The sequence below is a fragment of the Lactuca sativa genome, chromosome 4 (genome assembly GCF_002870075.4).
Source record: "Lactuca sativa cultivar Salinas chromosome 4, Lsat_Salinas_v11, whole genome shotgun sequence".
NCBI lineage: Eukaryota > Viridiplantae > Streptophyta > Magnoliopsida > Asterales > Asteraceae > Lactuca > Lactuca sativa.
This window is the reverse complement of record NC_056626.2, coordinates 42841534-42913622: the sequence shown is the minus strand read 5'-3', so window position 1 is coordinate 42913622 and position 72089 is coordinate 42841534. Positions and strand designations below refer to the sequence as shown.

General features: G+C 37.1%; 2 protein-coding genes across 3 annotated transcripts; both read left to right on the top strand.

The window, feature by feature from the left end:
* The first annotated feature begins 47648 nt into the window (after positions 1-47648).
* Positions 47649-55408, top strand: LOC111914640 (probable LRR receptor-like serine/threonine-protein kinase At1g07650). 2 transcript variants are annotated; one of them, XM_023910337.3, is made up of 24 exons: positions 47649-47913; positions 48016-48199; positions 50427-50498; positions 50609-50677; positions 50774-50845; positions 50939-51010; positions 51137-51208; positions 51295-51366; positions 51463-51534; positions 51645-51716; positions 51805-51876; positions 51958-52029; positions 52111-52176; positions 52276-52341; positions 52426-52464; positions 52549-52607; positions 52682-53064; positions 53158-53353; positions 53657-53800; positions 53904-54022; positions 54111-54321; positions 54395-54635; positions 54717-54867; positions 54942-55408. In XM_023910337.3, exons 1-24 carry the CDS (start codon positions 47826-47828, stop codon positions 55275-55277), a joined length of 3000 nt encoding a protein of 999 aa, XP_023766105.1. In that variant the 5' UTR covers positions 47649-47825; the 3' UTR covers positions 55278-55408. The 2 variants fall into 2 exon arrangements, with proteins under 2 accessions (XP_023766105.1, XP_023766104.1); XM_023910336.3 differs by having other exon boundaries at positions 47650-47913; positions 52679-53064.
* Positions 55409-56719: 1311 nt separating this feature from the next.
* Positions 56720-57937, top strand: LOC111914563 (protein CANDIDATE G-PROTEIN COUPLED RECEPTOR 7). Its single transcript, XM_023910276.1, has one exon. The coding sequence runs from the start codon at positions 56720-56722 to the stop codon at positions 57935-57937; it is 1218 nt and encodes a 405-aa protein (XP_023766044.1).
* Positions 57938-72089: the final 14152 nt, after the last annotated feature.

The following is a 72089-nucleotide window of genomic DNA, read 5'->3' as shown; positions in this document are numbered from 1 at the left end:
GCTTAACAAGGACTAGGAGAGTAGATCTAGGACTTATACACAAGTTAGGCTCATAAAGGCAATAGATCCGAGCTCCTAGAGCTCAATCATGCCTAGATCTGAAGTCCCTTAACACTATAAGCTCATTACTCAAAGATCAAGACTAGAAGAGGCCTTAAAATGACTATCTTAAGCTCTTAAGGAGATAATAATGAAGGAACATAGAGGGTTTCGAGTCTAATACCTCTAGAAGCTCTGAAATGGCACTAAGATTTTGGATCTTCTTCCTCTCCTCTTGATCTACCTTCTTCTTTTCTCCAAAACTTCAAGGAATTGCGCCAAAAGCACTCAAATTACTAAAAGAAGGGTTAGGGCTTCGTGAGGGGTGTTCTGGACGTAATGGGGGCCGTTATGAGGCACAAAAAGATGTTTAAATAGGGTGCAAAGTTTTGAAATTAGGGTTTCATCCAGACTGGCGGACTCGCCGAGTCCAGGATATGGACTCGTCGAGTCGCCAACTTAAACGTGCTCGATATCTCGTCTCTACTCGGCGAGTCGGGCCTACAACTCGCCGAGTTCCAGCTAAAAATGCAAAATTACTTAGATTAAAATACATACTAGGAACCAGGTGCTACACTAATAATCAACTATCCTTCATTCATTCATTCCTAAGGATTGACCTAAGGAATTTATCAAAAATTCCATGGCTACCAAGGTTCATACAACAGGCACTACGTCACATAGTCTCCATAGTTTATACAATAGGCACTACGTCTCATAGTCACCAGGGTTTGTACAATAGGCATTACGTCTCATAGTCACCAGGGTTTATACAATAGGCACTACGTCTCATAGTCACCAGGGTTTATACAATAAGCACTACGTCGCATAGTCGCCAGGGTTTATACAATAGGCACTACGTCGCATAGTCGCCAAGGTTTATACAATAGGCACTACGTCTCGTAGTCACCAAAGTTTATACAATAGGCACTACGTCTCATAGTCACCAGGGTTTATATAATAGGCACTATCTCGCATAGTCGCCAGGGTTTATACGATAGGCACTACGTAGCATAGTCGCCAAGGTTTATACAATAGGCACTACCTCTCATAGTCGCCAGGGTTCACTCATAACATCTTACATCTCACACCAACTATTTCATCTACCCATGTTCTACCCAACATATTTGTATATATAAATTACATATATAGTTTAAATCATATACAAACCTGTATAAAACATTCATCCAACATCCATCTCAAATAAACAAACAATATATAAACATATAACATGTATTTCATAGCAAACACTTCATATCTATGTGTTAAAAGAAAGTAACTACACACTCACTTGGTTAGACGATGCTCGAACAACACTACGGCTCTTCAAGTAAAAGTTCTTTTATGAAACCGGGATATCTTCACACATCGGGCTTCTCGTGGGCAGAGCTTTGGCTTGAAACTATTTTCTCCTCGGGATCTTCGGGGTTTTGGGACTCGCTTCAAGTGTTGGGGTGATACCAGGGCTTCGGGGGTACTTTAAGAGCTAGATAGGGTATCGAGAGTGAGAGAGTGAAGGAATTAGCAGCTAAACCCGACTGCCTTCGGTTTCTATTTATAGGGCTGGTTTTTTGATTTTCATGTCGTGAACCATCATTTCACGTCGTGACCTTGGACTTCATCAGCGTAGTTTCAGAAGGGTCTCATCACTGAGTTCACGTCATGAACCCTGACATAGGGTTGGGGTTCGTGCCCCGAACTTCAGAAATTCATATATTTCGCATACGAGCTCCGTTTTCGACGTTCTTTATATGCACGCGTAAGTGAGATTATGCTCTACATCTCTCGTTTGGACTCCGTCGACTAATTTTTACTTTAATTTTTATTATATTATTTTTAGTAGGCCGGGACAAGAAAACTCTGTTAAAAATTCATAACTTCTTCATCTGACGTCCGTTTTCGTCTGTCTTTTTACCGTTGGACTACTATCGACGAGATCTTCAATTCTCGTTTAGATTGTTTCGGCTAGAAATCACTCGATCTCATATTCGAACTTTGGGTTGCATACCGCTAAGTCGAAACTTCGAAAAATCATAACTTCCTCATACGAAGTCAGATTTAGATGTTCTTCTTATGCACGCTCTTGGTTTAACGTATTCTACGACTTTCGTTTAGATCATTAAGACTAAATATTGCTCTATCGTAAACTCACTATTTACGTCATGCAGTGTCGTACCGATTTTGTCGCGAAACTTCGACATGTCATAACTCCTTCGTTATAAATCGGATTTCGGCATTCTTTATATGTACGGAAACCTTGTGACATATAATACAACTTGGTCAAATATTATTTATTCTAAACAGTCTTCTATCAAAAAGTCATTTTTGACGCTTATCGTCTCTAAATTGACTAGCCCGGATCTACGGGCGTTACATTCTCCAAATGTGATTTCTAGTTGTGTAAGGTGCGGTTTCTGGGGCACATCGTCAACCAGAAGGGTATCTTGGTTGACCTGGCCAAGATCAAGGATGTGATGCGATGGGAGGTTACGAGGACCGCATCAGAGATTTGGAGTTTTTTAGGTCTCGCAGGGTATTATCAAAGATTTATCCAAGATTTCTCCAAGGTTGTTGTGCCTTTGACCCGTTTGACAAAGAAGAGTGTGATCTTTTGATGGGGGCCTAATCAGTAGTTGGCTTTTGAGACTCCAAGGCAGAGATTGTGTGAGGCCCAGATTCTCGCACTCCCTAAGGGTTTGGATGATTTTGTGGTTTACTGCGACATCTTTGTTTCGGGTTTGGGAGTTATTCTTATGCAGAGGGGTCACATGATTGCTTACACTTCGAGGCAGCTGAAGCCTCATGAGACGAACTACTGCGCGCATGATTTGGATTTGGGGCCATGGTGTTTTCCTTCAAGATCTGGATACATTATATGTATGGGGTTTGGTGTACGGCCTACACTGTCCACAAGAGTTTTGAGGTATTTTACGAATCAATCGAACCAGAATATGCGGAAGCGGAGATGGTTGGATGTGGTAAAGGATTACGATTGTGAGATCATGTACCACCCTGGGAAGGCCAATGTGGCGTTCGATGCCTTGAGCTGCAAGGTTGTGTGTCCGTCTATCTAGGATGTGTGTTTGAGGATGACTGTCATTGCGCCTTTGATGGATTTGATAAAGAAGTCTCAAATGGATGGGTTGAAAAAGAGAAATTAGAAGACCGAGCGGATTAGAGGATAGATTCCCTTATTTGTCAGAGACAGTCAAGGGTTGTTGACTCAGTGTGGTAGGTTTTGGGTTCCGACATCGGGTGGGGTGAAGCAGACGGTTCTTAAGGTGGCGCAAAAGTCAATGTTTTCTATTCATCCAGGGGCCATAAAGATGTACATGGATTTGAGGTTAGGATATTGGTGACCCTGTATGAAGACGGAGATAGCTTTGTTCGTTAAGCAGTTCTTGACCTGCTGAAAGGTCAAGGTAGAGCATCAGAGACCCCACGACAGGTTGCAGCCTTTACCCATTCTAATGTGGAAGTAGGAGAATATCACTATGGATTTCATCACAAAATTAACAAGGACGTCACGTGATGTTGATTCTATCTGGGTCATTGTAGACAGACTGACCAAGAGTGCGTATTTCATCCCGATTGCCGAGAGCATATCCGTAGAGAAGTTAGCTGATATTTATGTCCGGAAGGTGATAATTCGACACGAGGTGCCAGTGTTGGTGGTCTCGGACCGGGGTGTTCGCTTCACCTCCAGATTTTGGAGGAAGTTCCATGATGAATTGGGTACTCAGTTGCATTTTAGCATAGCATACCACACTCATAACGATAGCCAGAGCGAGCAGACGAGTTAGACACTTGAAGATATGCTTTAGGTGTAACATCCCAAAATACAATCCAAAATTTTCATTTTTAATTTAAATAAAACGGTATTCCAAAACCATTATCCATACAACCCAAGTGAAAATAAGTATATCAAACATCATAATAATCAGATTGATATCTCAAAAGCGGAATCCATGTGGTTTGTGTGATGCAGTCAACCCGAGCAATTCCTCTTGGAACCAGAAATACCTAAAACATAAACTGAAAACCGTAAGTACAAAGCTTAGTGAGCTCCCCAAACTACTCCATACTATACATAATAAATCACATTCTCGTCCCCAACCCAACATCAGGCCTTACCTGGTATATAGATTAGTTATTCTTAAGCCCCGCCTGACATCGGGCCCCGCCCACTATACACATATAAAACATTTCACATAATCATGCTAACACATACAATTATTATAAACAATAGCATACGTTTCAATCATCGGGCCTCGCCCGACATTGATCCTCGCATGCTATACATAGAAGCACATAACACATGCAAGGGTCACGCAAACTCCTAGCATCCTAACATAAACAATAAGGGCCAACATTGGTGCCTTAGACCCGCTAAACCGAGTGAGGAAACTCACCTCAAGTGTTGAATCTAACTAAAAAAATCCATGTCTGCTAGTCCAACGAATCCTCGAGCTAATCAATACTAAAACAACACCCATTTAACATTTAGGCTTCAAATCCATAACCATAAGTACAACAATCCATACTTGGGGTAAAAAGACCATTTTACCCCACACCTAGTTTGGCCCAAGGCTAAGGCCCAAACTCAAAATCTAAAAGGCCCAAAACCAAATAATCATTCAAGGCCTACTTATGGCATAATTTTCCAAATTTGGCCCAAACCCCTTCATCAGCCTTACCCTAAAGCCTAAAAACTTTTCCTAATAAAAAATACTTGTACTCAGATGGCCCAACAAGAACCCAAGCACCGATGCCTAATAAAATGGTCTAAACTCAAAGCCCATAACGCTAAGCCCAATAGACTGAGTACACGGGGCGTAATCAGTTGTACACTAAGCGTACTTGCTAAATGGCTTGTACTGTTGGATTAGTGTCTAAGTCCATAACTATTTTGGTATGTACTTGACCCGATGGTGCATGGTCCTTTTGGGTTGCCTTCACCAAAGCAACTTGATAGGATGAATTATGGAGAGAAAGGATTAATTATGATTTATTGATATATTATGAGAATAATATATTAAAGGAGAAATCATATTGTTTAATTAATATTAGTCAAGAATTAATTGATAATTGATTTTGTGGCTAAAAGAGATTAATTAAACTTAAGGGACTGGAACTGTAATTATAAGATAATTGCATTTGGGCTATGGATTACCTTGGAATAATAGGTTGGACAAATTCTATGGGGAAACCCATTAGAAATCGTCCAAGGGATATTCTAAAAGGGTCCATGGGCTGCTTAGGGCTTAAGCAGTCAAATTAGGGTTTCCTAGTTGAAAACCCTAATAGCCTACATGTATATATAGTACCCTTAAGCCCCCAAAAACATGAAGAAGAGTTTCACTAGGGTTTATGGACGTTTTGGGCATCCACATCTCTCCTTATTCTTCATCCTCTTGCTCTTGGTGTTTGTGAACCATTAGAGGAGTGACACTTGTGACTCTAAGCTTTCTAAAGTCATTACAAGGAGGATTTGAGATTGTTATTGCTACATAACAATCAAGGTAAGATCTAAAAACCCTTTCACATGTTAATATGATTAATTGTATGCTAGAACTTGGGTTTAAAGTCTTGGATGAATTGCATGTACAATAGAGAAACCTAGATCCAAGCATTAGGGTTTGCATGAGCACATAAGATGTTCTTATGGCTAAAACCCATCAGTGGTATCAGAACCTTGATTGGTTTCTATTGTATTGATGCCTTGGTTATTTGTTCAAGCTTTAAAAACGATTTTTTGGCTCCCTGACTAATGAACTCGGCGAGTTCCAATGTGGACTCGGCGAGTTGCTCCAACTCGGCGAGTCCATAGAGGAACTTAGCGAGTTCGAGCGTCAATAAGAGCAGATTTCGGGATTTCTTGCTGTTTTGCTTGAGGATACTTGCCTTAATTGTTTTGGGTCTTTAATATTCGAATTTTATCTTATATTTGAGTATATCCTTGATTAAACAAAAGATAATTAAAAATTGATTAGATAATAACTTTCTTATATGATTAAAGATTGTTTATTTGTATTAATTGGGTAACTTAACTTGCAAGAAATTGAAATTAGGTCAAATATAGATAATGACAAAATTAATTGTTTAATTTCTATTATTTGTTATTTGATCCTTGTGTTGTGAAAAAGTTTCATTTGTGCCCATGTGAGTTTTATGGTTTAAATTTGAACTTAAAGGTTTTGTTTTGAAATTTAAATAGTTGAAACCCTAATGTTTTGAAATGTTTCAAAACTTGCCCTCAAGTTTTGGAATTTAAAAGTTGATTAAAAGTTTAATTTAGAAATGTTAAATTCTAAAACCCTAGTATTGTTTTGAAAAGTTCAAATCACACCCTTATGGTTTCATTAATTAATTCAAGTGTATAATTATTAAATTTTGACCACCTAGTATTTTAAAAGTGTAAAATACACCCTATACTATATATAACATTAAAAGTATAATATATATATATATATATATGTATGAGTAAAAGTCAGTCTTACCGTTAGTAGGCCTCATTCACAAAGCTGATCTATAAGGGGTGTTTAAGGAAATTGCCTATAAAATGGCGATTGAATGAGTATCCACTCTTACCCACCGCACTCTTGACTAGTGGAGGGTTGTTAGCCGAATGGGTAGGATAGGACAAAAACCTTCCATTATAAGTATAATGAAGTACAAAAGTAACTAAATGCTTTTACAAATTCCCAATCTTAGTTACTTTAGGCAAAATTGAATTGATGCAATTCCATGAAATTACACTTTGTGCCCTTGCGAAGACGTTAGTGGAGCGTGTGCGGTTAACCGACACATCGAATAGGTTACTGTAACATGTGGGGGCACCATGTAAGTCTGCATGGTTATTCACACCCGCTTTGTGATCCTCGGTATCCCAGTCACAAACTAGAGGGGCATATCGAGATTTAAACATGCCATTGAAAAGTTCAATGAATCTCAAAAGATATAGGAATTTTCAATAGATTTAAAACTTAAATTTCTTTTTCGTTTTTCATGGTGGAAACTAGTGAATCGTCAGTCACTTACCTTCAAATATTCTGCAACTAGATTACGGCATCCCTTTTCTAGGTTGTAGAGTATTGTGTTGGGTCCTAGCCTTAATATCTCATTTGGTTAATTTATTAAGGACTCAATCAATCAACTAACTTGAATTTAATTTTTCTCCCGTTTTATAGATGCCAAAGTATGACAACTATGGTCTTCCCAAATCCCGTGGAACAAGCCTTTCACATGAAGATGATATTCCACAATTCGATCGAGGAACATGAGATCATGATTCACTTCCTCCACCTCCTCCTATTGTTCTCCCTAACCCACTAGTTCATAAGATTGAAAAATTCAAAATCACTCAAGCCCTTTTGGCAAGAAAACATGTAGAAGGAAAGTCAGTGTGTGCACACGTCTTAGAGATGAAGTCACACATTGATAGGTTAAGAATGTTGGGATTTGTTGTCTGTGAGGAGTTGGCTGTTGATTGGGTTCTTTAGTCACTTCCTGACTCATATATTGAGTTCGTAAGAGAGTACTATATGATGAGCCACGACGTAACCCTCATCGATCTCACCAATATGCTTATTGCTGCTGAATCAGCAATGATTTGGCGCACTGGAAAAGCAAAGTAAATTGGTGGATCTGCCTTCCAGACCTCTATGGATATAGGCAATGGCAACAAAAGACATACCATGATCGAAAAGTTTGGTCATAAGAGAAAGGAAAAGTCTGAAGTAGTTCCATGCGCTGTTCCAAAAGAGTCAATTTGCTTTTATTGCCAAGAGAAGGGGCATTGGAGATGAAGCTTCCCTATTTACCTAAGAGATCTAAGAGATGGAAGAGTCAAAACATATGGCTCTGCTTTAGGTAAAATCCATTAACTAACTCTTTTAAGTTCCTATTCTAGATTCTTGATACATGATGTGATAAGATTACAATTGATGTTTTGTAGGATCGAAGAAAGGAAAGGAAACTTAAGGGAAGAAGTGAGCAGAATCTAATCGTGAAGAAATGGATTTCGATCGCATTGCTTGAAGATTGGATTCTTGAGCTACTACTTAGAGTTAGAATAGATTGCTAAGAAATATGTATTAACATAGTTTTTCAATGAATTGCATTGTAAGGACAAATTTTTCCGCAATAAAATAGATTTTGATTTTATATTTATCCTTGCAATGGCGTGTATGAAGAATTGATGTTTGAGTATTCCTATTATTAGCAATAATGGATTTGTTTCTTAATTATGTTATTTGTGGAAATGTCAAGAATTTACCAAATAGGGAAAGTTTCTCATCGCCCAAGTTTCAATTAGACAGAAACTTCGAATCATACAACTTGGTTGCATGATGAATGAGAAATTTCATATTTGGAAATTAGACTAATTCGTTGACCAAGTGTCAAGTGAAGGACTAGGAGATTGAGTACACAAAGTTGTGTGTTGATCAAGTCCACCACAAGAGTAACAAAGATATTCGTCATGATTTACTAAGGCTAAGTAAATATGATTATACATATAAGATTAAGTGTAATTCTGAGTTGATTGAGAGAGTTTCGATCAATAGCAGAATGAATAAGAAGAATCAAGTAGGCAGAAAGATAAAAGTTGCTCTATTCTAAGAAGAAGGGAGAGTACCTTTTATTATGTTTTATGATAGGTCTTAATGATTAAGAACCATATCTCAATTGATCCTCTAAGTGAGTCTTAGTGCAATTGTATGTCTGAGAAGAGGAATCAATAATTGAAGAAATGGTTAAATCAAGAAGTCAATCATACTTCGTTCCAAAAACAAGTCATAGAGCTAAGATTGTGAGTTGAGTGAAAAGTCTTAAGAAGGTTTATAACATTCATCAAATGTGGAATTTGAAAAAGTTTTCTTATTCTTGTACATTTGAAATTGGAAAGTTGTGATGTCTTGGATAAGACAAAGACCAACTAGAACCAATTTTGTGAAGTGTTTTGTCTTGATAAAATCCACACTAACTCTTGAATATTTGTTTGTCAAGAAATGTTTATTGACAAGAGAATCTTATATGTCAAGGAGTCAGTGGGAGTCTTAATGGTCTTGAAAGGTTTCAAGAACTAATCAAGAATAAACCTTATCAATCATCACTAGCACACGACTTGAGGTTTACAACCTATCGTGTTGACACTATCTTGTTTCTGTGTCGTTCAAATTGAGTTAATTATGCATGTGAGTTCTATGATTTATCATTTGAATGCATAAAAGGCAAGGACCTTGATCAATGAAAAGTACATTGATAAGAAAGGATGAGTTGCTTAACTACTTGGAAGACATGGTGGGCACTCGTGTTACCATAAGGCAAGAAATCAAGATTGACAAGGTTCGGTCCATATGAGTTTGGGTTTGTCGCAAACTTTGGTTTTGGACAAATTCGCATGGATAGGAGCAAATACACCATTAAAATCTAAGTGTCATAAGATTCCCTCCTTCATGAAGATGACTGTGAGGAAATGCTTTCACCAAGAGAGATTTTAAGAAGATAGCGATTGTGAAAATTGTATTCTCGAATTCAATTATGGTTACGGTATCCCTTTCCATGATTCGAATTGTGAGATTTGGCAATTAGTCTGAATTGTTTAGACACGCATATGAGCTATCTAAGGCAAATGTGTATAAGTTTAAGAAGCTTGGATAAAGGATTATCATGTCAAAGCTAGTGGGAGCATAAGTGTTATGCTTATTTGATAATAATCATCATGATAGTGGGAGCATAAATGTTGTGCTTGTATGATTATTAAAACAAGTATTGCAAGTTAGCAATATTAATTATAGAAAACAAGAGTTATACTTTGCAAAGTCGTAAGGGTTGAATAGTTGTTTTGCTATAGTTAAGGGAGAGAATATTATGCTTCATTTCAAATCTAAAGGCTTAGGTTGTGGAATGTTAATAATTTTAGTCAATGATACATAGTGTTATGGCATTGTTCGAATTGTGAGAACGTGGCACATTAAATATTATGGCAGAAGATTGATAAAGTATCATATCTTTATGTAATACATTATGCATCGTATCCCATACGCTTCGGGTATAGGATTGATTGCTAGTGCTATTATATTTGACCATTCTAAAATTTTCCAAATGTCTAGCGCATTTAGAGGGAAAAAGGACTAGAATCGGTTTTGACTAAAATAATTAAACAACTATCAAAGAACGATCCAAAGCTCGCTGAGGATTGGTCGCTTGTGAATAGTTGGAAGTATGGTATTGGATGGACCATATCGACATTATTATGAATAGATAAGATTCTATTATGAATAAGTTGTCGTATGGAAAAATATGGAAAACTTTCCATATTGGGAGTTGGATACTGAGAATCTATGTCTAGATTAGAAACTTTTATGCAAAAAGGATGTTCAAAGGAATGTACTTTGAATGAGAGACATCATATCTATAGAATCGCTTCTGATAGAGAATGGCCAAGTCTTGATGATTTTGAGCTATGAATTTATGAAAGGATCATTGCATAAAATGTTAGAATCTAGCATATTCTATAAGTGGCAAGAATTTGATATTCTTATACTTATGATAAGGATTGGGAGTTGTGAAATGAGTATGGTTGGAAATGTGTTCATTTGATCTGTTTCACAAAGTAAGGACCATAAGTAAACATTGTGTGCATGCTGAGAGCATGGGACAAGTGTAGTAATAATTCAAGAAAGAAGTTGATTACCCGAAACAACAAATAATGAGTAATCAATATGGAGATTAAATAAAATATTTTATTTATACTCAAAGGTTTGGGACCATATAGAATTAGTATTATTCTTGTGTTTCACTTTGCATGTTTTGACTTCCTGAATAATTAAATTGGTTCAGAACAATCAAATTATTCGAACGGACCACAGTCGTTCATATGTTGGAAGTAGGTATGAATGAAGACTGTCGTAAATTGGTGTGTGGATTGTCTAAAGTGTATTAGACATAAGCAAATGTTTGCTGCAACGTTCATTAGTGCTTATGAATATGATTTGAGCATTGGATCAAACCCACGCTCACTTGGATCACTTCATGGATTTTATCACAAGTGATTGGTGAGACGATAACATCTTATATTCTTGAAACCGAGATGTGTGAGTTGTATCTTGCGAGTCGGTTACACATTGATAATATGTAAACGCACCAGTAACTTGGTGTCATAAAACATATTGTTGTGTGTGATTCAGTGAGTGAGTGCAAGCAAGCATTGAATCAAAGTTTATCCGTTCCTTTTATCCAAAGTGGGATGAAAGCGATATCTGTGGGCCCCTCGATGATTTAGTGATGACACTAAGTGCTTGGCCGAGCCGGGACTAATTTGATGTGTTCAATTGTAGTCTGTTGTCATAAATCGGAAATCGAGAAACAACACATAGACAGAGAGAATGATTTAAATCCATGTCTCAGTCTATACGATATCTATAATAGAGGAATATATGATCCCTTATCTAAAGGATACACGTATCTGATAAGATCAGAGTTGACAATGGCTTTTGAAAGCTACGATTGCGGATCAAGATTTGAAGTCATACGCATAATAGTTATTAGACTTATCCAAGTGGGAGACTGTTGGATTAGTGTCTACGTCCATAACTATTTTGGTATGTACTTGACCCGATGGTGCATGGTCCTTTTGGGTTGCCTTCACCAAAGCAACTTGATAGGATGAATTATGGAGAGAAAGGATTAATTATGATTTATTAATATATTATGAGAATAATATATTAAAGGAGAAATAATATTGTTTAATTAATATTAGTCAAGAATTAATTGATAATTGATTTTGTGGCTAAAAGAGATTAATTAAACTTAAGGGACTGGAACTGTAATTATAAGATAATTGCATTTGGGCTATGGATTACCTTGGAATAATAGGTTGGACGAATTCTATGGGGAAACCCATTAGAAATCGTCCAAGGGATATTCTAAAAGGGTCCATGGGCTGCTTAGGGCTTAAGCAGTCAAATTAGGGTTTCCTAGTTGAAAACCCTAATAGCCTACATGTATATATAGTACCCTTAAGCCCCAAAAACGTGAAGAAGAGTTTCACTAGGGTTTATGGACGTTTTGGGCAGCCACATCTCTCCTTATTCTTCATCCTCTTGCTCTTGGTGTTTGTGAACCATTAGAGGAGTGACACTTGTGACTCTAAGCTTTATAAAGTCATTACAAGGAGGATTTGAGATTGTTATTGCTACATAGAAATCAAGGTAAGATCTAAAAACCCTTTCACATGTTAATATGATTAATTGTATGCTAGAACTAGGGTTTAAAGTCTTGGATGAATTGCATGTACAATAGAGAAACCTAGATCCAAGCATTAGGGTTTGCATGAGCACATAGGATGTTCTTATGGCTAAAACCCATCATGTACGTCGTGCGTAAAGACTTGTATGCCCATCGTATTCACCCACTAAGATAAATTCCACATTAAGCACTTAATGTTGAAGAATAGAAGTCCAAACCACAGATCCAAGTCCTAATAAGCGTTTATAACCATAAAGTCACTGACTAGGTGACTTTGCATACCCCATAAAGACCTAACTTCCAAATATAATACCCTACTTTCATTAAATGGAGATAAAATCATGCATGGATGGATCTAAACCCTAAAGGTGCCAACTTTATGAATCTAGAACCTTAGAAACACCAAGAGTGGAAACTCATAACTACTGGAGTGCTATCAAACCACTGGATCTCATTCTTGGGGCCAAAAAGGGACCAAAATTCATATATAATATATCTAAGCCATAAATGAACAAGTTCATAGCTTTATAACTTAAACAAGATGGAAATGAAGCAACTAGTCAAGATCCACAAGCTCTTCCTTGATCCACTATCTTGCACCAAGCTTCTACTTCTTGAATATGGACTAAAGCACACCAAAATGGACACAATGAGCTCAAAACACAAGGAGAGGATTAGGGTTTTGAATATGAGGCTTAAAGGTCAGAGGAGGTTGAGAAATAAGGGTTTCATAAGCCATAAGAGTGATTATATAGTGTCCAACCTTAAAAATTAGGGTTTTAAGATTCCCTACGTACGCCCTGCGTACAAGCTGTATGCCCCACGTATGCCTCCGGAACCCCGACCAAGCCTCTCATGAGTACGCTAAGCGTACCATGTGTTACGCCCCACGTACTCGCTTCGCAGCTTATACACCAAGCGTACCATGTGGTACGCCCCACGTACAAAACACTGACCAAATTGCAACTTTTACATAATACAATGGCAATAACGAAACATACCATGGTTCAAGTGTTACACCGAGATTGTGTGTTGGATTTTGGAGGAAGTTGGGATACTTACCTTCCACTGGTCGAGTTCTCCTACAACAACAATTATCATGCCAATATTGACTGACTGTCATTTGAGATATTGCATGGAAGAAGGTGCATGACCCCGATTTGCTAGGGGGAGTTCGGGCATCTAGTCTTGGAGAGTAAAGAAGTTGTACTCAAGACAACAAAGCTGATTCAATAGGTGCACGACATGTTGCGAGTCGCACAAAGCCAGTAGAAGAGTTATGTCGATCAGCGGCGTTCAGATCTTAAGTTTCAAGTAGGAGACTTAGTGCTTCTGAAGGTGTAACCTTAGAAGAGTGTCATTTTCTTCCGTAAGTGGGGCAAGATGGGCCCCATATTTATCGGACCTTTCAGGATTTCATCCTGAGTGGGCAAGGTAGCATACCGGTTGGATATGCCTAATGAGCTCAGTTAGATCCATAACACAATCCATGTGTCGCAGCTTCGGAAGTGTATATCCGATGAGTCCGTAGTTATTCCTCTTGATGATATTCAATTCGATGATCGCCTGAACTATATGGAGAGGCCGGTAGCGATCTTAGACTGAAAGACGAAGGTTCTACATAACAAGGAAATGTTAATGGTCAAGGTCTATTGGCAATATCGTAAGGGTTCTGAATGGACATGGGAACCCGAGGCGGAGATGCGAGAGCACTACCCTGATTTGTTCGCGACAGCAGACTTCGAGGGCGAAGTCTAGTTCAAGTGGGAGAGAGTTGTAACATCAATTTTCCAGGTTCGCTTTTGGACCCTTGAGTTTTGATTTGTTTCCAGAAGGGTCCCCGATGTCAAAATTTGTGACTTTTGGAGTTGCTCGAGTACGCGGGGCGTACACCATGGTACGTTGAGCTAACAATGTCATTGATACATTTAAAAAACATATATTTGCAAAATTTTCAAATATATTGTTGTATTCTGCGCAACGCACATGTATTCGTCTAGTATATTATATTTGGTGTTATAGGATCTTCTTTGGGGGGGGGGGGTGTTTAGTTCTCAGATTCATGGTTAATTAATTGGGAAAATATGGTGATTTTTCTTTCAAGATAAAAATACTTGTATATCGGCTATTATGGGCTTAATTTTAATTTTCACATTTATCCTTTTGTGTTTGGGCTGCCATTCATCAATATCTTGTCTACAATCTACCAAATATATTCAGAGTGGATATTGCTCTGGTGTCCCTATGCTCACAACAACTTCCTAGGTTGAAGTTATTTCCATTTTGGTGTTGGTTCTGAATTAATATAGTTTGTTATTTCAATGTTCATTGTCTTCTCCTGTCACTTACTTTTATTCTAAATGAAAAGGATAGTTTGTTATTTCACATGATGTTTGTTCTTGTTTGTTGATTTTCATGTCTCCTTCTTTATCATTATAGAACTTTACCTCCATTGTAGAGTTTTCTAACCAAAGGCTAACTTCATTTATTACATTATTAATCTAATAAAAACTTGTTGCTTGTTTTATATTGTGATAAGCACCACTTGTAACGTAATCTCTTCCATCAGTCCAAACATCTAATATCTAACTATTTTTTCTTAGGCATATTTTTGTGGTAACATTGACTTTTCATGCATTGTTATATAATACATGTTTTATTCCTTGTGCATATTCTTGATTAATACAAATTCTTTAAGTATATTCCATATGCATGTTGTTTTACAGTGAACAAGAAAGCACTTATTCTTTTACAATCATTGTTCTCATTTTGGTATCCGGGATCAGAATCTGCAAAAAGGTGAGGATGGATCCATGACATGCTTGGCGATGTCATCTTCTTCGTGACAATTGTGAACAAGATTTAGATATCAAGATTCAATTCTGGCAGAATTGAAACCTGGTCTCAGCAGTCACTATTGAATAAGATCAAGTGTATTTGTTTAAGAATTGTATATACTTTAGCATGCTATGTTTTTTAAAAAATTATTTCATTTTTATGATATTCTGTTAGAATATTTATAATTGTATTAAAATATATAAGACTATTATTCTGTAAGAATATGTATGAATCTACATTCGGGTGTCAATGAATATACAACTATTTTATTATTTTTCAATTGATGGTTCAAGAAAGTTATTTTTCTTCAAGTAGTTCATTTAATAAAAATATGTATTCTGTCAGAAATATCTATCCTGACATTCTTATAGAATATCATTCTAACAAAATGTTATCCTGACAGAATAAAGTCGGGTATAATTAAAAATTACGTTAGAATTAAAATTGAATTAATTAAAAAAGTCAGAATTTTTAATCAAGAGAATTAATTATCCCAAAAAATTTGGAAATTTCCATTTTAAATTTATCTCGATTGACTAAAATACCTTTATAGTGAAATTATATGGTATTTTTCAATTATTTTTAATTCAATAATATTTATAACTCATTTTCTTAACATAACTAAAATGATTGGTCCACAATCATCCTTATATCCACACAATAGATAGTTAGAATACAATAACCTAAGCCTGTAATATATATATATATATATATATATATATATATATATATATATATATATATATATATATATATATATATATATATATAGATTATGTGTAAGACCCATGTATTACAAGGGTTAATTAAAAAAATTAAATATAAATGTCTAAATATTTAAGAACTTTGGATTTATAAAAAATAAGAAAAATAATGACTTATTAAAATTGATTAATTTAAATAAATAAAAAAATAAACTAATGAACTTTAATTTGAAAATGTTAAAATAAGAAGGTAAGTCCATTAATGAAATTGATATTCATTTATTACTACATTTATTGTAATTATTACATTAAAATATTATGTGGAATTTATTAAAATGGAAAACCCATAAAATGACATGTGGAAAAGAAATTAATTCAAAATAACCACAAAATGACATTTAACAAATTGAATGAGAGTTTGACAAGTGACAAAAAGAAATTTATTTATTAGAGTATATATATATATATATATATATATATATATATATATATATATATATATAATATTATACATTTAAAACATCAATAACTTTTCCATTTCCAACTTAATATAAATAAACTATTAATTTAAAACGTGTTATTAAATACAAAATATTATCTTATTATTGATAGACTTTTAAAATGATTATAATACACTGTTAATTTAAATATTATGTTAAATTGAAAATAAAAATCAAAGTAAAAAATAACTTAAATTTTTTATTCAAATACTCATATTTAAAAATAGTTAAAAATGTTTTAATATTATAAATGTAGAATGATAAGTTAATAATACTAAATGGTTTTAAAATCAACAAACAATAATTATAAATAATAATAACATCAAATAATAAATTATATAACGTTACCTTTAAAATTGTAACATCCCAAGTTCGGAACAAGAAGTGAAGGGTGCAAAGTGTAAATAAGGGAAGGGACTCGACGAGTACGTACGTTTACTCGCCGAGTCGAAGCGGGTTTGGATCGCGAATTTAGTGACCAAATCGCCGAGTCGGAAGCTGGACTCGACGAGTTGGTGCTGGAATAAGAAAACCCTAATCTTAGAGCTTGCACCCTATTTAAAGGACGTAATGTCCTTCTCCCAGCCTCTTATTTCCCCAAAGAGTTCCAGAAAACCCTAATTTCATGTGAGGCTTCATTGTTGAGGAGATTGGGACTTAGAAGAGGAAACTGTTGGAAGGAACTTGAGAAATTGGAAGCTAGCATCAAGGGGCTTGTATAGATCTAGGATCTACATCAAATTTGTGCACATCTCTGAGGTAAGAAGCCCTTATCTTAAGCTATTTCCTTTGTGGTTCATCCTTGGTGGTTGTTTTGGGAGTTCTTTAGTTTGTTTTGAGACCTATCTCGGATTTGGAGTTAGATCTGGGATTGCTACTCCAGATCTAGACTCATGATGGCCTAGAATGTCATAAAGCTTCAGTCTTTGAGTTGTTGGTGAAGCCCCTTTGTCTAAAACCCAAGCCCTAGTATGTTTTGGGCCTATATCTCCTTGGTTTCACGTAAAGTTTGCAACTTTATGTGAGGGTTAGATTGTAGAAGGGTGGATCTATGGATTGGAGCCCCTGCATGGCTCGAAAAGCTTCTGAATGGATTGAGAATTAGAGAGACTCGGCGAGTCACATGGGTGTACTCGACGAGTTGTATGAACATGTGCATGGACTCGACGAGTTGGAAGAACAACTCGGCGAGTCTGTTGAAGATTGCCTTGGACTCAACGAGTCTGTTCTTGGACTCGGCGAGTCGGGTCGCAGAACCCCAACCTCTTTTGGTTAAAGCCTTGGATTAAGTGAGTCGGTCGGCGACTCAGTGAGTCGGACAGGATAGGACTCAGAGATTGTTGGACTCGACGAGTCTTGGGGCGACTCGGCGAGTTAAGTTGTGTTATGAGAGTTTTCTGGGAATGGGAACTCAGCGAGTCGACGGGTTGACTCGGCGAGTAGAATCAACCAGGAAGGTTGAATTTGACTGAGGACTTTGACTTTGACTAAGAGTTGACCAGTTTGACTTCCAAGGGTATTTTGGTAATTTTGGGTATTTATGGAATTGGTTCTTTGGTAGTGTTCTGTGGTGAAGATCGTGTCGGTGGTCGGAGCAGCTTGGTCTTATCTTTCCAGTCGACAATTGCAGGTGAGTTATCCTCACTATATCGACAGGGTCTACGGCACCAAGGCTGACCCTTTATCGGATGGAAATATGGGTATTGTTGTTATGTTATTGTTATGCTAGATTTGCATCCTGGTATTTAGGATGATGATACGTTAGTGACTTGGTTAAGGTCGGTACCCGGTATATAGGGTAATGTTACTTCAGTGACTTGGTTAAGGTCGGTACTCGGTATATAGGATAATGTTATGTTAGTGACCTGGTTAAGGTCGGTACCCGGTAAGGTAATGTTATGCTAGTGACCGGTTAGGTCGGAATGCTGGTTAGGATGTGGATATGTTATATGATTTGTTAGACTGCTTGTCTGGTTAAGGCTTTGTTATGTAATTAATTGTTTATGTGCACATGGTTGTTTGAAGGGGGTTGCGTTGAGGCGGGTCCTGCTTTGTGCTGTAGGCCAACATACCCAGAGCGGACCGAATATCCCGAAGGCCCGACGAGTGGTCCGGATAGGTTGAAGGCCCCAAGAGGGCGGACCAGACGTGCCGAGGCTCGGAGAGTGGATCAGGCCGACTGAAGGCCCGGTGTGGGCGGACCAGTCATACTATAGACTCAGAGAGTGGACCAAGTGGATTGAAGGCCCGGTGCGGGCGGACTAATCACACTGTAGACTCGATGTACATGGCTAGACTCGGAGGGTGGACCAGGTGGACTGAAGGCCCGGTGCGGGCGGACCAGTCACATAGTAGACCCGATGTGCATGGTTGTTCTATTTGTGATATGTTATGAGTATGTTTATGTGTGGTTGATATTTTGGGGGGTAACTCACTAAGCTTTCGGGCTTACAATTCAGTGTATTGTTTCAGGTACTTCAGGAGATCGTGGCAAGGCGAAGGCGTGATCGTACCGCTCCTCATGTTTTATGATTTTTATGATATGGTCCTGGGAGATACTCTGATGTTTGAACTATTTTGGAAACATGATGTATGAATTTAATGCTTTTTTGAATGAGACAAAATGTTTTAATTTGGCTCGAATTTTATGGACGTTACAAAAATTATTATATTTTAAACAAACATATGATTGAAATTAATAGATTGTCACATGAGTAAAATTTTAAATTAATCAATCATAATTTTCGTTCGAAATAATATTAAATGGCGAGTTATATCCAATCAATATTTTAACAACAATTTTTTTACAATGAATATTATAATATACTTATTTGATTTAAATATTTGTTAAATCCAAAATATAAATCAAAATATTAAATAAACTTAAAAAAATTATTCAAATACTACTTTTAAAAATAGTTAAAAAGATTTAAATATCGTAAATATAAAATGACAATCTAATAATATTAAATAGTTTTAAAATTAATAACCAATAATTATAAACAATAATAACGTGAAATTATAAATTATATAACCTTATCTTTAAAATGACTATATTTTAAATAAATATCATGATCAAAATTACAATATGGTCACATAACTAAATGTTTAAATTAATCGATCATAATAATAGTTAGAAAAACATTACATGAAGAATTATATTTAATTTTATTTATATGCAAAAAACGAGTCTGTTGTGCGCCCATCGTCTTTATATGTAAATTTTTTAAAAAAAATTATCAACATTAGTTACACCAATTTAGATGATACACCATCACCAATTAGGTAAATTCTCATCACCGGTTTATAGTTTCTTATTATAAACTTGTTTTCCGTTTGATCACCAGTCTCCTCAAATATATACTATTTTCGTAAGATAAATGAACTAGACGTGTCTAAAGAGATTGAGGCACTTTACGAAAATAATCAACTAGATCGATGAATTTGGTATGTAACGAGGAAACATATGAGTGACTAATGATATATGTAGACACTATAATCATAGAAGGAATTAACGACAAAATTCAATATCTTGGTCTATTTTGTCTATATTATCCATGTATTATTTTTTGCGCATGCCCAGTAATTGTTTCGTTGTTTTAATTTAATAATATTTTTATATGTTTTGTTTTTTTTTTTGAAAAAAAAAGGAGGATCGTGTGGGGATAGTTGTCAACTTTATCATCCATCGTCCAACTATTTACCACCAAAAAAAAAAATCATGATAAAAACAAAAAAGAAAAGTAAAAGAAAAGTGGGGTAGGATCCGATGGGGCAGAGCCATGCAAAAGCGCGTGAAGTCAACTACGTGTGAGGGAGATCAGATCATACAAAGCGCGTCTGCGCCCTCCTTGACTGTTTATACTATACGGCTTTCCAAATTCTAATTTTATTGGTGATATGTAGACACGTCTTTCACTGGAAATAAGTGATTATGAACGCTTAATCTTACTAGTAAGACATCAACTACGGAGACAAGGATGTTCGACTTGTTTTCAGATAGACGTTTTGTTTTAAGATTATTTGTTTTTTAAAAAGATCATTAAAGTCCTTCGAGTTAAAAAAAAAAGGCATGTCTTTACCCATTTCGTAAAATTTATCTATTATATCATAGCTTTTTCCTTATTGTCCATCCGAATTCAGATGACTTATTTTTGTTTTAACAAAAGGATTCATATTATAAGAAATTAGACATAATGATTTTGAAGGATAACAAATATTTTTATTATGTTCGTATTAAATCATTTTTTTTGTTTTTAAAAAGTACCATCACTACCGGTTATTACGAGTCATTAAGAGTATTTTTTTTAAACCAAAAATAAGCTCACTAGTAAACTATTTACATAAAACAAAATAAATGTAAACAAAAACAAAAAATTTGTTACCTCTTGTCTAGAATGTATGTGTGTAAACGGTATATGTATAGTCATATTACAACCTTTCGCAATTCCATGATGTTTTATAAAAATTGGTGCCACAGTGGAAAGGTAGAGATGTAAAACCGTACCGAGTTTGTTTTTATACATTCAAATTAAATAAATTGCTTCATTGGACTAATAATGAAATTGACAACACGCACGGCAACACCAAAATTAATAACCTCGAGACCAATTAAATTAAGTAAGAAATTTTCTTTTGCTAAGATGATGAAAGGACCTAATAGGTATACTCAATGTTTTAAAAACCAGTTTGAACCGGTCGGTCAAATCGGTTGGACCGGAAAACAGAAAAATGAGAAATTAAATTAGCATCGGTTTTATGTTTATTTCCGAACCAGAATGCACCGGCCGATTTTTACAAAATCAGGTCGAACAAGTTAAATTAAACCGGTTAAACCAATTAAATAAAATAAAAACATATGAAAATGAATCATTTTCATAACAAAATTTGGTTTGTTTTTGTATCTATTTAGATTTTTTTGAATAAAAACATATGATAAATATTATTATAATATTTTTTTAATGCGTTTTTATTCATTTAAAATTATATTTTGATTACTTAATATATTTAATTTTATTTTTGATACACGTGGATTGATGTAAAACTTATGGTTATGTGTTTTTAATGTATTTGGATTAATCTTCAACTTGTAGTTAAATGTATTTTTAATGTTTAAACTTATGGATGTCTATGTGTGTAGGAAAATAGAAAAATATATATAAATTATGGAAACCGATTGAACCGACGACCGAATCGGTTAAATCGAAAATCGGTCACCATACCGGTTCAACTAAAAAAACGGTTTTTAAAACATTAGGTATATTTAACTATAAGGGTTAAAATGGAGTGACACAAACAAGCGTTGGCTTGTAGAAAAAGAAATATAGTTGATATTTAAGAATTACACAACCAAAAAAACTTATTTTGCGATAACAACAATTTTCATCATAAATCTGTCACTAAAGGGGTTAGACTAATATATTTACATTAAATTTACACTTATTAGGACTTTGTGACAGATTTCCAAATGATTCGTGATGGATTTCTAACGGAAATATGATGGATTTTGACTAATTTACTGAAACAGCCCAAAAATACATCCAAAAATTTCGTTTTAAATCATTATAAAACCATAGTAATCCAATAATCTCATAAAAACATAAGTGGTGATATCTCAAAACATCATGTCAAAACACTGTATCCAAATCATATATCAAAACATCAGAGTAAATCCTCCCAGGGAAAAATGTTGTGGTGTGTGCAATGTAGTCATCCCGAGCTCTTCCATTTGCTACAGGAAGTACCTTAAACCAAAACTGAAACTGTAAGTACGAAGCTTAGTGAGTCTCCCCAACCTACCACATACCATACACATAACATAACATATAACATGTAGCTAGGAGATACGGGTCTCGCCCACACTCAAGGATATATGGGCCCCCGCCTACACTTGGTTGACTATGAGATACGGGCATCGCCCACACTCATCTACCTATGAGATACGGGCCTCGCCCATACTCAGCTAGCTAGGAGGTACGGGCCTCACCCACGCTCCTCTATCTAGGTCATAGAATCTAAACTCATTTCATTATCAATTGCCATATTCTGAATTTGGGTTTTCTAGGGTTCATGAGGGTTTTCACCTAAATCATCAAAACCATCAATGGAATGATTGGTTTGAGATTAAAACCATCAAAACCACCCAAAGGGGGTTAGAAATTGAAACCCTAATCATAAAATCCTATTAAACTCGACATTAGGGTTTCACCCTCTTCACAGCTTCGAATTTTAAGGGTAATAGATAAGAGTTTTACCTTGCTAGCCTTGATTCCTTCTCTCATTTGCTTTATTGCCCAATTTTCCTCTTGAATCAACCCCTAAATGTCAAGAAATGAAGCATTCACCATTAGAGCTCTCTATTCCTTTCAAAATATGTCCAACAAGAATGAGGGAAGTTTGCTTGCATCTTATTTCCTCAAGTTTTCACTTATGGTCCTTCTAGTTTGAGAATTTTGTTAGTTCTTACCATTACTTGCATTTTCCCACTCTAACATGTTGTTAGATACATTTTAACCATAAACATCCTTATTTTATTTTTAAATTAAAATTTTTAGGATGTTACATTAGGTGTCTAAGCCCATAACTATAATTGGTATGTACTTGATCTGATAGTAGCATGGTCCTTTTGGGTTGCCTTCACCATATCAACTTGACAAGATGACTTTTGGACAGAGAGGTTATTTAATGATTTATTAATATATTATAAGACTAATATATTAATTAGAAATCATATTATTTAATTAGTATTTAATAAGAAATTAATTTCGGGATTAAAGAAACTGATTTAACGTATGGGACTCGTTTTGCAAATCATTGATAGTGATGTGCACAAAAGTACCAACTAATTTTAATATTTATAACCTAACAAACTTAGACTATCTATGCACTTATAGGCAATGTACCTAGTCAGATTACAATATAGCTTAGGTAAGTCGGGTGTCGATCACAGGGAACGGTGGATTAATTTAATATATTTGAATATAGGTTATAGGTCACACGCAAATAATAAATAAAATGGTTTAATAAATCTCAAATTAGCAAATAACAACTCTCGATAAACTAACAGGAAAGCAAATCTCTTCAGGTACTTTGGTTTAGATAAATTACACCTTAAAACATAGACAATTGCATACACAAATTCATTTATTCAATGTTCACCGATTCCTAAAATGATTAGATTCGCGTTCACTATAACTAATCCTTTAGCAAACAAGTTAATTCAAACAGTGATCAGTTGATTAAACTAACATGCTTCCTAGTGTTCAGTTCGTATCAAGCAAGACTTGTAAATATAGTTAATCAATGTAGACATTTAATCAACCTCTTGTTGATGGTCATCAAACAAGGCTCACACATTAACTTACTTATTCTCAAGTTAATTCTAGTTTCACATTCGTTATTTCTAGTCTTATAATCTCGATGGTCATCAAAAATCATAAGAGACAAGCAAATCAAGCAGATGTTCAAGCAACTCAATTCACTTAACAATTAACAGAAAATAATCATCATTAACACATGAGGATCTTTAAACAAGCTTGGCAAGATAAATTAAACACAAATAAACTATTTAATATAGCAATTAGTCTAATAATCAAAGCTTCATTCAATCATAAACACAAAGTAAAAGGTTTTTACACCTAAATCAGAAACTAAATACAGAAAAGTACCACCATAGAATGCTAAACATGGTCACGTCAGCAAACCATATGATAATCAACATGTATCCGCTCTCCAATCCTTCCGATCTCCGCTCCCGTTAGCTTAACGGCCTTCCGGCCGCCTTCTAGACCCTCAAAACGGCTTAACAGTAGCTAATTGTCGACTAAATTAGGTTAGAAGTCGAATCTTCTTCCTGGTTAGCTAAAAATCGATATTTATAATCTTTGTGGCCGACCTAAGTACGCTGGGCGTACTTAGGATTACGCAGCGCGTACTCAAGATAATCACGCGATCAAGTTTATCCGGTGCAAAGGTGTACGCGGCGCGTACTATTTCCTTACGCGGGGCGTACTCACTTTTTCAGCAATTTTGATTTCTTTTAGCTTCTAAGTCCGGTTCCCGATTCAGTCTTTTCTTTTGTGCTTCATCGACAACAATTAGCTGCAAAACATAATTCAAAGTATTATGAGTACTTTTTAGTTCTAAAATAGAATAAATAAGGCCAAAATATTAAGATAAAGTGTATAAAAATATATATAAAAATACACATATCAAAATACCCCACACTTAGCCTTTGCTTGCCCCCAAGCAAATTTGCTTTTATTTTACCAATATCGCACTAAACAATCCATTTAAAACTCAGCCATTATGCCAAGACCTCAACGCGTACATTTGTGTCTAATATTTTCCTAAAGTACCCCCCCATATTTTAAATACTCACAATCATCATAAACACTCGCCCACTTTTTCCGAACAATGCTCATTTTATGCAACCCTCCGAATCCATCCGCAGAAAACCTCCTAACCTCAAGGTATTTTTAGTTGAGCAACCTAAGCATACATATTCTAGAAAATTACAACTTTCCGATACCATTATGGAGCTTTATTTGAATTCTTCATTTCTTTGGCAATTTGATCTTTGATTTCTTTGAATTCAACACCTTATTTGAATTAATTTCCGGTATCTTCAACTTTTTGAATTTCTTCAGAATTTTGATCTTTTGATCTTTACTTTATTTGCTCCAAAATTCTTCAAACTTTTTTCGTAATTCTCTTTTTTTTTTTTCATGTAACTCACTTTTTTTTCACTCAAAACCCTACATGCTTAAGCAGAGGCGCTCAACCTCAACCTTTATTGGTTAATGATAATAATTTTCCTGGATACATTTCAGGTTTAGGCTGCTAAACATATTGCATTCCTCAAACCAAGCGGGGTTGTGTTTTTGTTCCATGATTTCACTAAAATAAGGGAGGCCACAAATGCACTATAACGTATATTGGCTCAACTAAACATTTGAGTTCTCATCGGATCATTTCATACAATATTAGCAACATTATCACTAGATTTTTCTAAATTAAACTATTATTTCAAGTTTTAAAATTTTCAAATTTTCCAAATTCTAGCAATTTCATTTTTTTCTCTTAATTTTAATTTACTTTTACCGATCCCCTACCCCACACTTATTTCATACAATGCCCTCATTGTATGCTAAAACAAATTAAGAACATAAAAAAGGAGAAAAAGGAACAGACTCCCCTGGGTAGTTGTGGTGAGATCGAATGGGGCTGCTACAAGTTGCTTCAAATATCGCCGAAAGACTGAAAACTGGAACTGCTGCCTCTGAATTTGCCGAAAAATAGAATCAAGACCATCATCTTCGAAAATGTGGTGCAAAATATTGCAAATAAATGCAAAGTATAGTAACCATGACGTGGGAAAGTGTCGACCACGTCGTCTCGTCAAGAATGACATCCTCTACTCACGATGAAAAATCCCCCATAACATAGGAAAATGTCAACCATGTCATGGCAACCGGGACGATACTTCTTCCTCGCGTCGAAATAAAACTCTATAGTATGGGAACTGCTCATCCATATTATAAGAGTCAAAACATCGTAACAATGCCAATCTTCAAAACGATCGCTCACGAAATAAATATGCACCCCACACTTATGACAAATCGTGGGTCTCGACTATAATCTTCAACTCTCATACCGCTCTCTCTAGCAACAGTCGGACCTAGCTGCTGAACTTACTGCCAGCTTCCTAAGGGCGAAAATTCTGCAAAAATCTAAACAACCAAAGAGCATCAACATGAAAAACAAACTAAATCAAAGTAAATCAAAGTTTAATTACATACCAAATACTAAAAACTAAACTAAACTAAATAACACAAAACAAATAAAACAAAATAAAAAGGATCACTCGTCATCTCCATCATCATGTGGCTGTGTCCCAGAAGTACCGGCCCCATCAAATCGTGACTGGAATGGTGGTGGAAAGGGAACCGAATACTGAAACCCCTGATGGGCAAAGAATGCGTTCAACGCATTCCCATACCACCGCTGTTGCATGTCCACATGTGCAACATACTCGCTAAGACGGTCAATGCCCTGAGCCAGATAGCGCATATCAATCTCCCGCTCAGGTCCCTGCTGCGCTCCCCGAGTAACAGGTCGACGCCGCTGGACCTGTCTCGGCTGTGGCTCGGCAGCACCCTCCTCATCTGCCTCATCATCTGCTCGAACTCTCAAAACACCATCACCTCCCCGCTCTAATACGCGCATCGACTCCAATAGCTGAAGACTCATCGGCCTCATGTCGTGAAACACCATCGATCTCGTGATCTCACGTGTCATCAACTGGTATGATCGAGCTAACCGTGTGATAAAATGCCCTCCGCATATCGGGCTATCTCCCCGAAGTCCCCTGGCCCTCCGTCCCAAGTATGCAGCTAAAGCAACTGGAAGGTTCAGGTGCCTCCCTGGAGTAACTAGTGCCCATAGGAAATACAGGTCCGTTGAAGGCATTCTCTCACTATTCTTGTGATGCGTGAGAGACATAGAAATCAACCGGTGCAACATTCGGTATGTAGTGGACCGAATCATCCCTCCTCGAGTGGTAGATGGTGTATAAACTCCTCCCGTAATCTCGGCCCAAAATGTGTTCTCATTATAGTCCGCTGGCCGTTCCGTGAGACAGTCAGCAAGGAATGCCGGGAAGTGGACACTCCTCGTCTCGTCGGCTGTGTAAATACCCACCCGAGTCGCAAGCTCTATCACGCTGCATTCCCGGCTCACTCCTCCCAGTCTAAAAGCAAAAGCTGTCCTGTCATCGAGTGGCTTCCTAGGATCATAGGAAACTGTAGCGTAGAACTCCAGCAAAAACTCCCGATACACAGGCTCCTGGATCCTGAACAAACGCGCCCATCCCTGACACACAAACAATTCCACACCACTCGCGTCCGAGTGTGTGTATTGCAAAAATTCCTGGATCAATGCAGCAAGTCCAGTCCTGGTAGCCAATTCCCAATCAAATGAGGGTGCAATATCAATCTCCTTGGTGAGAAGCAGGATTAAGTTGGTGACATAACGCGCCCGGGTAGCATCGTTCAGCGTTTGCGGAAATTGTAAAAAGCGATGATCGGTCACATCCTCGGGAGGGTTGGTTCTTTGTGCCCTTCGAGCCATAATCTGCACATATTAACAAAAAAACACAAAACCAACAAAATATGGCAGCATTAGTAGATTTTTAAACCAAAAAAAATGGAGCTGGATAAGGCAATTATGCTGGGCGTACATCCAGCGTACGCTGGGCGTACGTCCAAATGCACAAATCTGTGTCGGTTCCAGTAGTTCGTTTACTTATGCTAAAGTCATAACCCAACTGTAAGCAATACACTCAGCAGGGCAAACACATGGCATATCTAAATTTTTAGCTTGCGTGGTCCAAAGGCATAAAAAAACGGAACTACCCAAATAATAAACCATCGTTCCTTATCCATTCAAGATTAGCAAACAATTTACAAGGAAACTTCATAGGGGCAATTAATCGGAGTTTTCAGGACATACGCTTGGCGTACGTCCCCAAGCTTCAATCGATGGGTGTGGGACGGGATTAAGATGAAATTAGGTCCAAGGGTTTAGTGTATTAACCGAAATCGGTCCATTCAAGCCCTAATCAACACATACATTTGCGAAATCGGTCCTAATTCAAGAACCCCATAAACCCTAGATTTCGAACCAAGGCTAAATGCAGCTTATTTCTTCGATTAAAACACAAATACATGATATTGAGTAACCAAAAAGCTTACTTGTGTGTTGAATTTGACAAGAAAAGAAGCACAATCGTAGGTCTTGGAATGAAATCGCCGTCACAGTTCGTGTGCGAGAAAAGAAATTGGGTTTGAAAATAACAGCGAAGTCAAAGGGTCAAGATATATTTACCTGGTCGCTTTACGCGGGGCGTAACACAAGGGTACGCGGGGCGTACCTCAATCCCCTGAAATGTTCATGCGCGATCAGATGTTGAATTACGTTGGGCGTAATATAACTTACGCGGGGCGTAAGTTTAATTGAAAATTTCCTTTTTCTTTAATTTAACTTCCTTTTCTTTTTAATTATTTAATCTAGGGGACTTAAAACTTATTTATTTTTTCCTTTTTAATTTCTTAAGCTAATGATGACTTCACGATGAGTGATAAAAAAAACGGAGATGTCATAATCACTTATCTTTGTCAAGATCAAACAACAATGGTTGATCAAAAACCTTTGCATGCAAGAATTGGTTTGCGAAAACACCCACTTTCGGGACCCGTTAGAATATTTCCTTTGTTTTCCTTGCACCTTTAACTAAAAGCGGAACAAGAAGTGACCTAACTAGTCAAGAACAGCAAGAGCTCGGTCTTCCACTTAACCACCACAATACGCCTTGCTATACTACGCCTCATGGATTGAGTTGGGCAAATCAACAAAGTAGTAGGCTAAGCAGGTCAAGAATTCCCTGGTCGCTTTCATTCCCGAAACCCATGCAAAAAGTAAAGTCAAGCAATGTGTACAATCCCAAATTCCTGCAAAATAAAAACAAGAACCTTCCCGACAAGTGAAATGATATCATCGAAAATCAAACTAAAAATAAAAACTAAAAATAAAAACTAACTAAAAACAAATAACGAATAATCAAATAAAATAAATTAATGACAAGCCGTTCCCCGGCAACGGCGCCAAAAACTTGATGTGCACAAAAGTACCCACTAATTTTAATATTTATAACCTAACAAACTTAGACTATCTATGCACTTATAGGCAATGTACCTAGTCAGATTACAGTATAGCTTAGGTAAGTCGGGTGTCGATCACAGGGAACGGTGGATTAATTTAATATATTTGAATATAGGTTATAGGTCACACGCAAATAATAAATAAAATGGTTTAATAAATCTCAAATTAGCAAATAACAACTCTCGATAAACTAACAGGAAAGCAAATCTCTTCAGGTACTTTGGTTTAGATAAATTACACCTTAAAACATAGACAATTGCATACACAAATTCATTTATTCAATGTTCACCGATTCCTAAAATGATTAGATTCGCGTTCACTATAACTAATCCTTTAGCAAACAAGTTAATTCAAACAGTGATCAGTTGATTAAACTAACATGCTTCCTAGTGTTCAGTTCGTATCAAGCAAGACTTGTAAATATAGTTAATCAATGTAGACATTTAATCAACCTCTTGTTGATGGTCATCAAACAAGGCTCACACATTAACTTACTTATTCTCAAGTTAATTCTAGTTTCACATTCGTTATTTCTAGTCTTATAATCTCGATGGTCATCAAAAATCATAAGAGACAAGCAAATCAAGCAGATGTTCAAGCAACTCAATTCACTTAACAATTAACAGAAAATAATCATCATTAACACATGAGGATCTTTAAACAAGCTTGGCAAGATAAATTAAACACAAATAAACTATTTAATATAGCAATTAGTCTAATAATCAAAGCTTCATTCAATCATAAACACAAAGTAAAAGGTTTTTACACCTAAATCAGAAACTAAATACAGAAAAGTACCACCATAGAATGCTAAACATGGTCACGTCAGCAAACCATATGATAATCAACATGTATCCGCTCTCCAATCCTTCCGATCTCCGCTCCCGTTAGCTTAACGGCCTTCCGGCCGCCTTCTAGACCCTCAAAACGGCTTAACAGTAGCTAATTGTCGACTAAATTAGGTTAGAAGTCGAATCTTCTTCCTGGTTAGCTAAAAATCGATATTTATAATCTTTGTGGCCGACCTAAGTACGCTGGGCGTACTTAGGATTACGCAGCGCGTACTCAAGATAATCACGCGATCAAGTTTATCCGGTGCAAAGGTGTACGCGGCGCGTACTCACTTTTTCAGCAATTTTGATTTCTTTTAGCTTCTAAGTCCGGTTCCCGATTCAGTCTTTTCTTTTGTGCTTCATCGACAACAATTAGCTGCAAAACATAATTCAAAGTATTATGAGTACTTTTTAGTTCTAAAATAGAATAAATAAGGCCAAAATATTAAGATAAAGTGTATAAAAATATATATAAAAATACACATATCAATAGTTACAAACTAGGCTGCTGGACTCCCTTGGAATGGGGTGGACGATTTTCTATAGGGAGGCCCTATAGAAATCGTCCAAGGCCTTCCAAAAGGGATGTCCATGGGCTGCTTGGAGCCTAAGCAAGGAATTAGGGTTTCACCTGGAAACCATAGCAGCCATGACTATATAAAGGCCCCTAGACCTCCTAAAATCGGCCATTGTTCTCAAGGAGAAACCCTAACCGATTTTCTGCCCCTCTCTCACTCATCCTTTTCTTTTGGTGTCTGTGATTCCATTAGAGGTGTAATACGTGATGCACTAAAGCTTTCAACGGTCAAGATCATCTGTGGAATACTTGTTATTACGAGATAGCAAGCAAGGTAACATTCCAACCCTAGTTTTCATATTGAATTTCGAAAATTGTATGCTAGTATTAGGGTTATTGCTTTGGAACTTCTATTTGCATGTATAACTAGAGAAAAACTTAGATCCAATTCAGACGTTAAAATCGAAGCAAAAACATAAGCTTGGGGTGTACCTTGGAGAATCTCATTGGTGGTTCTAATTCTGCTTCCACAATCCGTTCCAGTTATGAACAAAATGTGTACACTCGTTCCTTTAACTTGATTATTTGCATGTTTAATACTCGTTTGTTGCTGGAATCGTGTTGTCGTCTGTGTGGTCTTTAGTGTGATTTGAGAGTCATTATTGTCAAATTTTTGTCCCTAGTCAAATGTCTAAGCATGCAAAAGCGGGAACCGGACCTACTTCATCTAAAGGTAGGTCAAAAGGCAAATCCAAGGACCCCCATTTCATTTGTTAGATCGTGAATACCGTAAAACATATGAATTTATCACTTCCAAAAAACGCCGAGTAAAATCGACAAAATTCCTCCATAAAGAGTCTTTTGAAGATCTCAGGGTGCTCGAAGGAGTTCAAGCGCTATTTGACAACATCGGATGGGATCAATTCATTCATAATCGTGCAACCACCTACATTGAACCAACCTTAGAATTCCTTTCCACATTTGAACCTGGTGACGAAGCGAAAACCGTAACTTTCTAAATGCTAGGCGAAAATCAATCATTTCCATTTAGGGTTGTGAACGCTCTAATGGGCACCCCGGTGTACCATACATATTCCCATCAAGATCCTTGGCCCGCAACCTTTAACGAGCACCACTTTTGGCAATAAATTGCCCATGAACCACGGTATTCATCATCTTCATCTAAGGCTTCCTTAATTATTCACCCATGTTTATGTCTAGCCCACTGAGTCCTTACATGCACCATTTTTGCCCGCTCCGTAGCGTGTCAAATTTCTGAAGATGAATTATTATTTTTCTTTGGTGCATGACTCGTGAAAATGCACCCTGACCGGATTTTGAATCATTCTTCTTCACCAAATGTTACAATCCGACCACCATAGACACCGGGGACATTTTTATTAGAGGCTTGATCACACTCATTACGTCTAGACCCCCACTTCAGCTACATCTTTCCACCATTCCATTTGAAAAAGCACCCGACCCCTCTCGTCTTGACATCAATGCACTTCGACAAATGTAAATCATCCACGACTTGATCGAAGGTCACATATGGTATCTTGATGGTCAATCATACCTCATTCTCCCTCATGAGTATATTAGGTCCTTTGAACCAATCAAACCCGATCAATGGGTCATTCCATTCGATTACCCTCCACATGTAGATCATGTTGATGACCATTTTCATCCTCCTCCACAACATTTTGACCAGCCCCAGTATCCGCCGTAGCAGCAGAGGGACACGAGATCCCATCATATTTCCCCCTACATTCTTTGACCAGTTTGCCACGATGTTCTCCACCGTTCAGCGCATCGACACTCAGAAACAGGAGAACACACGAGCCATTCAGGATGCGCTGACCTGCGTTGATAGGTTGGAGCAATCATTCCCACCCACTTTCCGTCAGGTCCAGGACATATGGGACTACCACTACCGCCACAGTCACTTTTCGCCACCCGACCCTCCGGTTTAGGTTATTTCTGCCCTTTCCTTAAGCATTGAGAACAATGCTTGTTCTTAAGCTTGGGGTGGGGCATTTCCTTTTCTTTTTACCTTTTCATGCATTTTTTTGGTTAGGCTGCATAACATTTTAGTTTTAAGCTAATTTGCATTCATTTTTTTTCTTTTTATAAAATTCCAAAAAGATTTTATTTTCTTCCTTTTCACTTTTTATTTTTGCATAACATTTAGCTTATGACATTAGCATGCATGCATTTTTGTTGTATGTTTATTCTCACCCCTTAGATGTCATGGAACATGTTCATAGTTATTGTATCATTATTGGTCCATGATCTTGTTGTTATCTCACTCATCGAACCGGGACTATTAGCCACAGTTTAGGACTTCATATTTGGGATCAACTGTTAGAGCTTAAAGGGGTAAGTGATCATGGTCATGTAGTTTTCATGAAGAATTATACATGTAATACTAACAACTGTAGGATATACTATAACAACGAATGTTATTAGCCCTGTGGTCCATGCCGCCGAGAGGATCACACTTGATCATGTTTGAACCGTTAGGATGAAGCACTGGTGCTTGTCCCCGAGTAGAATTTATATCCGGTCTCCTTGCATCACCATTTTTTTTTTGCGATTTTCTTAGGATTCTAGAGAGTCTTTTAGTCCATATTTGGAAATTTTCATATTTTTTGGAAAATCACAAGTTTGAAAAGGAGCTTACATCTTTATGCTCCACACACGGTCATTTTCACACTTAGACCATTCAGATTATTATTATTACCTTTCGGTTCCACTTACATAGTTTTGGGAACCAAATTTTGAGTCAAAAATTTTTCTTGATAAAAAAGCAAAAATTCGATATGTTAGTGCATTAACTTAAGTATCTCCTTAACATCTCAAAAAAAAAAAAAACCCGAGAGACTCAAGCAAATTCCAAGTGACGTTTATCCTAGATGAGTGACCAGTTCGATTATTGAACAAAAATGTTCTCATGTGTAACACCCAAAGTTTTGAAGACCAAGAAAGGAAAGAAAACCCTAAGTTTAGGGGTCGACTCGGCGAGTCCAAGGAGGGACTCGGCGAGTCCGAGCGGGATCTGGGTCGGGGAGTAAGTGACCGAATCGGCGAGTCGGCCAAGGAGACTCAGCGAGTCTGGTCTGTACGAGGAAAACCCTAATTCCGGGAGTTGTATCCTATATAAAGGGTGTTATGTCCCTCCCTCAGCCTCCATATCATCCTAGAGAACCTGTAAACCTTAGATTTCGTGGGAGCTTCCATCATCTGAGAGAAATAGCTTTGGAGGAAGGAAATTTTGGAAAGGAACTTGAAGATCAAGAAGGTGTCTTCAAAGGAGAGGTGTAGATCCGAGATCTACTTCAGTTTGTGTTCATCTTGGAGGTATTAAGCTGCCATTTTCCCTTCTTTGCATCTAGATCTATTTTTTGTTATGAGATTTGGGGGTTTTATGGTTGATTGAGACCCAATTCGAGTTAGGGGCTTAGATGTGACATCCCCAATTTCACGGTCAGAAAAGACCGATTTGTTTATGCTTTGTTTTTAAAATCAGAGTAATCGTTTAAAGAAAACTGTTGCAGAATTTGTTCTCAAAAACAAAAATATGATAACCATTTATCCAAACATTTCTCAAAGAGAATGTATTTTCATTAAATAATAAAACCTTGGGATGTCATGTTCGATACAGACCAAAAGCATAAACAATATAAAATAGACCTTACAATAGTTATTTATAACTACTGATCTATAATCCAAAATCTATTGTCAAGTCCGCCAACTTATACCCTTGTGCCATTACCTGTAATGAAAAGAAAACTGAGTGGGTCAGGCTTAGGAGCCTGGTGAGCATATAGGGTTTTCAACCCACAATAATATAATTGTTATATTTAATCAGCAAACAATCAACCCAATTACCCATCCCCATTATCTTCTCAAGGTTTTATCCTAAGAACCAACTATCCTTCATTCATTTATTCCTAAGGAATTTGGCACGAAATCCATTGCTGCCAAAGTTTATTTATCAAGTACTAAATCCATAGCTATCAAACGCTAACTCCATAGTCACCAAGGTTCACTTAACAAGCGCTAACTCCATAGTCGCCAAGGTTTACTCAACAAGCGCTAACTCCATAGTCGCCAAGGTTTACTCAACAAGCGCTAACTCCATAGTCGACAAGGTTCATCAAATAGGCACGAAGTCACATCGTCGCCAAGGTTTATACAATAGGCGCTAACTCCATAGTCACCAACTATCCCATCTACCCAAGTTCTACCCAACATTTTCGTAGATATAAATACTTACACAGTTTAAATCATTTAACACTTGTATAAAACATCAATTCCACGCCCATCTCAAATAGACAAATAATATATAAACACATAGCACGTATTTCATAGCAAATACTTCATATTTATGTGTTAGAAGAAAGTAACTACACACTCACGCATATAAACAACAATATACTTAATACACTCAAACCATACTTGTATTATTATCGTGTTTATGAAAGGTAGTATACACTCACTTGATTAGAAGATGATCGGACAACACTACGGCTTGTAGAAGTAGTATTCTTCGGTAGATCTGGAAGATCTCCACAAAAATCGAACTTCCCGCTGGCAGAGCTTCGGCTCGGGAATCTTACTTCTCGGGATCTTCAGGACCTCGGGACTTGCTTCGGGGCTCGGGTATGATACCGGGGCTTCGGGGTACTTCTGGCACGCAAAACGATGCAAAATGGGAGAGAGAAGAGAGAAAAAGAGCAATTGAGTCGGCTGCCCTCGCATCCTATTTATAGGAGGCTGGAGCCTCGGAGTACGCGGGGCGTACTGGTACGAAATCGTCATTGCTTACGTATCCGAAGTCACTTGAGTGCGAGGTGCGTCATGCTTCGCGGTACACGGGGCGTACAGCAGTACGCTGGGCATACTTCGGATGAGTCCGATGACTCCTCTTCGGATAATACCAAGATTTAGAATTAAATTTAAATATTAAATATTTAATAAACTTTAGAAATTCATATCTTCTTCATACGAACTCCGTTTTCGATGTTCTTTATATCCACGCGTAGGTGAGACTACGCTCTACAACTTTCGTTTAGACTTCGTCGACTAATTTTGACTTTTATTTTTATTAATTATTTTTAGTAGGCCGGGACAGAAAACTTTGTTATAAATTCATAACTTCTTCGTTTGACGTCCGTTCTCGCCTAACTTTTCATCGCTTCGATACCAAGAACAAGATCTTCGATTCTCGTTTAGATTGATTTGACTAAAAACCGCTCGATCTCAAATCGAGTATTTCGGGCTGCATACTGTTAAGTCGAAACTTCAATAAATCATAACTTCCTCATACGAAGTCAGATTTGGGCGTTCTATATATGTACGGAATCCTTGTAACATATACTAAAACTTAGTTAAGATTATTCATTCTAAATAATCTTTTATCAAAAAGTCATTTTTGACGCTTATCGTCTCTAAATTGACTAGCCCTGATCTACGGGCGTTACATTAGATATGTGGTTGCCACTTCAGATCTAGTGTTGGGATGGTCCAATATGTCATAAAGCATCAGGAGATGAGTAGTTGGTGAAGCCCTTTTGTCCTTAAACCAAAACCTAGTATGTTTTGAGCCTAGATCTCTTTAGTTATACGTAAAGTTTGCAACTTTACGTGGGGATTGAGCTTTGGAAGTATGGATCTATGATTTGGAGTCCCTGCACGACTCAAAAGTCCTCTGCATGTTTAGAGATCTGAATGGACTCGGCGAGTCCTTTGAGTGGACTCGGCGAGTAGCATGAAGATGAGGAGGAACTCGACGAGTGGGATGAACAGCTCGTCGAGTCAGATGAAGTTGGGCAGGAACTCGGCGAGTTGGATGAACAACTCGGCGAGTCTATTGAAGGTTGTCTTGGACTCGGCGAGTCTGTTCTTGGACTCGGCGAGTCAGGTCGCGAAACCCCAAACCCTTCGAGTTGAGACTCGAATCAGTGAGTCGAATGGAGACTCAGTGAGTTGGACAGGTCAGGACTTGGTAATCGGTAGACTCGGCGAGTCATGGACTGACTCGACGAGTCGAGTCGCGAATAGAAGGACTCTGAACATATGAACTCGGCGAGTAGGGTTGACATGGAAGGTTGACTTTGACCAGTACTTTGACTTTGACCAGAGTTGACTTGGTTGTCTGTCGGGGGTCAGTTTGACTCAGTGTTGTATTGATATTGGTAGCTCGGGGAGCGAGTGGAGCAGGAGTTCAGAGAGTTGTCAGGCAGCAGCTAGTGGGATCATCAGCGAGTTCAGCCAGTGTAGGTGAGTTTCCCTTTGTATGAATGGGTCTACGGCCACAATGCCGGCCCATGTAGTTATGAGTATGAGACCCGGGGGTTAGCCCTAGGCATAGTATGCTAGTATGATATTCGGGACGAGGTCCAATGATAGAGGGCGGGTGCCCAAGGAATGGTTTATGTGATAGTTTATACTTGTTGTCCGTGTGATACTTGTATGTGCCTGGTAGGGAGGTGAGTGTGGGCGAGGTCCCGTGTCTCACCAATTGCAGAGTGTGGATGGTGTTCCATATCTCATTAGCAGCAGATCAGGGGCGATGCCCAAGTTAGGGAAAGAGTGAGTGTGGGCTGGGCCCATATCTTACTATCAGTAGGAGCATGGATGGGGTTCCATGAATCATCAGTAGAGTTCAGTTGTTAGGACCGGAGGGTAGTCAGACGCCCCAGAAACGTTTGACAGTATGTGATGATATGTTTATATGCTGGCAAGTTATGTTATATGTGATAGTGGTAGTAGGAAGGGAATAGTCCCCAAGTTCGGTCGTTAGGACCGAAGGGTAGATCGGACACCCCAGATATGTCTGATAATATGTTATATTTATGATATATGTGATAGTAGTAATAGGGGGTGAAATAGTCCCGGAGGATCGGTTGTTAGGACCGATGGATAGTCAGCACCCCAGAATGGCCTGACATGGGTAGTCAGCACCCCAGAATGGCTTGACATGGGTAGTCAGCACCCCAGAACGGCTTGACACGGGTTGGTCGGCGCCTAAGAATCGCTGTACCGGGTAGGTCGGGCACCCCAGAATTGCCCGACAGTGTGTATGATATGTGATTGTATGGTATGTGGTAGGGTGGGGAACTCACTAAGCTTCATGCGTATGGTTTTCAGTTTTGGTTTCAGGTACTTCCGGTAGCGGAGGGAAGAGCTCGGGGTGATCGCATGACACACACACACCATAGATTAGACAGCCTGGGAATGTTTACTCTGATAACGAACATGTATTTTGGAAATTAATACTCTGTTTATGTTTTGGAATGAGGAATTTGATTAAAGAAATGTTTTATTAAAAGAAATTTTTAGTCTTGAATTTTGGGACGTTACAAGTTGGTATCAGAGCCTTGGTTTGAGGGATTCGGACATGCTCTCGGGTGTGTCTGAACTCAAACTAAGAAATTGGTATAGAAGATTTTCAAAATGAAAAGACAGTTTTGTAAAAAGAGAGTTTTGGGAAAGAAAACAGTTTTAGAAAAGCAAAAATAATTCAGAAAGGAAAGAACTTTGAAAAGAGAAAAAGGGGTGTGGTGCATGCAATCAGCCGAGCTCAAGTAAGTACCCCAAAATACCCATACAAGTTTATGTTATGATTATCAGTTGATAGAACAACATGCTAGATTAGGACTAAGGATCTAGGGATGATGCCTTATGTGTCTATTATATGTGTTGAGCTGCATGATAGGTGCTGATTAGACAGTAGTAGGATGGCCTATTTAGGATATGCCTGAGTTTATGAGTTCGTGTTGCATGCTAGTTCAGTTTCTTGCTATGTGGATATGATTGCCTGAGTATGTTGTGGTTAGATTTTCCCTTGTATGAATGTTGCTTGCTTTGTGCATTGTGGGATTCTGAGTGATGGAAGTTAGCCATTAGGTGGATACGACAGTCACATGTGATCAGGGTTGAATTATCTCATAGTGCTAGATTTGGTCCTATTGCACAGCTCTTGTTTGAGTCCAACCGTTGTAGGGACGAGTCTTTACTTGAAGGATTATCTGAGCCTCGTCACATGTGATGGTATCCAGGTGATGGCTAATTGGCATCACAAGGAGACCTTCAGCAGCTGAGGACTGGTTTGAGTTGAGTTAGAGGTTTCCCTAGGGTAAGCCTAGGATGAGATAGTGTTGGGAGCAGTAGTAGTGGTTAAGGGACCTGGTGGAGTCAAAGAAATTCCTGAGGAAAGTACAGATAGATGTGGAAGGTAGTATGGGCCCGTACTACTGAAAGCAGAGGATCTGTACTCGATTCGGGAAAGGCCGAGACAAGACCGGGAACCTGGTAGGGTGTGTTTGGTCTCGCATCAATGAGGAGTATTCTGATAGTGGTTGTGGTATATTTTCAGCATGGTGACGTTGCGAGAGAGACCAGCGGCGGATCAGGCGCCGGAGAGGGATCAGGCTCGGGTTCAGGGGCCGAGCAGCTCGAGGAGCGAATGAGGGAGTTGATATCCGCCGAGGTTACGCACATTATTTTGAATCAGACTCCTGTGATCTTTGGCACGGTCAAGGAGGGTATATTGGAGATTTTGGATGAGAGGCTGGGAGCCTTCCGTACTGAGAAGATGGCTTTGATGGGAGCGCGTACCTTGACATTTCGGGAGTTCAGGGCTTGTGGGGCACCAAATTATCTTGGGGCTAGGGACCCCATCGCTAGCAGCAGATGGTTGGCTGATGTTGCCAACGCATTCCGTACGAGTCGGTTTCCTGAGGGGGACAAGGTCAGACTCGCTTCCTGTATTCTGAAGGGCAGAGCGAGGGATTGGTGGGAGGAGATTGGTCATGCTATGGGTGATGATGCCGCGTTGGACGCGATGACTTGGAGCAATTTCTCGGCCAGGTTCAGGGCAGAGTTTTTGCCGACTATTGAGGTGCAGCAGTTGGCACGGGAGTTTCAGGATTTGACGCAAACCACTGAGACTGTGGCGGAGATCACCGCCAAGCTCAGGGATAGGGCTCTTCTTGTACCGCAGTATGTCGCGGATGAGGAGATGAAGAAGGCCCGATATCATGAGATGTTGAGGGATGACATCAGGGAGTTCGTGAGCAGATCCAGCTGTAAGACGCTGGAAGATATGATTTCTCGGGCTAGATAGAGGGAAATTGATTTGGAGCAGACCCGGAAGAGGAAGCCGGATGAGGTTCAGGTAGCTGCAGGTTCGGGCAAAAGGCCCAAGGGATCGGATTCGAGATCGAGGGATTATCAGGACTGCAGTCGGTGGGGGAAGTGTGGCAGGGCGCACGGGGGCGCGTGCAGGAGTGGTAGCGGTGGTGAGTCTGGCTGTTTCAAGTGCAGTCGGACTGGTCATTACAGCAGGGATTGTACTGTTACCACCGCGCAGGGATCTGACTTGTTATGTTTTCATTGCTATCAGCGGGCCATAAGAAGGCCCAGTGCCCCAGTTTGTTTTCAGCAGGACGGGTGATGGCACCTGCCCCTGCAACTTTGAGGATCACAGACGACCATCAGGGCCGTGCAGAGGCGTCTGCAGTAGGGGGCAAAGCTCTTCAGATGACTACCTTGGAGGCGCAATCAGCACCAGACGTTGCAGGTATGCGATTTCCGTTTTCAGTTCTTTTATTTGTGCATGATTATATTGTTATGGTTCTGCATCATTATCGGTATGAGTATTTTATTTTTGAGCGGTTGATTGTGATCGAGTTATATGCCATCTGCATACCTTGGATATTCGAATGGTAGTGAGGGGATGTGCCCTATTGGAGAAGGTTACATAAGATGCAGTAACCGTAGCATGCTTGGGAGAGACTTGGTATGTCTTGATAGATCGGAGTTGTATAGTGTTAGAGATGGATTGGTTAGATCCCTAGCTATGGTAAGCTTGGGTTCCTCAACAGATTGATTATGGAATGGTAGCAAGGATTGGGATTTCTTTTTGAGCATTGAGTAACAAGGGGTAAGCAGGATCGAAGTGGGGGAGAATCCTCCGAGTGTGCAAAGGTAGGAGCACGCAGACCCAGGATGAGTGCGTGACCTCCGAGAAGGAACGGAAGTAGTTCAATGTTTGATGGATTGAGGATTTCAGGGTTGGCAGTTTGAGAAACTCCCCATCAGCTAGTGCGTGTGATGGTAATGGTTAGTGCGTGGTTGGGAATTCAGGTTGTGGATCGCCCGTAGGACTCAAGGGAGTCGAAATGAGGATCTTGAGAGCTAATGGCACATGGGTGCGTTCGTGTTAGCAGTCAGTGGTAGGAAGTGATGTAAGACTGCGGGGCAGCCGTAGCATTCACTAACAGTCAGTGGTGGAAGTATTGTAAGACTACGGGGCAGCCGTAGCATTCACTGGCAGTCAGCAATGGATGGTGATGTAAGGCTACGGGTAAGCCGTAGCATTCCTTAGTAGCTTCGTTAGCGGAGTTGGGGCGAGGCCCTTATCTCCTAGTGATCAGATAGGGTCAGGAATGGGTAGTGGATGTGAATGATAGGGAGTTTGACTGTATAGCCCTAGAGATGTGAGACATTGGGAGAGGCCGCTCCAGGATATAGTTGGGTGAGACCCGTGGGCGAGGCCCGTGAGTTTTAGCAGCGCAGGTGGGACCTGGTAGGGACCTTAGTGTCAAGTTAGGGGATCGGGGATCCCAGGTTTGTAGTGCCTGAATGGCAGAATTGATTGAGCAGTTATAGGTGGTCGAAGTTTCTTCGGAAGACGCTGGGAACGACTAGTGGTGGTGTTGGGACTAGCTACCAGTGGGAGCCGGTAATCCAGACACTGATAGGTTGGTAGGGACCAGGGTGGTCTCAGTTCATCCGAAAGGCAGACAAGGAATAGCAGAATTTTCAGTCAGTAGTACTGCGGGTAAGTAGTGTATGGTGGAATTCAGTTAGTTGAATCGAGGGGTACTCGGCACCAAGTTTTGGCAAAGAGGAGTGTCAGTGGTTACTGGCAGTGATGAACCGTACTGGATTTAGCAGGAATAATGGATTGGTGAAGATAGGATCTTCACAGTGACAGAGGAGACAGTTGGTTATGGAGCATCGCCTTGGAAGGCAAGGGAATCGCGTAAGGAAGAAGGGGTGAACCCCTATAGGTTCAGTGCAGTACTCGATGAGTACCAGAAGGAGTGTCGGTAGGTAAGTCGTGTTTCTAGGATGTTCAGGGTCAGGGTGACCCGAGTTTATTATTCGCAAGGATTGATGATAGTCAGAATGACCGAGCAGGAGGCCAGCGAAGGTAGGCAACTAGTGTTGGATTAAATGGTGGGATATTGGAGGCAGATCGCAGGCGGTGGACCATCGCAAACTTCGAGGATGAAGTTTAGTTTAAGTGGGGGAGAGTTGTAACACCCAAAGTTTTGAAGACCAAGAAAGAAAAGAAAACCCTAAGTTTAGGGGTCGACTCGGCGAGTCCAAGGAGGGACTCGGCGAGTCCGAGCGGGATCTGGGTCGGGGAGTAAGTAACCGACTCGGCGAGTCGGCCAAGGAGACTCGACGAGTCTGGTCTGTACGAGGAAAACCCTAATTCCGGGAGTTGTATCCTATATAAAGGGTGTTATGTCCCTCCCTCAGCCTCCATATCATCCTAGAGAACCTGTAAACCTTAGATTTCGTGGGAGCTTCCATCATTTGAGAGAAATAGCTTTGGAGGAAGGAAATTTTGGAAAGGAACTTGAAGATCAAGAAGGTTGCTTCAAAGGAGAGGTGTAGATTCGAGATCTACTTCAGTTTGTGTTCATCTTGGAGGTATTAAGCTGCCATTTTCCCTTCTTTGCATCTAGATCTATTTTTTGTTATGAGATTTGGGGGTTTTATGGTTGATTGAGACCCAATTCGAGTTAGGGTCTTAGATATGTGGTTGCCACTTCAGATCTAGTGTTGGGATGGTCCAATATGTCATAAAGCATCAGGAGATGAGTAGTTGGTGAAGCCCTTTTGTCCTTAAACCAAACCCTAGTATGTTTTGAGCCTAGATCTCTTTAGTTATACGTAAAGTTTGCAACTTTATGTGGGGATTGAGCTTTGGAAGTATGGATCTATGATTTGGAGTCGCTGCATGACTCAAAAGTCCTCTGCATGTTTGGAGATCTGAATGGACTCGGCGAGTCCTTTGAGTGGACTCGGCGAGTAGCATGAAGATGAGGACGAACTCGACGAGTGGGATGAACAGCTCGTCGAGTCAGATGAAGTTGGGCAGGAACTCGGCGAGTTGGATGAACAACTCGGCAAGTCTATTGAAGGTTGTCTTGGACTCGACGAGTCTGTTCTTAGACTCGGAGAGTCAGGTCGTGAAACCCCAAACCCTTCGAGTTGAGACTCGAATCAGTGAGTTGAATGGAGACTCGGTGAGTTGGACAGGTCAGGACTCGGTAATCGGTAGACTCGGCGAGTCATGGACTAACTCGGCGAGTCGAGTCGCGAATAGAAGGACTCTTAACATATAAACTCGACGAGTCAATAGGGTGACTCGGCGAGTAGGGTTGACATGGAAGGTTGAATTTGACCAGGACTTTGACTTTGACCAGAGTTGACTTGGTTGTCTGTCGGGGGTCAGTTTGACTCAGTGTTGTATTGATATTGGTAGCTCGGGGAGCGAGTGGAGCAGGAGTTCAGAGAGTTGCCGGGCAGCAACTAGTGGGATCATCAGCGAGTTCAGCCAGTGCAGGTGAGTTTCCCTTTGTATGAATGGGTCTACGGCCACAATGCCGACCCATGTAGTTATGAGTATGAGACCCGTGGGTTAGCCCTAGGCATAGTATGCTAGTATGATATTCGGGACGAGGTCCAATGATAGAGGGCGGGTGCCCAAGGAATGGTTTATGTGATAGTTTATACTTGTTGTCCGTGTGATACTTGTATGTGCCTGGTAGGGAGGTGAGTATGGGCGAGGTCCCATGTCTCACCAATTGCAGAGTGTAGATGGTGTTCCACATCTCATTAGCAGCAGATCAGGGGCAAGGCCCAAGTTAGGGAAAGAGTGAGTGTGGGCTGGGCCCGTATCTCACTATCAGTAAGAGCATGGATGGGGTTCCATGACTCATCAGTAGAGTTCGGTTGTTAGGACCGGAGGGTAGTCAGACGCCCCAGAAACGTTTGACAGTATGTGATGATATGTTTATATGCTGGCAAGTTATGTTATATGTGATAGTGGTAGTAGGAAGGGAATAGTCCCCAAGTTCGGTCGTTAGGACCGAAGGGTAGATCGGACACCCCAGATATGTCTGATAATATGTTATGTTTATGATATATGTGATAGTAGTAGTAGGGGTGAAATAGTCCCCGAGGATCGGTTGTTAGGACCGATGGGTAGTCAGCACCCCAGAATGGCGTGACATGGGTAGTCAGCACCCCAGAATGGCCTGACATGGGTAGTCAGCACCCCAGAATGGCTTGACATGGGTAGTCAGCACCCCAGAACGGCTTGACACGGGTTGGTCGGCGCCTAAGAATCGCTGTACCGGGTAGGTCGGGCACCCCAGAATTGCCCGACAGTGTGTATGATATGTGATTGTATGGTATGTGGTAGGGTGGGGAACTCACTAAGCTTCATGCGTATGGTTTTCAGTTTTGGTTTCAGGTACTTCCGGTAGCGGAGGGAAGAGCTCGGGGTGATCGCATGACACACACACACCATAGATTAGACAGCCTGGGAATGTTTACTCTGATAACGAACATGTATTTTGGAAATTAATACTCTGTTTATGTTTTGGAATGAGGAATTTGATTAAAGAAATGTTTTATTAAAAGAAATTTTTAGTCTTGAATTTTGGGACGTTACATCATATTTTGATCACCCGACGTTTGATTGCTAATTTATTTAGGAATGTTTTATTGTATATAGATCAAGTTGTTTTCACAAATTGGTGATGTTAGGGAGACTGTCGAGTCGGACACTACGGGAGGTTTGGGCCAACACTAAGTGAACTGATTCCTACAATGGTGCCCGGACGATGAAACCCAATAACACTTGAGAGTGGCCGACATACGTGATATCATGCAACTTTCATGATAAGAGTGTACACTTAAAGAAGAGCTCCGTGCGAGCCCGTCCATCTGTTTTCTCCTTACTACATATGTTCTTCATTATATGCATGTTCCATTGGGGCTGCGACTGACCATCCCTCCTTACTCACCTAGAGGAGGTGTTCTAGCTGTGGTTTATGGTTGCATTGTCATCGGATGAAAAATCCATGAGATAATTACAAGATCAATTCTGACCATGTTGACTAACTGTGATCATGTTCTATGGTTCTATCCATTCTTTTTATATTTCTTAGGATAGTTCATCCCAAGTTCATTTTAGTCTTGTCTTACTTGGACAAGTAAGGTTTAAGCTTAGGGTGATTTGATAGTTTCATTTTATTTATTTCATTTTATAGTTTATTTTAGTTCATTTCATTCATAATTTAGTTAATTCTCATGCATATTTTCCCTTTTTATTATTTTGTGTCTATTTCGGGTGCTCACTAGTTTCTTGAGCATAATTGTAGGGTTTTGGAGACTAGCGGAGCGGGTATGTTCAGGACGTATGGAAAGCGGTTGGAGTAGGAGGACAACAAGGATCTTGAGCTTAATATCTAGTGGAGGTGATGCATAAAATAAGCTTTCGATGGATGGAGCATTGAAGAATATTGTCTCTTAATTAAACAAAGATGGAAGAAATTTTCAAGCGTGCAAGAATTAATGATCAGGCGATTTCAAGAGCTTTGGAGGATTTGGAAAAGGCAAAGTTGAAGAAAAACAGGCTAGAAGCTGATCGGACTCAAACTAGGCTAGTGGACTAAGTTGTGTAGGCCCAACAAATGAAAAAGGCACATACTCCATCAGTTCACGCGGCCCACGTGGAATTCTTACGCCGCCCGTGTGGATTCATGCAGGGCCAAATTCGTGGTTTTACTTTTGGCTTCTATTTGAGGAAAGTTTGGTGAGATTCTTTTGGAATACTTGCACATCTGACTTTAGAGCCTTTTCTTTGGAGATTTTGAAGACTTTGAAGGCCAAGAACCTTAAAGAACATCATCTTTTGATCTCTAAATCTTGTTGAATGTTTGGTACAATCTTTTCTCACTTTGTTTTCTTTAGTTTAGCCATGCTAGACTAAACAAAACTTGGTTGACTTTGGTGAAATCCTTTGAATCTTTGTTGAATGTTGAAGACTCCATGAATTTGTTCTTGAATCCTTATGAGAATGTTTTATGTTTTAACATCTTATTACTACTTGTATGTTTTTATTCACGAGTTTAAATGTGTTTGTGGTGATTAGTTGACTAATTTTTTGATTAAGTAAAGGATCCTCAAATTAGCAAGCAACAAGTGATTTTTGTGTTAGTTTTACTTTACACAATCATAAAAACATTTTCTCCAACATGGTAGTGAAAGTATTTGACTCCTCTTGGATTTGGTGACTTTTTGGTTCTTAATGCTAGTTGACTTTCACTAATTACAAGCTTAATGGAAATTATGACTTTGACTAAGGAAATTGTTATGAGCTTCTCTAACCATTTTAACAACTAAGAAGAGTCTAGGTAATCTTAGGCTTCTTGGATTACTATAGCCAGATTGAGGATTTAAAACAAGTATTGCACCATTGGATTCTAATGAGATGTTCATCAAAAGTCAAAGCGAGGAAACCTTAAGTCAACCATCATCCCCTTATTGATTTTACATCAAATTCTCTTATTTTTATTGAATTGTCCATCTAAATCTTAGTTTAATTCTAGTTTTATTACAAGTATTTTAAAAGACCAAAACCCCCATTTTCATTTTTATTGTTATTTTACAAGTATTTTTTACAAATAGATTTTCATAGAGTTATAAAATTGAACCAATCTCCGTGGATTCGACCCCTTTACCACTATACACTATTTTAGTGTAAAAGATTTAGGGTTATTAATTTTGTTGGCCACCACCATGACCATTTTAAAACTAAAAGGAAAAGATTATCGAGTTATAATGACAATAACCCTTTTATCCATAAGGGTTGTGGTGACCTGCGCAATGTTTAGCGCCAAAATTAGCTGATAATCTTATCTTATTTTCATTTTTTTAAATTGTAACGTTTGACAAACCAAAATATAGCTTATAAGCTAGCTTTTACATAAAAACTACGTCAGACTATATTTGATGTACTAGCTGAAAAATTAGCTGATAGTTGGAAAACAAGATGATAAAAAATGACGTTTGTTAAACTAGTTGGAAGATAAAATGACATAAAAAGGCATTTATAAAAATATGTTTTTTTTATAATTAATTAAAGGTATATTTGGAAAATTTAAAAAATGCTTATGAAAAGTCAGTCTAAATAGCTTTTGCAAAAACCAACTTATAAGATACTTTTCAGCTTGTTAAAAATGACAACTAAAAAACTCGAAAAATAAATTAATTTATCAGTTAGCTGTGACATGCCAAACAAAGTCTTAGACCAGCTTTTCATGATTTTTTTTTTAATTTTCCAAATATACCCTTAATTAATTATAAAAAAAACATATTATTCTAAATATTTTTTTTATATCATTTTATATCTTTCAACTAGCTAATCTGTTAAATTTACCAAACATTATTTTTTGTCAGCTATTTTTTTAATTATCAACTAACTTTTTATATAACAAATAGTTTTTCAGCTATTAGCTAAAACTATTTAGTATGCCAAATATAGAATTAGTAAGAAATGTGAAATATGTTGTGAGTAAATAACCCACACATGTTCAAATCTTCACACTACTCAACTTCTATGATCATGAAGTTTCGTGTGCAGTAACTTCAGGACAAGAGACAAAGCTTCATGTTCGCATCGAAGATTAGTCGCTATATGAAAGTTTGTCCGAAAATCATTGTGGAAATTTCATTCCCAAAAAGAAAAAAAATAATGATGCTGTTAGACACCTAAAATGCAATATATTGACAACTAGGTGTGAAACCCGTATTCTACACGGGTTGATATTTAATACTTTACATACATAACTATATATGACTTTAATTTTAAAAAATTGAAACAAATCAAAAATTAACAAGTGGATAATATTTATTTTAAAAATATCATAATATGATAAATGTCAATACCGACGTGAGATTGACAATCTTTATTTATTAAAGAGGATTTATATAGCTATGTACAGTGTCGATGGCTCTACTTTATAAATTATCGCGTATTATGTAACTAATTATCTGATATTTGATAATTTAAACAAGAGTTTATCTTCATAAAATAAGATTTTATTCCCACATGAGAGATTCGTAATGCCCAATGGGGCCAAACTAACCCTCATCTCCATCTCCCCCAATTAATTCTAGTCGCCATTTTCAGCTCTGACCTGCTGTACACCTTTCTTTATCGACAATTATTATTGTCGTTACTCTCTTGTTCTCTCGCACTATATGATATACTCGTCTCATTTGCTCCACTAAGTCTCAGGAGCATCCTACAATCAGCAACATGAAAAGTATCTTGTTCTTCATGTTTTCATTGATTTTGTACAAAAGTTTTGCATCCGCACAATCACCAAAGCTAGACGAGACAGAAGGTAGGTGTTCCTTTTGTATCTTCATTGATTACTTCGTTCTGAATCGAAGAATGACGGAGAGGTTAATGGTGGTTGTTTGTGTGTGTGTGTGGATTGATGCAGTGAAGGTACTGAAAGAAATAGGTGAAAAATTGGGGATAAATGGGACGAAAGAATGGGATTTGGATAAGAATCCGTGCAGTGGCGAAGGGAATTGGGGCCGCGGCGAGTTCCCAAAAGGATTCGAGGTCTCTGTTAACTGTGATTGCTCTTTCGAACAAAATGCCACCTGCCGCGTCGTTCGCATGTACGTATTCCTAATTTGGTTATGGCAATTTGGAATCCAAATGTTAATTAGGGAAGATGAAGTCGATATCCTTACGAATTTACGAAAATCTATGGCCTAAATCTCGTCTAATCAACATTCATTGCAATTTGCACACATATATACATACACAATGTTCCAACGATAGATTTCTGTTTTCATTTTAGGAACTACCGATGCATTTTAGATAATTATATGTGATTTTTGTTCTTCGATGTTCATGAACCTTCAGAATCCACAATCATTGGAGGAAAAACTAAACTTTTAAAGTAATAATAATCTTATTATGGGGACAAAGTTTTCTGTAATTTGATATACTGACCCAAAAAGACTATCTTCTCCACTGGTAAAAAGCTCTTTATGGGTTGATTCTTATTAATTAACTTCTAAAAAAAGCTCTTCATGCTCATATATAATTTATAACTCTTCATTAGATTTTTTGATAGAGCTAACTACTAATTATGAAATTGTTCTAAATTCTAATAATGTTTTGAGTATTAAATTCATCTTGATCTTGACGAATTTATCAAAACATGTGAATCTTGGCGTATTTATCAAAAAGCATGTAAATCTTGGCGCATTTTATATATATATAAAAAAAGATCAATCTGAATTGTATTGTTTATAGTTTATAGTTTTATACTTTATACATACATAGATAGTCATAGCCTCATAGGACAGTAGCTTTGACTTGGAAGATAGTCAACCCGATCTTGTTGACTGCCAAGCTGGAATCAGCTGACAGTTGTACGAGTCCTATTGTCCCCATCTTCTAGATATTACTCCATCTTTTAACCAAAAAAAAAACAATATGACCTAAAAAACAGAATGTTTTAAATAAAATAAAATTAAAGGTAGCTATTAATATATTAAAATTATTATAAGTATCATTGTATCAATGAGTTCGATTGTAGTTTTTACTTTTATTTTTTTAAAATTTGTTTTAGTAAAATATACGAGGCAGTGTCTAAAGCATCACTTGAAAGGTCAACAACTTTCTTTGTCATTAAGTGACATGAGACTCATATTTAAGTTTGTTATTGGCTTATTTAGGCAATAAACTTACAATTTTTTTTTATCAAAATAAGCAATGAAATTAATTTCATATCCAATTATGTAACTATAATAATTTACCAATTTAGGCATAAATGGAGAGGCACGAAAGCAACTCGGTTGGTAAAATTAAATGAATAAGTCATGAACCGTTTATTGAATAGTGAATTAGTGATACACTATTCTTTTATTTATGGGTTAAAATTAATTATATGTAATAAATTACAATGTTTGTTAATCGTATAGTTTGATTAATTATTTATCAAATATATAAAATATCTACTGCAAAAGAATTGTATTGACAAAAACGTTAGTGTTGGTTTATTCAAGAAAAAAAAAATAAACAAATAGAAAATTGTAACTTCTATATGAGAATCAAGATGTAACTTTTTTATGTTGTAAATGAAAATGAAAGAACTTGCAATTTTACAGGACGTAAGATTTATTTGTATTCTAGTGAATGTTTTTTGACTATTTAAGGAACAAAATACCAAAACGAATTAGAAAAAGATTTATTGACCTAGTCAATTGCATGGAGTTATTTTAAATACAATAATGAAAAGATAAGTACATTTAAATATGATAAAATCGTGATATCAATATTATAATTTTAAACATAATGATGCTAAAAACTTGACGCGTTTCTGTTCATGAGTAATTATGGAATTATATCCGAATAAACTGTCTCATTCTAGGGTAGCTCAATAGATCTTATTACATTGTTGTTGGTGTTGAAAATATGAGATACAGTATTTCTAAAAAATTAAAAAATCCACCCAATAAATATGTTTGTAAATATACATAATATACATTTACATGGTTTACTTGTAAAAATCCTAATTACTATATGATTTTATCAATTTGTTCGTTTATAAATATTGATAGGATTCTGTAACATTAGTCAAAATACATCTATTACTAGAGTAATTGTACATATTTTTAGCATTAATTATATAAATACCACATCTAACAATTCAACATGCACATTGAGTATTTGTTGTTTAAAGTTTATGAAACAAAAGTTTACCATCTTTTTTTTTAAAAAAAAAACTTATATAATAGGAAATTGCTGCAATTCTTATGAGATGGAGATAGACTTAATTTTTTTTGAATAATTTCAAACCATAAAATTTTTTAATTTCTGTTAACAATGCAGAGCTTTGAAATCCCAGAACATCTCAGCTGCTATTCCACCAGAGTTTTCCAAGCTTCGATACCTTACACAATTGTAAGCAAGATCTCTTTGATTAAGACATTATTAATCAATAAAAGTTATGCGTTTTATGTTTATGAAATGATAATAATAAAATAATTATAATTGTGTGCTTTTTAATCCAGGGATCTCAGTCGTAACTACCTCAATGGAACTATACCTCCCCAATGGGCTACTATGCGCTTGGGTGACCTGTATGAACCACCTATTTTTTTTTTTACCTGTGAAAAATAATTAATAATTATTTTACTGTAGTAACAAATCTTACAATAATCCATGACTATATGCAGCTCTCTCATGGGAAACAGATTATCCGGCCCATTTCCAAGAGTTCTCACCAGAATAACTACCCTTGTAAATCTGTAAACAACATCACCCCTTTTTATTTTGTTATAATACTATAAATAGTAAAAAAAAAACCCCTTAATTTTGATTGTTTCTTCAACATTTTGTAGGAGCATGGAAGGAAATCGCTTTTCAGGATCCATACCCCAAGAGATTGTCAACATGAAAAATTTGCAGAAACTGTAATAACTAATAACTTTTCACCTTTTTACCCTTGCCTACTTCTGATTAAAACACCAAGAAAGAAAAATAATAGATTGAAATTATAAGTTTGATCCATATTTTCATATAAAATTTTGTATTCCCAGTGTTCTGGCTTCAAATGAATTCTCTGGCCCACTGCCTGTTGGACTTGGAAAACTTACCAACTTGACTGATATGTGAGTATAAATACATCTTGTAAAATTTTCAATGTATAAATATAATAATAGATTCAAATTATAACTTTTGTTACTTACAATTTTAGGAGGATAAGTGACAATAATTTCACTGGAAAGATACCAGACTTCATTGGCAACTGGACACAAATTCAGAAATTGTAAGCACATTTTATTTATTTTTGTTGGAGGTTTCTTTTGGTTTCTAGAGATGTGTTAATCTAAAAGATGTCAATATTTTCTTTTTAATAATGCAGGCATCTACAAGGTTGTTCTCTTGAGGGGCCAATTCCTTCTAGCATCTCTGTGTTAACAAAACTAAATGATCTGTATGTATAGTTCTTTTTACCTTATTTCCTCTCTGAATATACAAACTTACTGATTCCTTTATCTAATATATCTAACATGTAAAATATTTAATATTACTCTTGTGTTACAGAAGGATCAGTGACTTGAAAACTACAGGATCTAGTTTCCCACAACTGCAGAAAATGGAAGATCTGAGTAAATTGTGAGTTTTTGATTATTTTTATAATAAAGCATCGTATTATTATTGAAGTAAAAATATTAAATATTAATTATAATCTGGAATTACACAGGGTACTTAGAAATTGTTTGATCCGTGGGACAATCCCTGAATACGTGGGGAATATGAGAACACTGAAAACTCTGTAAGTATAAAGGTTGGTATATGTATAAAATTACATTGTCTTGTAACTTATTCATGATATATATTTTTTTAATTGTTGTAGAGACCTCAGCTTCAACAATTTGACTGGTGAAATCCCATCATCTTTTTCTGAACTAGGCAAAACAGATTACATGTAAGTGAATTATCTTCAACAATATTATGTTGTTTTCTAATAACTGTAATCAATTTTCTAAAAGGTGACACTGTTTTATAGTTATTTGACAGATAATAATCTTACTGGACCTATACCTGGATGGGTCTTCTCAAGCTCCAAAACTGTGTAAGTACAATATTTTCTTAAATAGCCATCTTTCCCTACATAATTTACATCTTTGGATAATCAAAAAGTAAAATATTTTCCCAATATATGCCTTTTCAGGGATGTTTCCTATAACCGTTTTACATGGGATTCTTCTGGTCCAAATGAATGTCCACGTGGGACAATGTAAGTTTTTCCACTTTTTCTTTTTTCTTTTGTTCTTTTTTTCATACTCATGTTTATTCTTAAATTTTTGCTTACTTGAATCAGAAACATGGTGGAGGGGTATTCTTTGTCCACAAACAAACAGTAAGACACGTGACATTTTTATTATGTGAAACCATCAAAAACTACATGATAACTTGATTATTTATTTATTTATTTTTAATGTAGAAGCAATATTCATCCATGTCTAAGGAAAGATTTCCCATGTTCTAGTTCAACTAGACAACGTGAGTAAACTATAATAAACATCAATTCACTTCATCTTAAATGTCAACTAAGTTCCCATATTCTCCTTCAGAAGCCTATTCTCTACACATCAATTGCGGGGGCAAAGAAGTAAATATCAACAACACCACTAGATACAAAGCTGATTTAGAAGCAAAAGGCGCAGCAACATATTATGGGGAAAGAAACTGGGCATTTAGCAGCACTGGACACTTTTTAGATGATGATCATGATTCTGATATCTACACTCTTTCAAATGTATCAAGTCTCCATAACGTGTCATCATCCGAAACAGAATTGTACACGTCAGCACGCACAGCTGCTATTTCTCTCACTTACTATGGACTCTGTCTTCTCAACGGAAATTACAATCTTAGCCTTCACTTTGCTGAGATTGTTTTCACCCAAGACAGCACATATAACAACCTTGGAAAGCGCGTATTTGATGTTTATGTCCAGGTGATTTAACTATGAATTACAATAGTATATCCATATATGCCTATGAAACTTTTGAACATGAGTTTTAAATTTTTTTTTTAAAAAAAAATGTAGGGGGAGTTGAAATTGAAGGATTTTGATATTGCAAAAGAGGCTGGAGGTGCTGGTAGGCCAATTACAAAAAAATTCACAGTCAATGTGACGAGTAACACGGTCAAGATTCAACTTTATTGGGCTGGAAGGGGCACTACTGGAATTCCAGTTAGAGGAATTTATGGTCCTTTAATATCAGCCATTTCACTTGATCCAAGTAAGTCATTCTTCATTATGTCTGTCTAATTAAAGTGTTGTATATATAGAGTCGGTTTTATCTTTACATTCCAAAACACAAAGTTCACAATGGTCATCAATTTTGTTAAACTTCATTAATGTTAGAGGAGTTTGGAGGAAAAAAGTAAAAAGGAAAATAGGTAAAGGGTTAGAAACAATCATACATATCTGTCCACATTAAGTGAAAAAGAAACAACCTATAAATCATTTCCATGTCAGCTTATTATGTTATAAATTCTCTCAGTGCTGTTTTTTTAAGTTCTAACATTGCATTGTCATACAGATTTCGACCCCCCTGTTTATGGGAAAAAAATTGCAGTTAGTTTAATAGTAGCAATTGTTGGTGGAGGAGTGTTTTTTATATTGTTAATCATACTTATCTTGTGGAGAAAAGGCTTCTTTACGGCTAAAAATGCGAAAGATAGAGGTAAATACCTTTTCTAATATTGTCTGAACGTTTAAATTTGCAAAAAAACTAGTCACAAACTTAATACAATACATTTTTTTTTTTTTTTAAATTTATATAACAGAGCTCAAAGGTCTGGATCTGCAAACTGGAATATTCACTCTAAGACAGATAAAAGCTGCAACTAAAAACTTTGATTTGTCAAACAAGCTTGGCGAAGGTGGTTTTGGTGCTGTTTACAAGGTGGTGTCAACTGTCAACTGTCAATTCGTTCAAAGCACAAATTTTATTATTTTTATGTTACTAATAAAATATGTAATATGTATAATAGGGTTCATTATCAGATGGGACAATCATTGCAGTGAAACAACTATCATCAAAGTCAAAACAAGGAACTCGCGAATTCGTGAATGAAATCGGCATGATTTCAGCTTTACAACACCCAAATCTTGTGAAACTATACGGATGTTGTGTTGAAGGCAACCAGTTATCTTTGATTTATGAGTACATGGAGAATAACTGCCTATCTCGTGCCCTTTTCGGTAAGCTTATCATAAAATTTAGAAACTGATGAAAATCTTCTTTCTCGCTAATTTTATAATACCATGGCATTAGGTCGAGATAAAGTGTCGAAAGCAAAGCTGACATGGCCAGTGAGGTGGAAGGTATGTTTAGGGATAGCCCGAGGCTTGGTGTATCTCCATGAAGAATCACAACTAAGAATTGTACACAGAGACATCAAAACTAGCAATGTGTTGCTCGATAAAGACCTGAATGCAAAAATATCTGATTTCGGTTTGGCAAAGCTTACTGATGATGGAAATACCCACATCAGTACTCGTATTGCAGGAACCATGTATGTTATGTTCTTTAAGCTTGCTTTTGTTACACATATTACATCAATACATCCTATTTAATACTAACTGTTGTTTTTTAGAGGTTACATGGCTCCGGAGTACGCGATGCGAGGTTACTTGACTCCCAAGGCAGATGTTTACAGTTTTGGAATCGTGGTATTAGAAACAGTTAGTGGAAAAAGCAACACCAACTATAGACCCAAAGAAGAGTTTGTTTACCTTCTTGATTGGGTAAGCAAAATCTCAATTTTTGACCAAAAAAGTCAACTGTAATAATATTAATTTCTTTTGTTTTCACTTTACAGGCATATGTTCTGCAAGAGAGAGGGAGTTTATTGGAATTGGTTGATCCGGATTTGGGATCCGAGTATTCATCGGAGGAAGCAATGACACTTTTGAATGTGGCTCTTTTGTGCACGAATGCATCACCTACACTTAGGCCAACTATGTCACAAGCCATGAACATGTTAGAGGGTCGCACGAGTGTTCAAGATTTGCTATCTGACCCTGGATTTTCAACTATAAATCCCAAGTTTAGGGCCTTAAGGAATCACTTTTGGCAGAATCCTAGTCAGACACTTACAATATCCAGTGAGGATCCGTGTACTGAGTCGTTGATAGCTCCTGAAGCAAATAACTGACAATCATTTCTTGCGAATGTCAATGTGTATTTGATATTTGATGGTGTATATAGACAGACATTAGAAAAAATAAACATTCATAATGTAACAAGCTACAAAGTAGTGTTACAATTATCATGGAATTCTGAAAACCTGATGTTAGTTGTGCCAATTTCAACTAAAATAACTGGTCAAAAAACCATAGTATCACTTTGAGTTCTACTACAAATCATGAAACACATTAACACAAACCAAGAAAATCAAAGACCTTATTTTTAAATCTGATTAATCCTCTTTTTAAAAAGGTTCCAGGCGATGCTGTCATAGGATTCTTATTTATTTTATAAATCATTAAACTAGAATACGATTTTAATCACAAAATTCTTATTATTGTTGATTTATTAAACACCCGAATTATGCCGTACCTATTTTGAGGTATTGTATTTTGACATGCAATGAAATAAATTTGTTTCCTATTGTTATAAACCTACATATTGAGTATATATGATTTAAAAGTAAAAAGGTTTTTGGTGTACTTTTGTTAGAAAGTAGGGTATCGTGAATCCTTATCATTTGCATTGTTGATTGCGATTTTTTAGGCATTACCCGACTAGTTGTGTGAATGACAGAAAACCCGATTCTCCAGATTTGCATCCTTATTCCATTAACGTTTTTAACAAAAAAACAAAACATTTTACACCTAATAATATTATATATTGAAGTAGCTAGGTAAAACAATTTATTGATAAAAAACAAGAATAAATCTCTTACGAATGTAATTTGTGAAAGTAATTACAAACTTAAAAAACTTCCACACTAATAAGAACTAAAAAAAACATGTCTTATTCTGATTTACACAATTTTAGAAGAACTGAAGAAGATGTACATGGATCAACATATCTCAACTCTCAAGAACAAAACTCGTTCCATAAGTTTTTAGATAAAATTACTGAACCACAAAGGGAAGTTTTTATTTTATTATTATTTTTTTTAATGCAGTTTATTTTTTTTTCTTTCACCAAAACACCTAACAAAATATATTGGATAAATAGCACAATAATTAATTTAAAGCGAGACTGATGATGAGGGATAAATGTAATCAAAGGTTTAAGTTAATTTTCTTGATAGGTATTCTTGAAGGGATTCCGGAATTTTGATATTCATGGAATAACTCATCATCATTAAATTCACGGCATTCTATTTAGATCATTCTGGATTTTTAATTGAAATAACTCAATCACATCCTAAATTCAAGGTACGTATGCTATCTTGATAAGTATTATTGCGTTTATTAAGAAAAGCTCAATAAAAGGTGAAACGTATCTGCATGGATAGTAGTTGACCTTTTTCTATATAAATATATCCGAAAGGAAAAAAAAACAAAAAAAAAAGGTTCAACGTACGCTCACTGTCTCCCCACCACCGCCTTCCTCCGCCGTCAACCCACAACCTGAGAATCTAACATGAGGATTCTCACTGCCGTTCTCCTCCTGTTCTTCCTCTTCGCTGCACCATCCACGGCGGATATCAACTCCGTTGAGATCCAATCCAAGGAAGATATCCTCTTCTCGGAGTTTGAATACTCACATACCGGCTACGTTTCCGTCTCTGTCTCCTCCGTCGGAATCTCCTCCACCTCCAACTCATCACAACCTGCAGATCCTTCACGTATTGGTTTCTTCCTTTACTCGCATGAATTATCAGAACGCTACCCCTTCGAAATCAAACCAAACCCTGATATGTGCGCCTTAGATATCAAGAACATCACAGTCCTCTTTACATTCCAAGATCTCTCGCCTCCTCCTCACGCATCCTTTAACACGTCATACCATGTTACATATCCCGGTAAATACTCACTCTACTTCGCCAACTGCAATAACCAATCCCTCGTGACCATGAATCTCCGCACAGAGCTCTACAACGTTGCAGATGACGGCACCACCAAAGATTATTTATCAGCCGGCCAACCGCAGCCGTATGTTTACTTTGGATTCTTCCTCGTTTATCTGTATTTTCTAGGGTTTTGGGTCAACCTATGCTTCAAGAACCAGAAACGTTTTCAGATGATCCATTTACTAATGGCTATGTTGATTTGGATCACTGTACTTCACTTTATCTGTTCGACTGCGGATCAACATGATTTGAAGGTTACAGGTACTCATCATGGATGGTATATCTTATTTAACATATTTAAGGTAATGAGGAATGTGCTTTTGTACACTGTACTCGTGTTGACCGCCGCCGGATGGAGTTTCCGAAAGCGGGTTTTGCCAGATTGGGAAATAATTCTTTTGACGATACTGATCTTAGTTCGTGTTTTGGTTAATGTGGGTTATATATTGGTAGGGGAATCCGGCCCTTATTATGAAGATTGGTTGGATTTGAAACATATGATTATTCTATTTATAGATACCAACTGTTGCGTCGTTGTTTTCTTCCACACTGCTTTTTTCTCGGATTTGGCGCTCACAAAGGCTTCGGATACTTCAAACTTTGGGATGTCGTTATCGCTCACGGATGTGTACTCTTTAATGGTTTTCGTATGCCTTTTAATTATGGTGTTACAACAAACTGTCTTACAGGAAAGCAGCAGTCTTGTGTTCTATATGGTGATGTTTTACATGTACAGGCCATCTGTTCTTCACGATGTACAGGCCATCTGTTCTTCACGAAGACGGTGAAGACTGTAAGGAATCTCTCGTCTAGGTGATACAATGCCGGTAGTCAACTTTAGCTTTTCCTTGAACAATTTGTATGTTTGGTGTTTTTGTTTTTGAGTTTTAGGTTTCTTCTCTGCTGGACACATAACTAGTTCGTTGAGATTTGATTTATTTAGAAGTTTGATTCATTAATTTTTTTTTGATAATGACTTTTTTTTAACCTTTTGATTTTAACCCCTTCAATTATTTAGGGGGTAACAATACAAAAATACAAAAAGTGAGAAGACAAATGACCAACAAGCTAGGTAGCTAAACTTTTTTGTATGAGAAACCCGATTTTTTTAAGTCTACATTCATAGATCTAGGGGACATAACATTGATATGCATGATTCGTTGTACCCTAGAAAAAAGTTCCATCACATCCAACATGAGGAAACAAAACATATCAAACACAAATGGTATGAACACATGTTGATTTTCAATGCACGACTTCTCATGTTTTGTGACTTTGCATGTAGCAACTTTTAACGTAGCATGCCCCGCCATGAAACCCTCAGCCCTTAAGCCCATGAGAAGGGATACCCTACTAAGGTTGACACACACGTGTTTCCCTCCAACCCATCCAAAAACCAAAATGTCGATTGGTTTAAGGGTTGACATTCTTTTTGTCGGGTCACTCAAAAAATTCATAGGTGTCTCTGTATTAAAGAAAGAAATCACAATGCCCTTAAATGACCCAATTGTTAGCATATTTATTTATTATGGCTTTATGTTGTATTTCGTATTAGCCCACTGTCAAAGTTTGTCATATAGCCCATGGACTCATGTATTTCGCCACATGTATTGAGTTTTGTCATATATATATATATATATATATATATATATATATATATATATATATATATATATATATATATATATATATATATATATATATATATATATATATATATATATATATATAGGTTTAGGTTTATTTGAGACATTCTAATTTTGTGAGACCGTGATACCAAATCTAAAAATAATTTTAAAATGCAAAATAAATGGAAAAATCCAAAAATTCTTTTTTTTTTTTTAAATATTATTTTCGGAATTTGAATTAACTAAAAAAAATAAATAAAAAATCCCGTTTTTTTTTGAAAAAATACGTGAAATATTCTAAATAGAATATTACACTGACATATTCTAAAAAATAATTTTAAAATGCAAAATAAATGGAAAAATCTAAAAATTCTTTTTTTAAATATTATTTTCGGAACTTGAATTAACTAAAAAAATAAAAAAATAAAAAAATCCTATTTTTTTTTGAAAAATACGTGAAATATTCTAAATAGAATATTACACTGTACATATTCTAAAAATAATTTTAAAATGCAAATACGTCTCACGGTCTCACAAAATTAGGCCGTCTTACATGAACCTAACCCTATATATATATATATATATATATATATATATATATATATATATATATATATATATATATATATATATATATATATATATATATATATACTCTTGTATATATGTATCTCAAATTTTCAATCATTTGAAATCATACGATTCTATTCAATATCATTGAATCAACGGCCACGATTCTCTCCTAAAATATAATTTCTTTTTCTCTTTAATTTTCGGCTCTATCGGCTGATCCTTAACAACTTCCTTATTAGCCTCCTAAACTCTCCACCAACATATTGGGTGGAAGTGCTCAATAAACCGACTCATCTTCTAATTAACATCCTTCCTTTCACCTTTATCCAAAACGAAATCCCTCACTTCCACCTATTTCACAAACATACAACTTACACACATCCAAATGGGTATAAATATTTCTTCCCAAAGATCCTAAGCCTTATGACGACAGATGATCGGCCACAACCCCGAATAATGAAGAAATTCGTAACCGAGTGTTACACTTTTCTAAGTGGAAGACTGTTGGATTAGGTGTCTAAGCTCATAACTATAATTATCATAAACTTGAATTGACAGTAGCACAATGTAACGCCCGTAGATCCGAGCTAGTCAATTTAGAGGCGATAAGTGTCGAAAATGACTTTTCAGCAAAAGATTATTTATAATAAATAGTCTCAACCAAGTTGTAGAATATGTCTCAAGGTTTCCGTATATATAAAGAATGCCGAAATCCGAGTTATAACGAAGAAGATATGACCCCGCCGAAGTTTTACGGCAAAACCGGCACGACATCGGGAGACGTAAATAGTGAATTTACGATGGAGGACTTTTTAGCCTTAGTGATCTAAACGAAAGTCGTAGAATATGTTAAACCGAGAAAATCCATAAAAAGAACGCCCAAATCTGACTTCGTATGAAGAAGTTATGATTTTTCTAAGATTCGGCTTAGCAGTATACAGCCTGAAACTCGAATTTTAGTTCGAGTGGTTTTTGGCTTACGCGGCCTAAATGAGAGTTGAAGATCTCATTAATAGGAACTCAACGGTAAAAAGATAGACAAAAACGGAGTCCGTATGAAGGAGTTACGAATTCTTCGCGGTCATTTAACAGTCTAAACGCCTCCTACTATTAAATTTGACATCGGTCGAGAATTAGCCGACGGAGTCTAAACGAAAGTTGTAGATATTGATTTTACCTACGCATGGATATAAAGAACATCGAAAACGGAGCTCGTATACGAGAGTTATGATTTTTCTACGTTTGAAGGCTGATACGCGATATGGGTGACGTGGCACCACCAGAATTGGACACGTGGCACCACCAGAAGGCCACCACATGTACCAACTCAGCGAGTAGGTCCTACTACTCGGCGAGTAGGTCAGTCAGCACCCCTATAAATAGAGGTGTCGGGTTCCCTCATTCTTCACACCTTCAAACCTTACTTTCTCTCTCTAAACTCTCTCTCTAAGCCTCCCTAGCACGAGGCAGAAGCCCCGAAGCGCCCGACGGCTCCGAGAAAAGAGCCTTTCGGCTCGGGAACGCTGCTCTAGCGAAGCCCGGTTTTCGAGAAAACCCGCTGTAAGTGAACTATGCCTACCTTATCTTTAGTATAGCTTATGTTTTAATATATTAACGTTATTAGGAACTTATAATAAGTATTTGGGCTATTATTATGAGTTATATTGAGTGTTATTTAACGCTTATATAATAATAATAATAATAGCTAGACTATTAATTTGTCGCGGTTATCGTTAGACTAAACCCTAGTGGTATTGGTATCAGGTTTTATCGAAGGAAAATTGTTTTGAGAGTATCGAAGTGCTGTCCGAGTGCTGAGTCACCACCTTTCAGGTGAGTGCATAGTCCCTTTCATCTTACACATAGATATGAAGTATTTTAATATAAATTACGTGCTGTGTGTGCATATTGTCTGAATACTTGCTGTCTATGCTGGGTGAAAGATTTTTATACATGTTTTAAATGATTTAAACTGTATATGTATTTTATATCTACAAAATGTGTTGGGTAAAATATGGGTAGATGAAATAGTTGTTTTATGATAACACGATGGAAGACATCAATGTTGTCAATGACCCAGTCATCTAGTGGAGTATAGATGATGACCATGGGCGATACTAGACGGTCCGGTGGAACGCTAGCAGGCTTGTAACCTGTAGGTGTTTTTGAACTAGGTGCTCATTAGGTATTTTGAACTGATTGTGTTCACTAGGTATCTTTGAACTGAGTGTGTTCACTAGGTATTTTGAACTAAGTGTGTTCACTAGTTACTTTTGAACTAAGTGTTTACCAGATGTTTTGGACTACGTGTTCACCAATTGTAATCTATAAGCTTTGGTAACGATGGACATCGTGCCGATTCCTTAGGATAATCCTTAGGAATGAATGAACGAGAAATAGCTGACTCTTAGGGTAGATCCTTAAGAGTAAAGAAGATAATGGGGATGAGTAATTGGGTTTAATTGCTTGATTGTTTAAACATAATAATTATATTATTGTGGTTTGAAAACCCTATGTACTCACCAGGTTTCCCAACCCGACCCACTCAGTTTATTTATATCACAGGTATTGATATGAAGTCACATTACACTGAGAGATTAAAGAGATGTAGATCACTAGTGTAAATAAATGTAAGTTCTGTTTATGCTTATGTTTATGTATTGACAATGACATCCCAAATGTTTTAAAATGAATAAAAATCCATTTCTTCGAAAATGTTTTAATAACGTATTTATCGTGTTTTTCTGGGAACAAATTCCGCAATATTTTTATTAAAAGTACTCTGATTTTTATAAAGCATAAACAAAATCGGTCTTTTCTGGCCGTGAAAATGGGGATATCATAGTTGGTATCAGAGCATTAGTTTAAGCGAACTAGGAATTTGTAGGAAATTTCTAGACTTAAACTTAGAATGCTAAGCGATGATCATGAGGAGTGTGTCTAATATATTTTAGGAGGTACACCTGAATAGACACAAGCACTAGCTTAATTAGGGAAGATGCCTAAAATGATTTTATGTGTTAAATGATTTGTGATGCTTTATGCTATCGTTTGATCGGATCTATGGTCTGTTGCCGACCAGATCTGGAAATTTTATGTGTTCAGGTTTCTAAACGTTTAATTACGATATTAGAACTGACATATAACTTTTCAAAGTGATAGGGAGAATTATACGTCGATCATAAATAAAATCTTCTCTATCTAAATTCTCGTCACTCTACACCGGACATCTAAATTTGATGTATAGATCGACATGATGAACACTCAAAGTGGATTTGGAGATAGTAACCCGCAGCCTAAGCCACTAGTGAACGAGCATGCAACAGAATTAGTAGTTGCACCTGAGCCAATCACGATGTCAGAAGTCCAAGCAATGGTGCAGACGATGTTGGATCGACATATGGAGGAAACAAGGCGCTTACTTCAACAAAGTAAGGACAAACTTATGGTGCCAATACGCCAGGCACCTGCTCTTGAGGCAGCCATCAGGGTTAAGATTGGCAAGAAGAGGAAATTTGAGGGATCTTCAAGGTCTGACAGGAAAGGCTTATTCACACAATCTAGAGAAGGGAGAGGTGAAGCAAAATGGTGTAATAGGAGATGACCTAAGGAAGTGACCTGCTTCAAATGCGGGAAGATTGGTCATTATGCCCATAAATGCTTAACCAAGGAGGAAGTTTGCCTTAAGTGTAGTGGAAAGGGACACTTCAAGCAAGATTGTCCGATGAGAGCAACAACGCCAAATGTACTGCAAGAACACTATAAAGGATACGATGAGAAGGTGACTTGATACAAATGTAGAAGGACAAGGCATTACGCCAGCAAGTGCACGTCCAAGAGTAAGGTGTGCTATGGATGTAACAAAAAAGGACATTTATCTAGGGACTGCCCGAAGAAAAATGAAGCAGCAGGAGCGAATGCACCTCCAGAGCTAAGGAGCATCATTGACAAAGCAGCTGGCAATGCAAGGAATCAAGAGTAACGACGGATGACTGAAGATCAAGTTATGAAGTAGTCATGTAGATTGTACCATGTGGAGTAGCCTATTAGAGGCATAGTCTAGGGTGAACTTGAACACATATGTAATAGTTTCAAGAAATAATAAATCCTTCATTAAGTATTAAAAACATGGACTTAAGAAATTCAATAGGTATTGTTTTTCTGGAAGTTAAGATGTTTATGAATACATGTTGAAGCTAGTGGGAGCATAAGTGTTATGTTTTATAATAATCATCATGATAGTGGGAGCATAAATGTTATGATTGTATGATTATTAAAGCACATATTGCAAGTTGGCAATATTAATTATAGAAAACAAGAGTTATACCTTGCAAAGTCGTAAGGGTTGTAAAGTTGTTTTACTATAATTAAGGGCGAGAATATTATGCTTTATTTCAAATCTAAAGGCTTAGGTTGAAAAATGTTAATAAATTTAGTCAAAAGTACATAGTGTGTTCTTAAAATTTCGATTATGACTACGACATTCCTCTTCACAATTCGAATTTTGAGAACATAGCAAATAAAACATTATGCATCGTGTCTCATACGCTTCGGGTATAGGATCGATTGCAAATGCTTTAATATTTGACCATTCTAAAATTTCCAAATGTCTAGCGCATTTAGAGGGAAAAGGGACTAGAATCGGTTTTGACTAAAATAATTAAACAACTATCAAAGGACAATCCAAAGTTCGACGATGATTGGTTGCTTGTGAGTAGTTGGAAGCATGGTATTAGATGGACCATATCGACATTATTATGAATAGAAAAGATTCTATTAAGAATGAGTTGTCATATGGAAATTATGGAAATGTTTCCATATTGGATGGACCATATCGACATTATTTTAAATAGAAAAGATTCTATTAAGAATGACTTGTTATATGGAAAATATGGAAGCATGTCCATATTGGGAATTGAATATTGAAAATCTATGTCTAGATTGGAAACTTTTATGCAAAAGGATGTTCAAAGGAATGTACTTTGAGTGAGAGACATCATATCTAAGGAATTGTCTTGTAACAATGTCTGATAGAGGACTTTGTAATATCATTGGCAATAGTCTTTGTGACTTGGTGCAGTGACATTACGAAAGGATCATTGCATAGAATGTTAGAATCTAGCATATTTTATAAGTAGCAAGAATTTGATATTCTTACACTTATGCAAAAGGATCTGGAGTTGTGAAATGAGAATGGTTGGAAATGTGTTCAATTTGATCTATTTCACAAAAGTAAGAACCATAGGTAAACATTGTGTGCATGCTAAGAGCATGGGACAAGTGTAATAATTCAAGTAAGAAGTTGATTACCCGAAACGACAAATAATGAGTAATCGATATGGTGATGAATAAAAGGAGTTTTATTTATACTCAAAGGTTTGAGGCCATATGGGATTAGTATTATTCTTGTGTTTCACTTTGCATGTTTTGACTTCCTGAATAATTTAATTGGTTAAGAACAATCAAATTATTCGAACGGGCCACAGTCGTTCATATATTGGAAGTAGGTATGAATGAAGGCTGTCGTGAATTGGTATGTGGATTGTCTAAAAGAGTATTAGACATAAGCAAATGTTTGCTGCAACGTTCATGAGTGCTTATGAATATGAATTTGAGCATTGGATTAAACCCACGCTCATTTGGATCACTCCATGGATTGTGTCACGAGTGATTGGTGAGACGATAACATCTTATATTCTTGAAACCGAGATGTGTGAGTTGTATCTTGCAAATCGGTTGCACATTGATAATATGTAAACGCACCAGTAACTTGGTGTCATAAAACATATTGTTGTGTGTGATTCGGTGAGTGAGTGCAAGTGAGCATTGAATCAAAGTTTATCCGTTCCTTTTAGCCAAAGAAGGATAAAAGCGATATCTTAGGGCCCCTCGATGATTTAGTGATGAAAAACGTAAATGCTCGGCCGGGCTAGGGCTAATTTGATTTGTTCAATTAGTCAGTCGTCATAAATCGGGAATTGAGATATACTACAAAGAGAATGATTTGAAATCATATCTCATATGATATCTATAATGGAGGAATATATGATCCCTTATCTAAAGGACACACGTATCTGATAGGATCAGAGTTGACAGCGGCTTTGGAAAACTACGATTGCAAATCAGGATCTGAAGTCATATGCATAATAGTTATTAGACTTATCCAAGTGGGAGACTGTTGGATTAGTGTCTAAGTCCATAACTATTTTGGTATGTACTTGACCCGATGGTGCATGATCCTTTTGGGTTGCCTTCACCAAAGCAACTTGATAGGATGAATTATGGAGAGAAAGGATTAAATATGATTTATTAACATATTATGAGAATAATATATTAAAGGAGAAATCATATTGTTTAATTAATATTAGTCAATAGTTAATTGGTAATTGTTTTTGTGACTAAAAGAGATTAATTAAACTTAAGGGACTGGAATTGTAATATAAGATAATTGCAATTTGGGCCATGGATTGCCTTTTATTATAAGGTGGAAGAATTCTATGGGGGAAGCCCATATGAAATCGTCCAAGGCCTTAAGGAAAGGGCTCCATGGGTTGCTTAGGGCTTAAGCAACCAAATTAGGGTTTCCTTGTTAGATAACCCTAATAACCTCATTATATATAGAACCCTTAAGGCTAAAAAACGTGGGGAAATTCTCTTCTAGGGTTAGAACACGTTTTGGGCAGCCTCCATCCTCTCTCCTCTTCATCCTCTTGCTTATGGTGTTTGTGAACCATTAGAGGAGTGACACTTGTGACTTTATTCTTCCAAAGTCAATACAAGGAGATTTGGGATTGTTATTTCTACATAACAATCAAGGTAACATTATAAACCTATTCTCATGTTAATATGATTACTTGTATGCTAGAATTAGGGTTTATAGTCTTGGATAACTTTCATGTACAATAGAGAAACCTAGATCCAAGCATTAGGGTTTGTATGAGCACATAGGATGTCTTATGACCAAAACCCATCAAATTTAGAGGCGATAAGTGTCGAAAACGACTTTTTGGCAAAAGATTATTTATAATAAATAGTCTTAACCAAGTTGTAGAATATGTCTCAAGGTTTCCGTATATATAAAGAACGCCGAAATTCGAGTTATAACGAAGAAGATATGACACCGCCAAAGTTTAACGGCAAAACCGGCACGGCACCGGGAGACGTAAATAGTGAATTTACGATGGAGGACTTTTTAGCCTTAGTGATCTAAACGAAATTCGTAGAATATGTTAAACCGAGAAAATCCATAAAAAGAACGCCCAAATCTGACTTCGTATGAAGAAGTTATGATTTTTCTAAGATTCGGCTTAGCAGTGTACAACCTGAAACTCGAATTTTAGTTCGAGTGGTTTTTGGCTTACGCGACCTAAATGAGAGTTGAAGATCTCATTAATAGGAACTCAACGGTAAAAAGATAGACAAAAACGGAGTCCGTATGAAGGAGTTACGAATTCTTCGCGGTCATTTAATAGTCTAAACTCCTCCTACTGTTAAATTTGATATCAATTAGCCAACAGAGTCTAAAAGAAAGTTGTAGATATTGATTTTACCTACGCATGGATATAAAGAACGTCGAAAACGGAGCTCGTATACGAGAGTTATGATTTTTTTAAGTTTGAAGGCTGATACGCGGTAGGGGTGACGTGGCACCACCAGAATTGGACACGTGGCACCACCAGAAGGCCATCACATGTACCAACTCGGCGAGTAGGTCAGTCAGCACCCCTATAAATAGAGGTGCCGGGTTCCCTCATTCTTCACACCTTCAAACCTTACTTTCTCTCTCTAAACTCTCTCTCTAAGCCTCCCTAACCCCCCAAAGCCTAGGGTAACTCCCTAGCACGAGGCGGAAGCCCCGGAGCGCCCGACGGCTCCAAGAAAAGAGCCTTTCGGATCGGGAACGTTGCTCCAGCGAAGCCCGGTTTTCGAGAAAACCCGCTGTAAGTGAGCTATGCCTACCTTATCTTTAGTATAACTTATGTTTTAATATAGTAACGTTATTAGGAACTTATAATAAGTATTTGAGCTATTATTATGAGTTATATTGAGTGTTATTTAACGCTTATATAATAATAATAATAGCTAGACTATTAATTTGTCGCGGTTATCGATAGACTAAACCCTAGTGGTATTGGTATTAGGTTTTATCGAAGGAAAATTGTTTTGAGAGTATCGAAGCGCTTTCCGAGTGCTGAGTCACCACCTTTCAGGTGAGTGCATAGTCCCTTTCATCTTACACATAGATATGAAGTATTTTAATATAAATTACGTGCTGTGTGTGCATATTGTCTGAATACTTGCTGTCTATGCTGGGTGAAAGATTTTTATACATGTTTTAAATGATTTAAACTGCATATGTATTTTATATCTACAAAATGTGTTGGGTAAAACATGGGTAGATGAAATAGTTGTTTTATGATAACACGATGGAAGACATCAATGTTGTCAATGATCCAGTCATCTAGTGGAGTATAGATGATGACCATGGGCGATACTAGACGGTCCGGTGGAACGCTAGCAGGCTCGTAACCTATAGGTGTTTTTGAACTAGGTGCTCATTAGGTATTTTGAACTGAGTGTGTTCACTAGGTATCTTTGAACTGAGTGTGTTCACTTCGTATCTTTGAACTGAGTGTGTTCACTAGGTATTTTGAACTAAGTGTATTCACTAGTTACTTTTGAACTAAGTGTTTACCATATGTTTTGGACTACGTGTTCACCAGTTGTAATCTATAAGCTTTGGTAACGATGGACTTCGTGCCGATTCCTTAGGATAATCCTTAGGAATGAATGAACGAGAAATAGCTGATTCTTAGGGTAGATCCTTAAGAGTAAAGAAGATAATGGGGATGGGTAATTGGGTTTAATTGCTTGATTGTTTAAACATAATAATTATATTATTGTGGGTTGAAAACCCTATGTACTCACCAGGTTTCCCAACCTGAACCACTCAGTTTATTTATATCATAGGTATTGATATGAAGTCATATTACACTGAGAGATTAAAGAGATGTAGATCACTAGTGTAAATAAATGTAAGTTCTGTTTATGCTTATGTTTCTGTAGTGACAATGACATCCCAAATGTTTTAAAATGAATAAAAATACGTTTCTTCGAAAATGTTTTAATAACATATTTATCGTGTTTTTCTGGGAACAAATTCCACAACATTTTTATTAAAAGTACTCTGATTTTTATAAAGCATAAACAAAATCGGTCTTTTCTGGCCGTGAAAATGGGGATGTCATCATGTCACACACAATCTTTTTGGGTTTCCCTCAAAGCTAGCAATTAGACAAGATTATTTTGGAGAGAGAGAATGATTTATTATTTGACTAATAGATTGAAATATATAATTTGTTAATATATTATGATAATAATATATTAATTAAAATTATGATATTTAATTAATAATTGATTATAAATTAATTAGAATTAATTTTGGGATTAATTTGATTAATTAAAAGTGCATGACTTGTTTGGTTATTTATTGGAAGTTGAGAGAAGGAGCCCATGGACCTCATTAGATGAGGTGGGACAAAATTCACCTGGGGAAGCTCAAGGAGATTTCATCCAAGCCCTTACATAGAAGGGAATGGGCTTCTTTGTCACCAGGAAAAGGGATTAGGATTTCTTCTTTAAACCCTAGCTTTGGCTCTAAGCTACCTCACCTATATAAAGGGCTTTACTCTTCTCAAATTCGGCACTCCCAACCCTAGAAGAGATCTGGCTGAAATTCTCCTCCTCCCTCTCCATAATCCTTAGTTTCTAGTCTTGGGTGTGAACCATCAGAGGTACGACGCTTGTGGTGTTAGTTACCAAAATATTTGAAGGATTCAAGGTTATTAACAATAACAATCTAAAAGTTAGTTTTTCTTGTCTTATAAATTAGTTTGTTCATAGGAAAGTTTTGTAGATTTATATTCATAATATGTTGCTAATATGTGAAAGACATAGATCAAACTAGGTTGCATATGCCCTAATTAATTGAATTGTTTGATTATTTCTCTGCTTAAGGCATTATAGTTGTAACCTCTATTTCCCTTTAGAATTTAATCAGACTAAACGATGTGTTAAATGTGCCTTAAGCATTTGGTGCATTCTCATGGAGCATTTGTAGCACGTAGATATTAATGGAACACTTGAGGTTCATGGATCATGTGACAAAGAAACGAATCATCTAAGATGGATTTAGATCATCACACAAAGGAACGGTTCAAGTGACAAAGGAACGGATCTTCCAAAAGGAGGTTTGGAGCAACTTGGAGTGCTTTGAAGCAACTGGGAATCGCTTGGAGCAACATGGAGCACTTGGAGCAACATGGAGCAACCGGAGCAACATGGATCACTTGGAGGAACATGGAGCACTTGGAGGAACATGGAATATCATGTTGTGCCATATAGAAGGAAGTTACGCCATCCTTAGGGAAGTTGCACCAAGGTGATGTTGAGCCAAGGAGATATTGAGCCATGACGATGTTGTTGCTCCATCAAGATGGGAAGTTACGTAATGAGGGAGATGTTACGCCATCATGGACCATCTTGGTACATGATGCGCCATCTTAATTCCTTTGTTATGCCATATTGATCCACACATGCTTAGAAGATGATCATGCTCAAGAAATACACCATGTTGTGCCACCATGATCGATTTTGGACCACTAGTGTTCATGATACACCACATATGCATCATATTGCTCCACTATGGTCAAGGTGGTCCATCATGCGTGTTGTTGATGCTCATGGGTTGTATGACATGGAGATGTTGTAGAATATGTTTCATGGTGGAATATGATTGGTTGTCACCATTCATGGGCATAGGGCCAATGGGCTTGGCCCATTAGGGTTTTAGGTCTGATCCATCAAGTATAAATAAGGATGCATGCTAGGTCATTTTTTATCTTGATTTCTAGAGTGTTAGGCGAATATCTATGAAAATTGTACCGGTAAACTTTGTTGGAGAGTTCCAAAATAAATAATACTCACCTCCTGCCCGTGGGCATAGGTCACCTTGACCGAACCATGTAAATACTATGCCTTGTATGCTTATAGTTTTGCTTGTTATCCGCTTTACTTCCTAACATGATGAATAATAACAACTCACTAACACATGTTTATTTAATCTTAAGTATGATTATTGTTTTATCTTTCCTTTCTTTAATCTTTGTTTGATGAAATTCTTTTCCCTAATTATCACTACTTATATATGCTTTACCATGACACACACATACACACACACACACACACACACATATATATATATATATATATATATATATATATGATAATTATAATTATTCTCGTGTGTGTGTATATATATATATATATACACACACACACACTAATTATGATTACTATTATAAGAATATATTATGGCAGAGTAACAATTAAGTACCATGCATATCCTTAAATTCGATCAACATTACTTCTAGGTACTAAGCTATCCTAGGAAATCGATCAACGTAACATCTAGGTATAATCCTTTCCTAGTAACTAGGGTAGCATAATGATCATGCTTAATATCATTGCTTAAGACTAGATAGAGTTTCTACCGACATATTATCCTATAGTTTCATGTTTTACATAGACTATTAATATATATATATATATATATATATACACACACACTCACACACGCACACACACACAAAAATTTAAAGTAGTTTGATAGGCATGTATTTCCCCACTCCCCTACCCGGCCCAGTAAAATCTTTAAAAACCATAAAAGTGGGGTCGTGAACTCACCCTAGTAGTGTGATCATGCAGACTCTGGCTACTGCATCCAAACTTTGTGCCATCAGGAGGGGGACAACTGGGGCTGACTTGGACCGTTCACTTTTACCATTGTTGACTTTGGTCAACTTAAGGGTTTTAGGGTGTAGACTGAGAGGGTACTCATATATTGTGTTTAGGTGTCTCATAGTACCGGTCTCATCTATCAGAGAGTTGTTGTGTTAACCTGTTGTTTGCGAGGTGAGTCTTCTCACTATATTACCCATGTCATAATAGGGTGCATGCTAGACTAGCTAAGTCTTATTTGTTGATTGTTGATATGTGTGTTTATTGAGTTGCTGATAACTCTAGGACTGATGATAGTCCACAGGGTTGCTGATAACTCGTAAGGCTGCTATGAGCCCATAGGACAACTGATAGTCACAGGGTTACTGATAACCCATATATGTTTATTATGTTGTGTTGTATGTTATATTTTTGGGAAGTCACTAAGATTCGCACTTACAATTGTAGATTTAAATGTGTTTCAAGTACTTCAGATGATCGTGAGAAAGCGAAGACTTGACTATATACTATCGTCGGTAGTTTTCATGATTGCACATTTTATGATACTCTGATATTTGCGATGATTGTATTTTTATACTTATGGTTTATTGACTTGGTTTTCCTTGGAAACAATGTTTTACTTAATTTAAAAATGAAAATTTTGATCGTGATTTTGGGATGTTACAATAGTGCTAATGAATTTTGGGTGAGGATGAAGGTCTTCGTTTTTTTTTATTTTTATTTTTTTAATTTTTTTTTTATGGTTTATAAATGGAGAATGGTGGTTCTGGTATAGGTTTTGAACGATGGTTGTGGGCGGTGGTGGTGATGATTTGACTAGGGATGTCAACGGGGGTGAACGGGACGGGGAGTGCATCCCCCGCCCCCGCCCCCGCCCCCAAAATTTCCTTGTTCTCCCGTCCTCGTCCCCGCCCCCGAAATGTTCAGCCTTCCTACCCCC

What these genes read in the sequence shown, in the direction of transcription:
- LOC111914563 (XM_023910276.1), top strand. Translation starts at nt 56,720, where the DNA reads ATGAGGATTCTCACTGCCGTTCTCCTCCTGTTCTTCCTCTTCGCTGCA.
- LOC111914640 (XM_023910336.3), top strand. Translation starts at nt 47,826, where the DNA reads ATGAAAAGTATCTTGTTCTTCATGTTTTCATTGATTTTGTACAAAAGT. An exon ending in TTCTAGTTCAACTAGACAAC is followed by an intron (nt 52,608 to 52,678) that starts GTGAGTAAACTA and finishes ATTCTCCTTCAG; the next exon opens with AAGCCTATTCTCTACACATC. An exon ending in TAAAAATGCGAAAGATAGAG is followed by an intron (nt 53,801 to 53,903) that starts GTAAATACCTTT and finishes TTTATATAACAG; the next exon opens with AGCTCAAAGGTCTGGATCTG.